This window comes from Phlebotomus papatasi, chromosome 1 (genome assembly GCF_024763615.1).
Source record: "Phlebotomus papatasi isolate M1 chromosome 1, Ppap_2.1, whole genome shotgun sequence".
Taxonomy (NCBI): Eukaryota; Metazoa; Arthropoda; class Insecta; order Diptera; family Psychodidae; genus Phlebotomus; species Phlebotomus papatasi.
Window position 1 is genome coordinate 64,027,197 of NC_077222.1, and position 72,089 is coordinate 64,099,285.

The following is a 72,089-nucleotide window of genomic DNA, read 5'->3' on the forward strand; positions in this document are numbered from 1 at the left end:
AAATTATACAAGAAAGTATTATCTACTTGCAATTAAATATTTAAACGCATATTTTTTTGTACTGTTATATATATAATCTAATTAGATAAAGTTTGAAAACACTCAAAGTTCTGGCTAAATAGAAAACACAATGAAACTAAATATTTTATAGAATTATATATTCAAATTACGATTAGTTAATGCTTTTGTAATAAAATTTTATACAAATTTTTTAAAGTCTAATGGTATAATGTGGTGGGCTTTTAAAATCGTTTGTATGTGAAAAATGAATGAGAAAAATCGGAAAAATAGTCTAGCGTTTCGCTACGAATGAGACCCTACATTCGAATTTAAGACACTTTAAACAATATTTTATACGGGTCCCGGTCAAAATCCAGAAAACCAAAATCCCAAACGCCAAAATCCCGGAAACCAAAATCCCAAAAACCAAAATCCCGAATTCTTAAAAGTGTCATAGCTACAGTGGTAGAAATGAGTATAATTCCACCCCTTAATCCTTAAAGAAACTCAACAAAAAAAGAAATGTCAATAAAAATTCATACGTAGACCATAACGTCCTTTCATGCCAACATAAAAAATCGACATTTTGATTTTTTATTCTGAGTATTTGTTGAAATATAATAAAATTTTTTTTTAGGCTGAAAATAAGTATAATTCCACTCAATAAATTGAGCGCTAGGGTATTTATCTTTAACCAAATTTGGATTAATATTTTTTAATAATTTCATTTTCAACTATAATTAATAAATTAAGTTCCATTTTCAAAAATTTTGCATTAATTTTTGCCCAAATTTCGTAGGAAAAACGTTTAACGAACAAAAATAAAGGAAAAATAAAGTCTTGGTGGCGATGGATCTTAGGCTTTCGAGTAGTAGTTTTCGGAAAACAAGGAACGGGAAGGGGGATATAATGTAATGTTAATAATGCAGAGACCGACTTATGGGAGAAGGGCGTCACTCGAAGGTCACATGTCTCTATATCTAACCGTTTGATATGTAACTGTGGTTATATCACACAGTTTGAAACATAGTCATAGTCAGACTGGCCACAAAGAAATTTAGGAAAAGAATCACTTAAGAGGCATCCCCATTAAAAACTGGCTATCCTAGAAAGTTCTTCTTCCACAATAAAATTTGAATCTATTGCTTTCAAAAATATTATCAGAAAATGCAAACCCCAAAGGGCCCAAAAGAGTACACTTCCCTGAAATCATAAACCTTATCACTGGAACTAATGGTTTTTTTTAGAATTTTTATCTGAGGAAAGGAGTCAAAACTCGATTTAATTCGCTCAATCTTGAAAAAGTTTCAGTTCTTCAATTGCCCAATGCGAACAGTTATCGTTTTCATTTCCAGACTATGCTTAGCGTTTTCTCATCGGGAACTGCTGAACAATATGCATATTCATCAAAAACTTAGCTTAAAAAAAGGATTTGAAATGAAAGCAAAGAATATAGGAGTCGATAAAAAAACAATTAAGTAAAAATATTTTTCAAGCATTTTTCATTTTAGATCAAACTTCTAAATAAATTTTCTAACCAATTTTCAATTTAAATTTTCAAACTGCATTATGAGTAGTTCACGATTGTCCTTGCCCCTATAAAAAGTCACACGCCTTGTTTTAAAGCCATAAAATCTAATAAATTGTTTTTTTTTTCTAAAGATTTCTCAAGAGAACTGGTCTATCTTTCATTAAGTAAACATCAATACCAGTAAAATTTACTTCAAATTCAAACAAATAGTTAGAATGCTAAACATCTTCGGCTTCCTATTTCATTGTTCATTTCATTTTTCATTGTTATTATATATATTTTAAAGATTGTTTAGGGTGAAATTCTGTTCATATACGACAATGACCTTGAATCATTCCTTCTTACTGATTTTAAGGTCAAAGATGTATCAGCTCTCAAAACCGTATTTCTCAATAAATTCAGGCAAATTGACTTAGTTGGAAGATCCGGTGTTTAGCCAAGTTGAACCATAATTACCCCGTTTCTTCGTAATGTTTTTATAGATGGCTATAAAATCTTACAAAAATAAAATTTTTAACTGTGTATAGACAATTCTGAATTAAAATTGCACAAGAAAGTACTAGAAAAAAACATTTAGTCTAAGATTCAGAACACAATTGCTCCATAGTGTACATACATCTTTGCCAAGAACAATCCCTTTCTCCAAACTGTTCTAAGTTATATGTGCACACACACACACTTTAAGCTTTTATTCTTGATTAATGAAAGTACTCAACTTACAGGGGATTAACATACATCAGCACACACACACAAGATATGTGTAAATAAATCAGAGTTGTAAAAACACTAAATTTTAATTAATATCTAGATTTAAAATTTCAGGATGAATTTAATGTGAGAGGAAGTAAATACCTTTCTGATGCAAGATATGCAAATTGCAGAAAAATCATTAAACAAACATTTTTCGTCGGCGAGTGAGAGGGAAAATTTATTCTCTTGTACAAATATTGAAGGAAAAATCTCTATGAATAAACATGCAATGGTAAAAGTCAAGCAATATCCACTTAAACACAATTTACATTTCTTTTCATAAATAATAAATAAGTCGTGCTTAATGTCCACACACAAGGAAGAGTAAACTCAATGATGGTGGTTTTTAGCCACAGTCAATTATTAATTATCTTTCATAGGATTTTCCTTGTATATTCTTGAGAAAACACTTGAGAATTGAAATGACTTTTCGATTGACAAGAAAATCGTACAACGTCCAATTATTTCACATTTACCCTTCTATATATATAAATTCATGACGTATTGTAGACTACATAACAACAATCAAAAAACAATTTCAATGCTTTTCCTGCGTTTCTTTTTATTTTTATGATACAATTATTGTGTTTGAAGTTCTCTAACTACTATTATTTTGCCGATTGTTGGCTTTTAAGAACGTATTTATGAAGACTTTTTTCTCTTTCTATCCATTTATTATCAAGATACCCGTTATTAAAAAAAAAACACATTTTCAAACATCAAAGTTCTCACTGAGAGAAATCCGAAAAAGTTAAAATAATATTCCGGAAATGTTAATTTTACCCTGCAGTATTGATCCAAATGTGTATTAAAGGTTAAAGTTACCCTTTTCATGTTAATTTTACGCTTCAAAAGGTGTAAAATTAACATTAAAAAATGTTGATATATTTTTACACCTAAAGAGTGTTAAAGTTATCAGAAAAAAAGTTAATCGCACCCCCGTTTTTTCTCAGTGTTGCAATACAGATTATTAAGAATTAGTTATCAGAAATCAAAATTTAGAGGACTCCGAGTATGTTTGAGAGACTTTTTAGAGTTTTGACTTTGAGGCATTATTCCAAAGAGCCAAAACACTTAAAAATGTTGTATGACCCGTTGTATATCCACAAGTTTTGACGATCTTCCCTAAACATCTCAGTTTTGCTAAATCTAGATTTAGAAAATTGTTTGGCGTTCTAACCATTTCTTATTGTTTATTGATTTAAATCTTATATAGAACAGTTTATAAACCTCTCAAAAGACCGATCAAAATAGCTTAGGAGTAATGTAATTGAATTTCGGATAAAAATTACTTATCAATTTATTGCTTTTAAACGGTTCTTAACTGGTGAAAACTTTGGACTTGACACACATTGCAAAACATTTTCAATGATCTCAAACTTGCCTAAATCGGTTGAGAAATAGGACAAAACTGAGGCACCACCGAACACAGGGTAGCACAAAACAGTGATTTTTGTTCCTATACTTGAATTACGACGACCATTTCTTCACGCCCATCTCGTCCAATCAAGTCTGATATTTAATTAATAAATCGCACTGTGCGGTGCTACCCCATGTTCGGTTGTGCCCCAGTTTTCTTTATTCTTTAAAGTCACTTTAGTCTCTGAACTTTTAGTTCTTTTTTAGACATAATTCAACGGTATTCAAAACTTAACGGCTATTAAAACGTAAAACCAGTATAACCTGTATAACTTTGTAAAAACAAGTAAAAAAAAAAGAACGTGGGAGTATATTCGACAAGGCTACCAGAAATCCTTGCGATGGAAAAGGGCAAAATATGACAAAATAGAAATTTTATATTTTACGAGCTTCCACACCATCTGACAAAATTACAATTAAAACATTTTTATTTTAGCTCTACAACTTTGCTGCACACGCCTTACACCATTTTTCTCTCTCTTGAAAGAATATATACTTTTTGAGTCACATTCTACACTGAGAAAAATCCGAAAAATTTAAAATAACATTCCGGAAATGTTAATTTTACTCTGCAGTTTTGATCCGAAATCGGTGTAAATATTATGCTTTTTAGGTGTATTATGGGTTAAAGTTACCCTTTTTCATGTTAATTTTACACTTAGAAAGGTGTAAAATTAACATTAAAAAATGTTAATATATTTTTGCACCTAAAAAGTGATAAAGTTATGAGAAAAAAAGTTAATCGCACCCTCTTTTTCTCAGTGTATTAAGTCGTTTCTGTGAAAGTTCTCAGAAATACTAGGACGAATATTAATAAATAGGCATTGGGTAGTTTGTTACATTTGTTACGAAGAACATGAAAATACAGTAGTCTTCCAAATTCGAACGCTTGGGCAGTATTTTTGACATTTGTTGCAGTGCATAAAATTGATAAAATATTAGTGGCAAAAGAAAAATTTAAAAGTTATGAACAATTTTGACAAACTTAAATAAGATTTGTTTAAAGCCATTTTTGATTAGTTTTACATTTTTTATTGTCCGAATAGAATAGAAGGAATCGATTTTAAAATTTTCGACTTTGTCACATTTTGCCCCCATTTCTTCTATTGCTACCTTTGTGAAGTTCAAGCAACAACAATTTAAAAAGGCAATTTGCGGCTATTGGAATGAGTTTAAGCAGTTTAAGCACATTTAAGCGAATTTGTCTACACCATTGCTTCTTTAAGTTATTAAAATGATATCAATCAGAAATCTTTAATCATTCTTCTGACGTATTTTTAGTCGTGTGATCTGCTGCGAAGATTTTTTTAAATCCTTTTAGATTCTAAATAAAGGTGATAAATTAATATTTACTAGAATAATAATAGGGTGAAAGGAACGTCTATTGACACTTTAAGAACACGTGTCAGCACCTATTGACACCCTACTCTGTACCATTTGGGATATGAAATTTGAACATCTCTGTTTATAGTAAAAGGTATATTACAGAAAAAACGTTATATTACTTATATTGTAGTAGATACATTAAATAATTTTCAACATTTTGACAAAAGTGTCAATAGGGGTTTCCTCTGTCGAACAGACGTTCCTCCGACCCTCATGCTCTTAAATACAAGAAAATTTTTGGAGATTTTAACAATTTTGACGCTAAATTTCAGATCTCTAAGTATCTCGGCGTTTTATTCACGAGTGATGGTAGTATGGACGCATGGACGTCGCGAATGGATCAGTTTCTGCAGCAATGATGGAGCTTTTCAGAAGCGTGGTGAGGAAGGTCGAGCTTAGTCGTTTGGCTAAATTATCGGTTTTCAAAGCTGGTGTTCATTCCTATTCTCACCTATGATCATGAGATTTGGGTAATGACCGAAAGTATAAAATCGCGAGTGCAAGCTGCCGAAATGATATACTTCCGGGCGGTTAAGGAAATCACTATCAGGTCGAGTGAGGAATGTAGGCATTCGTGAGGAGCTAAGAGTCGAGGAACTGTCTCTTCGAATTGAGAGATCACACGATGGTATGGTCATGTTCAACCCATGAATAAGAAAGATTCCCTAGATATGCTATGAAAGCCATTATGAGGAGACAACCTCGACCTCAAGGCAGACCTAGAACAAGGTAACTGAATCAAATTCAAGATTTTGTCTTGTAACGCTTTGGGATCGAACGGAGGGTCAACAGATGTGGGCTGTTAGGGCCTTGACAGACATGAGGATTAGCCGAGAGATGGCTTAGCGTAATTATATTAGAAATAATGGTTAAACTGCATTTCCATCATTTTCCATTAAGTCGTCTCTCGGCTTAAGTCGTAAGAGTATCTAGGGCATTAGCCTTGATATCCTGGGCCCGCGATCCCAATAGGGATAAACAGTTGAAAATGATGATGATGATGAATTTCATCTCTCAAGAAGAAACATCTACCTATGCATCTCTCAGCTCAGACCATACCACACCATTATTGACAATGAACTTTATATATTGCAAGCTTAAGTTTTTACAATTTTTTGTGCATATAAAAAAAAACTTGAGAAAATCTGAAGGCTTAGCAGCATACAACTTTGTTGCAAAATAGTAACTCATAGAAAAATCGCAGGGTATGGTTAATAAAACACATAGCGTGGAGACAAAAAAAAGAGATGAAGAATTTTAGCAATTGTATAGAGCGGGAGGAAAATGTTGGGAAAAATTAAAATGGTATGTTTAATAGCACTTTTCTGTGCAAGAGAAGTATGGTATAAAGTCAGCAGTCGAAAGGTTAAGTGGAATCGTGAATTTTTCTCTCGAAAAAGCCCTCACCATCCCAAAATATTCGCACAAATGACGGCAATGGTGGGCTTTCGCTTGTTCCATCACCGTGAAACTCTCTTCGTGAGGAATTAAAAAATAAAACTCCACAGCGATTCCCAGCAATTCTACCCTTCGCCATTTGGGGTAGTTTGGGGAATTGTAGAAAAAATTACATTCAGCCACACGTATTCTCAACTCAAAAACGTGAACGATTAAAAAGCATTACGTTCCTTTTTCCAGACCGTTTTTTCTTCTTTTTTTTTCATTTCATACAAACCCCTTTTGTATAACATTTCTAGAAATTCGCTCAAAAATTCACAAGATTTTTTCAAGAGGCTTGAGATTTCATTTACCTGAGATTTAGGTGAATTATAAAGGCAATCGAGGAACTTATCTCAATTGGATTGAAAGATTTCTTTTATATAGATACCACTCTGGTAAACATAATTACTAATAAATTGAATTCTAGATTCTTGATCTGTGACAAAGCTAAAATTAACATTAATCTCAACTTTTCATGCAGCATTAACTAATACAAATGGGAAGTTTGGAAATTCTACAGATTTCAACCAAGCATTATAATCCAACGTAAATGTTTTGGACATGTCATTATTAAATTTCAGTGGAAATGACCGAGATTAAAATTAAATGAATCATTTTGCATTACAATGTTTATTAAAATAGCGAGAATTTTAATTATTTTTGGTATTTTGATGAAAAAGAATGGCTTGGCTGGGTGGGGTTGGTAGGGTTGGTAGATTTGATTGAAAATTTAATAAGCTATAAATTTTAATTAATGACCAATATGCAAGAAAAAGAACATCAAAAAGGTATTTAGAACCATATTACAAATATTGTCAAGAATAACTATTTTACCCGATAACAAAAAATATACTTATATTATAATCTTTCAATTTTAACAAAACAAAGAAGATTGTCACAATTTATGTTTGATATCTATTTGTTGATTTTGGACTTTATCATTTTAATTAAAACATATTCACTAAGCAAAATATTTGTGAATTTGAGAAAATCATTTCATAAATCGACGCCTAAGGCGTGCAAAAAAGATTTATCATTGAACTGTATAAACAAATATTTCAAACAAATTTTATATATCATCAGTGACCTTTTTATGAGAAATCTATGTCGAAAACCGAATACACTAGATCCCGGCATTATGCACATTTTCGGGACCGAAAAAAACGCGCGAAATGGCATTATGCATTGAGAAAATTTGCATACCTACAGGGGTTTTCTTTTGAATAAATTGACCGTTGAACGAATTTCGCGCAGAGTAAAAGTCGGTAAAAGTAGTTCAAACAAAAAGATTCAAATGTTTCAACTAATTCAACAATATAAATGCATTAACAAACAGTACATGGCCAGAGTTCTTCAATAAATGGTTAGAATAATAAAAAATAAATACCTTAAAAAAAAGAAATTAAAATTTTGTTCTGAAAAAGTAGCAAAATGTTTTCAAATTTCCCGCGTCGCAACATAGTATGCATTCAGGCGTATTTCAAAAATGATTTCATAAATTGACCCCCGATGGTAGGCAAATTTGCATAATTGTGTGTGCATAATTCCGTCAGGTGCATAATCCCGAAGGACTTAATGCCGGGACTGAGTGTAAACTGTGACAAAAAAAAAGAATTACCAAATGCTTTTAAAATACTCCGAAAATTTGTTTTTTATTTCATCATTTTTATGTATACCCGGTTTACAATTAAAACAGATCCATAGTTCACTCCAAAATTCACCCAAAATTATAAAGATAATAAAAAATTGATTACGAATAAAAAATAATGAACAATAAAAAAAGAATTTTTAAGATTAAAAGGAAGTGGAGCATCTTTGAATTTGGAGCAACTTTGAAATTGATATTTTCCTATTTTAAATTGAATCGAGCCATATCATAATATGATTTAGCTTCTCAATCTGTTTGTCGAGCTAAATTATATCATGATATGACTCAATTTTATTTATAAATAGGAGAAAATTGAGAGAAATGCCAATTATGCCAATTTAAAAGTTACTCCAAATTCAAAACTGTTCCACTTCCCCCTATAGTCTTTTTGTCACGCCTAAATTTATTCTCAAAGAATTCTTTTCTAGGACAGATTACCCTTTTAAAACCAGTAGTGACCCATTAATTTTGTCTGACTATCTTAAACTACCTACTTTTCCCATAAATGTATTAAGAATAAATTATTTGACTAGTCCTAAAAGGGGTAAGTGATTCTGGCAAATAAATAAATTGCGCATTTTTTAGGTTAGACTTGACATAGAACTTTTTTAACTTACCTATCGGCCAAATAAAATAATAATAAAGCTAAAAAATAATAATAATGTGCCAAATAAAGAACAAATCTTGTGGTTGAAAGTTTTACAAAACCAATACCCATTAAAAAAAAAGAGTTTAAAGAAAAATTGATGATTCAATTGATCCATAAAACTGCCCTACCCTCCTTTGACATTAAAATTACATTTCGAATAAACAAGATATAATTATAAAAACAATGTTAGGCCCTAAAAGCGATCTTTGAGTCAATTTTCAGTAGAATTCACAAAAATGAGAATAAATTCGAAGGATTACCGTTCAGCCTCTCTTAAAATTTAAAATTGTAACGGAAGTATTGATGTTAAAAAATTATTTATGTTTATTTTTCCGCTTTTAAGATAGCGAAATCCAAAAGTGAAATTTTATTAAAGCATTTCAAATGTATTTCATCTATAGCTATTACAGTTTAACCCTTTCTGAACAGTAATAGCGAACTAATTTTACAATTTTTCGATCGTAAAAATATTAATTCTGAGTCAAAATTACTATTCATCCCCTAGAAACGGTTTTTTTGTCGGTTCTAAGAAGTCTAAAAAATATGTGTTTTTGCAGAATAGGGGAAGGCTTTTAAGCTTCGCACATACTCTGACTTCAAACACATTTCTCCCATATTCCTTTAATTAATCTGGCCAATTTTTTTTTTTTTGTAAATGTGTGACTAAGGATTAGCTTTTAAAATATTATATATTGCCAAATACGTCAGACTTATTAAAGGAATACGGGAAAAACACACCGTTGTGTTTGAATTTGAAGCCAGAGTACAGTGCTGTCTCTCTATATGCACACTCTCTATATGCACAGCTTTTGTGTCAGTTGCATTCAAAATCAATTTGTTTACATTTTGACAAAGTAATAAAGAAAATTATTTTCTTGGTAACTAATTTTTTCTCGTTTTTAATTATCTTAATTTTATATTTTCTGTCTCATATTATAGTTAAAATAACACGGGAAATTCTAGAACAATAAAAAATATAATAATTTATTAAAAAGAAGGAAAAAAACCGTTGGGAATTTCAAAAAAAGTTGTGCATATTCAGAGAGAGAACTGTCAAAAAAAGTACCCAAACTGTGCCCCGTCAAATAATATCTGCAGATATCTTTAAGATTTCTGTAGAGAAAATCTACACCTCTACAGAATATCTGCAGATAAATTCTGTAGATATTCTTACGAATTTTATTTGGGCTTGGGACAAAATTCGTCAGAATATTTCGGCAGATTTTCTGACGAATCTCTAGACGAATTTCTGTAGATATTCTGTAGATTTTTTCTACATTCCAGACTTTCCAGACAAGATGTGTCAGAAGAGATGGAAAAATTTTTCACTGAAGTTTGCAAAATTCTATAGAGTTATTCTTAGTGATATCACGGTGTTTATATAAAATAAAGAATTCTGCGACGCCGTGTTACAAGTAGAGAAAAGTGAAGTGAAAACTTTAAACAGAGTGTCGACCAAAATTTCGTGTTTTTGTATCATTCGATTGGCGATTTTTAAGAAATTAGTATTTTTGCTCGCAGTTTTTTTACGTATCTAAAATGTGTACTCGGTAATGCTTGTTAAGCAGAGCATACAATTTTCTTTATAACTTCTACAGTTTCTTCATAAATCAACAATATTTTTGTGAAGTAATGGAGGTTATGCAAATTTTCTAGGGAGAAATTCTGCCGAGAATCTGCAGATTTTCTCTGAATGTACTAGAATATACCGACTGTATGTGCGAAGCCTGAAAGACTTCCCTGATTTAGATTTTCTCTTCTATACTCACAAAAATCTCAAAAGTTACGAAAGAGTTAAAAAGTTTTAAGAAGGGGTAAGCGTGTGTCACGAAGACTAAAAAACAAATTTTTACCGCTCAAACTCCACAGAGGCCACAGAGAGAGCAGTATACAATCCCTTGATTTTTCACTCCTCCCCATAATTTTAACATTCCACTTCCAGAGTCCACTTTTCTCAAGATATCTTTGCGTTTCGGACGATTTTTGAGAATTGATTTCGCGTTATTTGTCCATCTGTCACAGATCTGTGTGTCAGATGATCTGTGTGTCTCGTGTCAGTTCGTTTGTCGGTCCGGCCGTTATAGAGCTCTCCGTGAATTAGTTTTTCGCATGATCTTTTGGTGCTTACTTATCTCTACTAGAGATCAAATTGATTCATAAAAATCACAAAAACATTTGAAAATCTAAAAATCAGTACTTAGCCAATTCATTACCGATGAAGACCGATGCAGCCGGGTTCAAAATCTCAATACCTTTCCAAAAAATCCAAATTTAACCAAATCGGTTGAAAAATGACTCCCTCCAAAGTGGTTAACATTTAACCTTTAATAATTCAAAATGGCGAATTTTCCTGTCGTAGGTGTGTTTGGACGAAATATTCACCTAGACTACCTCTAAAGCATATCCAAAAATCATTGAAAAAGTTTGGGCCGATTTTGAGAAAAACCGAAAAAAACTTGGTTTATTAGGGTTTAGAGGGGGTGGGGGAGGAGATAAAAACGTCTAGAGATGTTGTTTTGTTTTATTGGGGGTCATCGAAGACCGAAAAAAAGCCTGCGAATTCACTCCAGTGACACAGAAAAATTCCTTACCCCAGAGGAGAGATCTTTGGAATAAGTTTACGGAAACGCCGTGATGTATGCAAAATATTTTCGGTGCCAATTTTTCTGCCTATTCATAAGGAATGTATTTCATATTTACCGCGTAAAAAGTATTTGCATTTCAAAAACTATTAAATAAATTCATATCAAATTCTTTCAATCCGTTTTCACTTAAGGCGGAACTCCCTGTACTTTACATTATGAAGGAGTTTCCAAAATTATTTGAATTGGCGGGGTGTTCGAGTGGATTTCTCTCGGCAACTAGGGTGCGAGTGATAAAAATTTGCCCTCAGATTTATTTTTGATGTGCATTTAATTGAGTTACATAAATCTCTCGATGTCCTTTTGCACTTCATACAGACCATTTTCCCGCCAAAGAAAATTATTACTCTCATTTCATTAGTAAATTTTCTCTCAACGCCCTGCGTTGGCGTTTTGTGTAAGTGCGTGGGAGCATTTTCCACGTGGGAAGAGAGGTTTATCACAATTTTCTCTTAATGAGTCGAAACGACTTATTTATTGCACTGTTGCTGTATAATGAATTTGTGCAATAGTGATTGCTTTAGTAGAACGATATTCAGTAGTGTGCGTGAATTTATCAACCTAATTTGTCACAATTAATGAATTTCAATGTAATTAATTTTCCTGAATGTTAATATATCCTGCTTTTTGGCCCCAAAATTCATTTACTCGCGATATTTGGTGAATTATTATACAAGAGTTTGTTACAATTCTTGCCAACGGATATTTTATTGGAATATTGGAATGTCGCAATTATTTCCATTATTTCCTTCATTTCCTTCCCTTTGTGACACCCTATGTGGGACACTGGAAAATTTACTGCATCGCATAAAAAACAGTATCATTGCTGTTTAATCGTTGTTTTGTGCTATTTTACGACAAATTCTAATTTATTTGTGCAAATTAAATAGACGGAATTAAAAGTAATAAAACTGTGTAATATACTGTGCATGCTAGTGATGAATTAGTGAGTAATTCAAGTGCAAAATAGGAGAGCAAATACATAACCTCAAAAATGTCTAAAAAGTAAACATTGTTTTTATTTGTATTTTTCTCAAGTAAATGATGAATTTTTTTAATTTTATTCTTCAGGTATGGACTAATTTTACCCTCGAAGGCTGAGAAGAAGGGCCCTGTGGCCAATTTTTCGAAGCCATCAGTGTTTGGAAGTGACTCAGATTCAGACGATGACAAACGTCCGGGAAAAACAGGTCTCTTGGGTCCAGGAGACAGTCAAAAGCGTCAGGCAAGGTTAATGCAGGAGAAAGCCCTTCAGGAAGATCCTACAGTATTTCAGTATGATGAATTATACGATGAGATTGAGAGTAAGAGGCAGGAAGCGAAGAAGTCCAAGAGTACGGAAGAAAAAAAGCCCAAGTACATCAAGAAATTGCTGGAAACAGCAGAAAAGCGGAAAAAGGAATATGAGAGGCGCATAGAACGCCAAGTGCAGAAAGAGAGAGAGGAAGAAGGTGAAAAATACAAGGATAAAGAATCCTTTGTGACATCAGCGTACAAGAAAAAGCTGGAAGAAATGCAAAAGGCCGAAGAGGAGGAAAAGAGGGAGGCTTATCTGGAATCTATTGGTGATGTGACAAAACAAAAGGACCTAGATGGCTTCTACAGGCATATCTATGAGCAGAAAATGGGAAAAGAGTCGCCGAAAAATGAGAGAGATGAGGAAGAAGTTGAGAAAGAAAGCGGAATTAAGACTCCGGAAAAGGGTACTAAAAAAGAGAGGAGCTACAGGAAAAGAAAGGCTTCAGCAGAGGAAGCTGAAGCAGAAACTGAGGAACCTGCTGTGGTTAAAAAAGCTCATCTGCAGTCGAATATTGATGCAGATTCGGACTTTAGCATTGACTCTTCATCTGAATCTGACGATGAAGATGACAAGGAAGAAAAGCCCGGAGAAGGCGGAAGCAAGGCTGAATTACCACAGCAACCAGATAAAGATACTCATGAAATTGCCAGAGTTGAAGAAAAACCTGAGTCTGGGCAGAAAGATGACATGAAGGTTCCAGAAGGGCAGAAAGGAGAGGAGCGGAAAAGCGAAGCAAAGGAGCCCAAGAAACCCATTCCTCCAAAGGAAAAGAAGCCAAAGATCAACATCTGGGCCAAGAGGACAGTCGGAGAGGTTTTTGAAGCTGCTGTTCAAAGATATTATGAACGAAAAGCAGCCCGATCCGGAGGATAAACAAATTTCCAGTCATTTGTGAGGTTATGTTGCCAATAAAAAAAACTAAACTCACCTGAGAAGACTCTCGCCTGATTAAAATGAATTTGTGCTCAATTTTCGACAAGGTGATAAGCTATTTTATCAACTTTTTGGCTTTATTGATTAGGAAATTGAGAAAATAAAAAATATAAAGCAATAAACTTCCAATAAAAAATTCTGGAAAACTACCCTTCGATAGGATCAAAAACACTTGTAGTAAATTAAGATTCATTGAATAGCAATACATAACTCCTTCAATTTCATTCTCATGCAAATTTTTTCTATTTGCTTGGGTCAAATGATTTACGTGATTTACAAACCAGTGATAAACCCAGAAAAGCTTATGGTAGCTGAGATTCTTTCCAGGCGACCTCGAATGCGTGCAAATCAGGATGCTTGCAATTCGGAATGCGTGAAAATTCGATTGTGAGTTGAATTTTAGGGGTAAGGATCGCGTCGAGTAAACTGTTTTTTTCGGTCGAATTGACTAAAATTGCCTCGACGCGTTTCTTTACCCCCAAAATTCAACTCACAATCGAATTTTCACGCATTTCGAGGTCGCCTGTAAATAATCTCAACTACCATAAGCTTATCTGGGCTTATCACTGGTCATTTTTTTATTTTAAATAGTCTGAGTGGGGAAGCCCAACAAAAGAAGGAAAGTTCATTGAAATCGGTTAATAAACTTTATAGGTAGAGTCCGGTCTATATGGATGGATATAGTAAGGGTCAGGGTACACAGTAAGATTGAGTAGAGACAGATGGGTCCCATCATTAGAAAGATCTTGATCGCATATGCAATATATACTAAAATTTCATCAAAATCGCTTCATAAACACCGAAAATATGGTCCGGTCAATACATTTTTGGTTATAGATCAGGGAACATCGAGGGAAGAGTGCGGCCCACCGTTGGAAAGGTCTCGACCTCAGCTACAACATATTGAAATTGAAAGAAAAAGCATTGTCTAGTTTTTGAAATATTTGAGATCGATTAATCGAAAATTGATTTTTCGATTAATCGGACCTTGGATTAAATCGAATGGAATTGAGGTGTCATAAGGCTTGTAATACTCCATGAGAGCTTTCCAAAACACCAAAAATTTTCAATTTCTCACAATTAGAACTGGAGATATGTCCATTTGAAAATTGAATTTTTGACTTCTTGCCACTCATCGACATTTAACCTTTGCCGAAAAGCACTTGTCGATATCCCTGTTCATGCTTTCGCTAGAAGTGGTTATACGACGGACAGACGGGACGGGACTGGACGTCCACGAAAATCGATTTTTAGCGCATATAATATTCGAGATTTATGAGTGTCAAAACGTGCAAATCCAAAATTTTGGGCCCGATCTGGCGGGGTCGTATTTCACCTTTGACAACAAAAACTGAGATTATAAAGTGTAAAGAATCTCAGCTAAATTACTTATCATTTTGTTTTTGCGCCTGGAGTCTAGGCAAATCGTTTTTGCCGTTTTATGATACTTGAGTACCTGTATTACCGATTTTGCTGAACTGTTTACTTTCTTAATATGGAAATATTTGTTCTCCTTACATGCTCTATAATCCTCTGTCTGGATCTGGTCAGATGAGGTTCGTAAACCTGACACCAGGGGCGCTGTAGTCTCACATATGTCAGAACACGTGGAGCAACTTTAATCAAAGATATTTCGAAAACTAAAACTGTCCTCTCCTCTCCTTAGCAATCTGTTTTGTGGGTTTGATAGAGAATTTTATTAGCTAGATTTTCGCCCATATACAACTTTTCTCTCAGATTGTTTTTTTACCTTAGATATTTAGGATTAGAAATTACAAAGGGCCAACTCACTTTTTTGCGATTTTGACATTATAATGCACTTAGAAGGGGAATTTAATAAGTTTTCAGATGATATAAATCGTCTAGTCGAGATTTTCCATTTGATAGCGAAATAGAGCCCGGCTGGTGGATTCCCTTCCCTGTTCGCGGGAAATTCATATTTCCCGCCTTTCGCTCCAAGCAAGGCTTTTTACTGACGGTATAGTTCTGTTGCCCGCCGTGTGGAGCATTGGCCGTGGGAGACCAAGGTCTCCCTAAGGAATCTTTCAAGGTGGAAGTCCGACAATTAAATTTCGTTATTAGAAAAGTTTGTATAAATTTTATCCTTTTTGATTGCGTGCGTAATTTTGTTTGAAGTCAAGGGGCACAAAATAGATCTACCGATCAAATTTTTGCGAAACATGGTATAAACTAAAAATTTGGCCATAATTTAGAATCAGGAGAACTAACTCATAAAAAATATATTCAGAAAGGTAAAAATATGTATATTGTAGGCGAGATTTTCCACCTGATAGCGAAATAGAGCCCGGCTGGTGGATTCCCTTCCCTGTTCGCGGGAAATTCATATTTCCCGCCTCTCGCTCCAAGCAAGGCCTTTTACTGGCGGTATAGTTCTGTTGCCCGCCGTGTGGGGGACTGGCTGACAGGCGACACTGTCAGTCAGTCGGTAACATGGCCTGGAAGTGTTCGGATGGGGGCACAGAGCTGGGTCGCTGCCGGGCAATTGGCCGCGATAAGCCTTGGCCTCCCAGAGGAATCTTTCAGGGCAGAAGCCCGACAACAAGTCAGAAGTGGGATAGACATCCTCCCACAGGTGTATTTGTGAAAATTTTGTGGATTTCCGGCCGAAATGACAGCGGAGTGGATGGCGTGGGAGCAGAAAGATGAGTACAATAATTTTTGCTTTATATTTCTATTGAATGAATGGATGGCTTTGGTTTGGGATGTTGGAGTGAGCTTGGAGGAGCTTCTGGCTGTGGCAGGGGCTCATTTTGGGGCGCGATGACTTTCTGGCTGAAAAGAAATCATTTTAGAGATTTAGGGGAAAAGTAGGGGAAATGTCAGAAAGCCTCTTCTTCTTCTTCTCTTCTTTAAAGTTTTTGTAGGGGCCGGACGTCTTTTGACATCCACACAGCCTCAGAAAGCCTCGCGGAGACTGACAGCATGTATAACACCTTGAGTGTGTTAGAAGGTAGATGGCGTCACGTGTTAATAGTTCGATGGTTTGAGTCAAGGAAATTGTCGAAATTATTTGACAAGTCTGGAAAATTCCGTGAAATCGTGAAACAGTTTGGTTATTTGACAATTTCTTTTGTTTTAAATTGTAAGAAGAGTGATAAGTACTATTATAAAAGGATTGGAGCACGGGAATTTTGCAGAATGCCACAGGAAAGGGGAAGGCTTCGTAGGAGTCATGGAGAGTCAATGCGCGAAGAACTGGCTCGTTTACGCCGAGAAAATGAACAACTACGGTATGAAATTGATCAAAGAAGAGAGCATAGGCAGGAAACTATGTGGAAGCCGACTTCATCAGAACTGAAAGATATGGTGCCCAAGTTTCGCCCTGGAGAATCTGTCTACATGACAGCAGAGAGATGGGTTAAAACCTTGGAGGATTTGGCATCCATGCACGGATGGAGGCCAAATCATACCCTTCACTATGCATACGTGAGGCTCAGAGGTGCTGCTTTGGATTGGTATGAGTCTAAGAGGGCTGAATTGACGGATTGGGAAGTCTTTAAACAGCGTATTTTGGAGGCTTTCCCAGATACGACTGATTGGACAGTGACGCAACAGAAAATGATGTCAAGGCAAAAGAAGGACAGTGAATCCATGGAAGACTACGTGTATTACATGCAGCTACTTGGAGATTCGATAAAAATGCCAACTTCAGCCGTCAATAAGATGATAGTGAGTGGTCTGACGGATCCAGCGATCAAGTCTCACATTTCTATAGGGGAATGCGACTCCGTCGCAAAGCTTTTGGTGAAGCTCAAAGAAGCGGAATCTGTGGTGAAACTGGAGAACGCTCGGAAGCACTTCTTGTCACACTCTGAAAGAAAGGAAGGGTCGGGAAAAGAAGTGCGGCAAGAAAGGGAAGGAACCGGAGAGCCTCAAGAAAAGAAGAAGAAGATTGCGCCAGATGAACAGAACAAACAGAAAGCAGAAATTATTGAGGAACCTCGAAATGATGGCCATTCTTCTGTGAAGTCTAGAGGTTACAACAACGACATAGTGTGTTTCCGGTGCAGGGAGAAGGGGCATATTGCCCGAAAGTGCCAAAAGGATAACCTCTAATTACCGACTGGGAGCGATGAGGGAAGCTCGAGAAAATAAATTTTATGAGTCCGCCAATTTAAAGATGCTGAAGATTGAATTGACAAAGGTAGTAGAGATGTCTACGTAGAGCAAGGTTTCCTTGTATCAACATGGGTGGTTAAGACATGGTTCGAGTTATGAAGAAAAGACGTAGTGATATTCTTTGTTATTCCTGCTCTTGGTAGGCTGAGCATGGAATAAGGTTGATTTTTTTGAAAATTGTTACAGTTAATCCTTTTCGAACGAAAACATGAATTAAATATTGAGAGTTTATGATGAATTGATTGAATTAAAGTTTGTAGTTCAAAATTTTGTATTTCTTTTTTTTTTGACATCTAGAAATTTAACAGGATTTAACCACAAGAGCAAGTATGTTGAGCTAATCTATTGGAAATTCAGGCAATTTCCCGTGACTAATACGGAAATGTTGGACTGCATTACTGTATGGAACCAGGATATATCAAAGCAATACATTTCCGGTTTTAATATTAGAGGAAGGTGGTGAATATTTTGCTTGGAAAAATGCTGATAATTCTTGAGACTGCGGTAACCAAGCAACATGCTGAGAGATATGATATTTCAGTGCTGAGTTAAGGGCATTATCAGCTGTATTAAAAGAGATATGTCCATGAGTATATCTCAGGTGGTATTTTTCTGAATCTAACACTGATTTTCTAATAATTGACAGGTTCTTAAGAAGAGTAAGAGGATTGGATTTAGAGTCAGTATGGTGGAATTCAAGCTTCTCTACGGAAGTGAATGATGGAAGGATAACAGACGACTTGGAATCTGGAAATACTGAGAGAAAATCCAACAAGTTGAAGGGGTTACGAGTAGGCGGCGGGGTATTGTCGAACGCAGTTCTGTCGGTCTGGTAGATGTCCCGGACAGGTGCACAGTTCTGTTGAGATCCGGGTAAGCAGTTACGGACGAAACAGTTCTGTCGGTCCAGTGGGCATTCCGGACAGGTGCGCAGTTCTGGTGAAGTCCGGGTAAGCAGTTACGGACAGAGGGGCGCGGATGGTCGCAATGGCTCATGCCATAGAAGTTCCCCGGACAGTTCTGTCGGTCTGGTGGGAATTCCGGACAGGTGTACAGATCTGTTAGAGTCTTGAGAAGCAGCCAGAAATGTACGGGGCGCGGATGGTCGCAATGGCTCATGCCATAGAAGTTCCCCGGCCAGATCTGTCGGTCCGGTGGGTATTCCGGACAAGTGGACAGATCTAGGGATTCCGTGTGAGCGGTTACGAAAAAAGAGCGTTTATATCCGCATGTTCTGTATCCAGTTTTGTTGAATTCCGTGATGCATTTAAGGGTAAGGGGACATGGAGGAGTTCCCCACTACAGTTCTGTTGGTCTGATAATTGGTAATTCGGACAGGAGCACAGTTCTGTGAGATTTGGGAAAAGCATAACGGAAAGAGGGACGCGGAAGATTGTAGTGAATAGTGTTGGAGAAGCTCTTGACATAGTACTGGTCTGTTAGTCGCATAAGAAAAGGAGATTTGCTTATGCATGGAATTCATTCCAGTGTCTATGCAAAAGTTGTTGGAGTGGATTACGTGAATATAGAAGAAGCATATTGTTTGTCGCATTTGGAAGAAACGGCAGTACAGGCTGCTAAGTTGTTTCAAGAGAAAAATGGAGTTATTAAGGCCAGTGGCAGTCACCTTAAGGGTAAATGGATTGGCAATAGTACTACCATTCCCTTTTGGCACTGACTACACCGAGGACGGTGAGTCGTCGGATGGCCGAATTGTAGGCGAGATTTTCCACCTGATAGCGAAATAGAGCCCGGCTGGTGGATTCCCTTCCCTGTTCGCGGGAAATTCATATTTCCCGCCTCTCGCTCCAAGCAAGGCCTTTTACTGGCGGTATAGTTCTGTTGCCCACCGTGTGGGGGACTGGCTGACAGGCGACACTGTCAGTCAGTCGGTAACATGGCCTGGAAGTGTTCGGATGGGGGCACAGAGCTGGGTCGCTGCCGGGCAATTGGCCGCGATAAGCCTTGGCCTCCCAGAGGAATCTTTCAGGGCAGAAGCCCGACAACAATATTTCTATGCTTATATTAATGCTCATATAAATTAATAGAAAAGAAAAAACATTTTTGTTCAGTCATGTAATTAAGATACTTATTTACAATTATAGTTGAATCTTTCATGCTGTCTCCTAAAAAAATGCCTGAAAAAGGTTTTGAAATTTCCTAGGAGCGAAATCGTCTTAATTTTAACATTTTAGTTTAGAGTTTTAATGAACTGCTGTAACACTATACAATATTTTTTGAATAAAAGTTTCTGGATAACGATACCTCAGACTCTTCGGACATATAATCTTCAGAATTGTTGCTCTTTCTTCAAGGAGAATAAATACTTTTATGAATTTCTTGAAGATTTTCATCTTAACCTATTCAGTTAATGTACTAGAAATACTTGGGATAGAATATTAATATTTTGGTATTAGTTCCTTACTTACAGTATAAGACAAGATTTTAAGATTTTGCCAGGGGTCAGTTTTCCATAAGGGGCCCCATAGGTTCACCACTTCTACTTTATCTCATCCCCCGATCCAATACGGGTAGCCGCTCTATATCACAGCTCTGTATTTTGTATTTTGATCTCTGTCAGGCTATTTTTCCAAGAATTGAAGGACTGAAGGAACTGAAAACTCATTCCCGACGACAGTAGGCATTTCGCAGAAATGCAGAAATCATAATCATTCAAAACCGTCTGATCTAAGTTATAATCAATATGGTATGCGATAAGTGAGAATGGTTTAATTTCAAATGATTTCTAGTTACCTATACTTCACTTTTTTCCCATAAGGTTTCTTTTCGCAATTTCTTTAAATTTTGAGGAAAAGGAAAAATTTCTATTTTAGGGAATGAAAAAAATGTTTCTTAGAGATATTAAACATTTTTCTATTCCGATATGTTTTGATTTTTTTGTAAACTTAAGAAATGTGAATAGACAATGAATGATATTTTACTTTCTAAAATAATTACAATATCAGTGGCTTTTTTCAAAACAATCTTGCGCATGGAAATCTCAGAACTGTCCCAAAACTTCCCGTCTCTTTCCCGCGCGTACAGTTTCTCCATATTTGTCCCCTTTGTCCCACTTTCCAGGATACCGCCAAAATTTTACTTTTTATTACTGTTTATTTTCGCAAAAGCCACAAAGTTTAATGGTAATACACAAATTTTGATCTAAATAGCGATATGATAACCATTGCTGATGCTGATACATTTTCTCTCGAAAAGCTCACTACAGAGAATATTATGAGCGTGCCTGGAAAGAAAATTGTTCAGGCACAGGGATCATAGCGAGGATTGAAGTGAGTACAGCTTCCTTTTCCATTGTGCGTACGAGGAATTGGCACTCGAAAGAGTCTCCCTTGAGGCATACAGACACAAACTTTAAATTGCATCGCTCCTGCCCTCAATCCATGCTCAGCCTGAACAATAGGGATGCTTTTCATGTCCAAATACACTCCATTGTTTCCAGCAAGGACAATTGATCCATTAATAGACTTTAGGAAGATATTTTGATCTGCTGACCAGATGATTTCCTTACTCTCCATCTCTGTCCCCTCAGCTCCACGCAGGACCATTTTTCCTTTTGCCAGGATTTGGAGAGGCTCCTCCATGGAGCTCGTGACACGACTGGCGCTAACGGTGGTTGTCTTAAGATTGCGAACTCCCTGAGGGATGCTATATCTGATGGATGAAAATTTTATAAATAAAAATTGAATGAAAATTTTATGGAAAAATTTCAACCTGGGCTTTGATGTCGTAAAAATCGATTCCTTGGTAACGGGATCACGAACTTCAAAGAGATTGATTCCTTTAAAATGAGTCCCATTGCGTCCCATATGAACCTTGTTGTGAATGTGACCATTGCGATTGACTAGATTCAACAGAACTGCTCCTGCATCACCGGTAATTGTTACAGGAACATCTGTGAATCCTTCCAATTGACCATCGCGTTTGTAGATGCGATCCAAGTCAGTGTTTCCGAAGAATTTAACAGTGTCTGCTTCAGGAACAAGTTCCATGAACTCCATCCCTCTCCCAAGGCGTAAAATTCCCACAATAGTAAGTGTGAGAGCGAGATTGCCAATTGTGAGGATCAGAAGGAGGATAACAAGCACCCAAAAAGCACAAGTATTGCGTCCCTTGAGGTAATCCTTCTCAGACTCCGGGAGGTAATTGACCCTCGGTGGATTGTAGGTGTGAGTAGTGCTTTGGGGATAGCTAGAAACATCCCCAATTGGCAGTGTAGCCATTCCACTATCATCCCCATCGTCAGAGAACTGAGGAGAAGCACTCCGCACGAAAGTATTATCCATTTTTCTCTCGGTTTTCGGTGAAAATATTGATTTTTTCTCACAAGATTTTTCACAAAATCCCAAAATTGACAAATTTCTGCATGCCTGGAAAGGGAATGCGCGCGCAATTTTCCCGCAATTTCCCTGGAAGCCCGCGATTTTTTAGCCGCTAGGGGTCGTTTTCCGTTACGATTTTGAAAAGTTTATCAGTTTTTTCGTCTTAAGCTGGCTATACACTAGACAAAGTTTATTGCAATATTTCTTTTCAATATCCAATATTGACAAGGATTACCTCCGCATTGTAAAGATTTATTGACATAAAAGTTTCAAAATTGAAGCAAATTGTCCAGTGTGTAAGCAATTATTGCAATATTTGTTTAAATATGGTGCATTTTTTTTAAATATTAAATTTCATTATTTTGAATGACTACACACATGGTCAAATAATGTCAATAAAAATTTTCAAAGTCACATTGAAATTAAATTTCAAAGAAATTCTAAATATCAAATTGATTTGATATTTCCTTCAATATTTTTTAACTCTTTCGTCTCCTTTGGGACTCTGGGTACCCATGGAAACAACAATTTTTTTAGATTATCTAGAATCGACAAAAATCCGATTCTTCTGAATAATTACAAACTATAAGGATATCCAAATATAGGATATTTTTTGCAGGATCCTAATTAACTCCTGAGCTTAAATATTTTTGGTCAAAAATCGCGAATTTTCGATTTTCTGCTTCCTTGCAGATAACGTGACTTTTTTTATATTTCTAGACCAGAATAAGGAAAAACCTCTCGGGGCCAATAAGTATGATAACTAACAATTACAGATTATATAAATTCGAAAAACAATTGTTTCTTAAATTTTCAAAAAACTTGTTAAAACTTTATGGGTACTCTCGTCCCCAAATATCTAGAGGTCAAATGTAAGGTTATCCCGCCAATGCCCGCCATTTGCTTTTTGACACCAATCTTGTAAGAAAATTCTAAGTGGGAGCGACATTTTTGCCAATATGGCCGATAATTTTGACATTTTGCAGCCCGGGAGATTACTTTCAGGGAAGTTTTTCCTATTCTTCCTAATTTTTGTGAATTCTGATTGTCGATGAAGTGTTTTTTTTTGGCTCTTGAGAAAGCTTAATGTGTCTGCAATAACATCGTGTTGAGAGAAATGTGTTTTAAAGTGTTATTGTGTGAAATATTTTGAGGAATCTGTTGGCAAGCAGGAATTTGGTGTCTTCTTGACCACTTCCTGGACATCCCACAAGATGGTCAATAATTCTTCTTGTTTTAGTGATCAACATTGTAAAGGAGTCGTTTAACACGCAAAAATAATTCACAAAATTGATATTATTGGCTTTTGGAAAATTGAAGTTTGTCTCCTTTTCGTTCTTCTGGAGACGAGAGTACCCATGAGTTTTCCAATTTCCCAGAGGCGGAGAAAATTCATTCTCTACAAAAGTATCATATTTGACCACTAAGACTTACAATAAAGTGAGTTTAACTGAAATTCGTTCGCTGGATATTTTGTGGTCCGGAAAGAGTTAATGGTCAGGAAACTTCTTCCTTCAGAACATCACAGAACTGCTGGGATTTCCTTGTTCATGAATGAAAACACATCCAAGATCAAAATCCAAGTCAGAACATATCTCTTCCGGCTTCATCCAGAAAATCCCAGATTATTGGAATTTCGCTGTACATTTTGTCAAATCTTCCTAAGAATCCAGCTTGGTTAGCAGTTTTCATCTGCTTCCTCAAGGAAATCACAATTCCTCTGGAATTTTGTTGTGCACTTGGTCGAATACACCAAGAATATTCAAGTTGCTCAGAAGATTTCTGTTGATTCCTCCAGGAAATCATAAATCTTCTGGGATTTTGTTGTGTATTTTATCAAATACGCCCAGAATACTCAAATTGGTCAGAAGATTTCTCCTGATTTCTCCGGGAAATCACAGATCTTCTAAGATTTTCTTTCTGAAATTTTCTGACCAACATGAGTATTCCGGGAGTCCTTGGCAAAAAATATAACAAAATAGAAGATCTGTGATTTCCTAGAGAAAAAAGGTGAAATCTTTCGACCAACTTTGGTATTTTGGGTGTTCTTGATGAAATCCAGAAGAAAATCCTAGAAGATCTGTGATTTCCTGGAGAAATCTTTTGACCAATGTGAGTATTTTGGGTGTTCTTGACAAAATACAGAAGAAAATCCCAGAAGATCTGAGATTTTCTGGAGAAAGTAGGGGAAAAGTCCTGACAAAGACTGGGAATGGGTTTCTGGGAAGAATTGATCAGGATATACACCAGAATCTCTGGTCCTGTCATCGATGATATTCTGAGATATCTTCCTGTTCATAAACATGCTAATTCCAAGAGTTTTTCGATGTTATAAAAAGAAATGAATCTCTGATTAGAATGGTAATTTAATAAATTGCAATATTGAAGTTTTAATATTGAAGTCAATTTGTTCAGTGTAGGCGAGTATTGAAATATTGGTTTCAATATTCTCTTCAATATTCAATTTTTATGTCAATGTCACTTTGAAATGTTATTATTGCAATAATTTGCCTAGTGTGTAGACAGCTTTATTCTAATATTTCTTATAAATTTATTGTCTTTTCTTCTCATTTTTGGTCATATATTTTAATTATTTATTCCCTATATTTGCCAAATTCTTTTAACTTAAGATAAGATAAGATTTTGCCAGGGGTCAGTTCTCCATTTCGGATATTCCGATGCATCCAGGCCACCAATTGGGCCCCTTATGCTTCCCCACTCCTATTCTATCTTATCCCCCGATACGGGTAGCCGCTCTATATCGCAGCTCTGTGTGGACAATCAGTGCCGTTACTATATCACAGCATCCCTTCTCGGTGTGTGTTTGGGATCAGTGACAGCGAATACTTGTATCGACTGAAGTACCACTTTCATGTCGAAACTCGTTTTCGTACCAGCCTCTATTGTTTTAGGCGGTTCACTTTTTTGCCAATATGCACCATTGGCATTACTATTCATTCATTCACTGGACGAATTCGAAGCCGATATGGCATGAGAAATCTTTTTTCTGCTGCCGCTCAGCTCCGAACCCACGACCTCGCAGTCACAGAGCCACTGCTCTATCCACTGACCCACTCGAGGCGCTTCTTTTAACTTAGTATCATAAAAATCTCTAACATTTCTGATTTTATCCCGATACTGAAAATAAGGTAAAAATTTGAATCAATAACCAGCAAAATTGGCTTTTTTTACTTACATTTTGCTCGCAATTCCTTTGAAATTTCACTAAACGATCTTCCAATTTCTTGATAAGTGCCTCATAGTTACTGTTTAATTCTTCAATGTCTCTTTTAGCCGCAATCTTCCTCTCCTTGCAAAACATTTCAAACTTTTCAGCTAAATTCTCGGCGTATCCCAAATTTTCATAGGCTTTATCGAAAATTTCCCTCAATTTCTCTTTTCTCTCCATCGTGGATCTTTTATCTGCATTCCAGGCCTCCAATAACTTAATTTTAGAATCTCTAACAGTCCCAATTTCTTCTCTAATTCCTTCAATGACCGCTTCCAACTCTTCAATTCTTCCCCTGAGTGAAAGTCCAAAGTATTTCAGATCAGCAACAGTTTGATATCGCAATTTCCTGATTTCTTTTTCCTCTTTGGACATCCCATTGATTATTTTTTCGTATTCTAGCTTCTCCTCGAGAACAATTCTTTCGAAAATTTCGATGTCTCTGAGAAAATTTTGTCTAATTTCTTCAGTTTTTTCCTTGAATTCCACTAAAGTTCTCTTGATAGCTCGTAATTTTTCTTCAGAGTTATTCTTTATCTTCATATATTGATTTTGGAAATACTTTTTGATACTTAGTCCATCTGTTTGATTGATTTCTAATTGATATCTTTTAGAATTTGGCAGTGTTTTGGTATTTGATTGCACTTTAAGGCTCTGCAAAAGCTCATACAATTCCTGATCTCGTCTCTTGAGACTTTCAAAGAGAAGATTCTGTTCTTTTTGGAACTTCTTTGTGGTTAAAACTGAATGATCTTTTAATTTTGTCTTTATAGAATTAATATCTAAAAGGCAATTGGTATATTCTTTCATCAATTGCAAGTCTGTTGAGTTAATGAGGGAATAGTAGAGGGTTTCAGTGAGTCCTTAAAATGTAAATTTAGTGCTTACTCTCGAGCAGAAAATAAATAACCGAGTTTATAGTCAAAAGAGTCAAAAGTATTACCTTTTTCCATACTTTCTTCAACTTCTTCAACCAAAAAATCACATTCCCTCAATTCTCTTGCAAGACTTTCTTCTAATCCTTCAATTTTTCTCTCTCTTTTGCTAAAATCTTCACGGAAAGATTCGCTTTCTCTCGTAAGTTCAGAGAATTTTCTGGATTCTTCAGATTTTGGAGGGTCAAAACTTGCATTCAGAGGAACAGAATGTCCTGAAATATTGCCAAATGTGCTTTCTTCATTAGTTCTCGCGGTTAAGACTTCTTCAATCTTCTCTTTAATCCCTTTTCTCAGGCTTCTGATGTCATGTCCGAAAGATCGAGCAGTACCAAGAGCTTCACCATAATCTCTGTGGCTGCTGCTCAAACTTCTATGTACTTGGACATTCGGCGTGCTGCTTTTCAACCCAGCACTCCCTAAAAATTGCTGATAAGGCGATTTTCCCAAGGACGATTGATGTTTTCTCAAATTTTTATGCTGTATTGACATACTCTATTAATTTTTGTAGAAAGTAAAACTATTTGACTGCAAAATATCTTAAGAAAAACATAAATTTTCCCCGAACATATTTACAAGAAGTATTTTTATTATTTATTTGTGTTCTTTTTTGAACAATTTTGTACTTGAAGCCTACTCAAAAGGTAAAAATTTAAATTTGAATTTTCATTTCCAGTAAAAATTGCCGCTTTTTCCAGTGGCGCTGCAATCGCTTGAGAGTGTTTTCCTATTCGGACAGTGACGATTTGTTTTTCAGCAGTGCGGTGTATTTTTCCTCAATTTTCTCACAAAATACCCATAAACTTGTAGTGAAATGGCCTCTGAGCGGTACAGCTTTTCCCTGACAACATTTAGGTGAGTAGAAAAATTACCAGCAAGTGATTTTCCGTGGAAATTTGCCATGTAATTCCATCCTAACCTCACATTGCTCAATGACTATGCAGCCCTTCAGGGAAGCTGGTTCAGATTGAATATGCCCTGGCGGCTGTGTCAGCTGGAGCCCCATCTGTGGGTATTAAGGCCACCAATGGTGTGGTCCTGGCCACGGAGAACAAGCACAAGTCCATTTTGTACGATGAGCACAGTGTAAACAAGGTGGAAATGGTGACAGATCACATTGGGATGGTTTACTCAGGAATGGGTCCGGATTATCGGTTGCTGGTGAAACAGGCCCGCAAAATGGCCCAGCAGTACTACCTCGTATATCAGGAGCCAATTCCCACGGCTCAACTGGTGCAGCGTGTGGCTACGGTGATGCAGGAATACACGCAATCCGGAGGAGTTCGTCCCTTTGGTGTTTCCCTGCTCATCTGCGGCTGGGACAATGATCGTCCCTACCTGTTCCAGTGTGATCCATCTGGAGCCTATTTCGCATGGAAGGCTACAGCCATGGGGAAGAATGCTATCACCGGGAAGACATTCCTGGAGAAACGCTACAGCGAGGATCTTGAGCTCGATGATGCCGTTCACACGGCCATCCTGACACTCAAAGAGGGATTCGAGGGTCAGATGACCGCTGACAACATCCAAGTGGGCGTTTGCGATGAAAATGGCTTCCGGCGGCTCGATCCTTCGACTGTGAAGGATTACTTGGCGAATATTTAAGCAGCATTTTTGGTGATGTTTCATCTGAATTCTAATTAAACTCGGTTTTACACAATAAAAATTGATTTGTTTTTATTTTTTAAATTTAAAGAAAAAGTTATAGTGATAAATCTTAATTTGTTCGTGTAAGGTGAGATTCTCATGAGAGCCAAGGGGTGAGTCATTCCAAATGTTGCTGACAAGTTTCTGAACTATCGGAAATCACGAAATACTAAAAGAGAATTTTGAGTCCGTTTCTATTAATAAATTATCTCAATGTGAACTGAAGTTAGTTATGATTGACATAAAGAAAAGTACGCGGTTTTAGAAGAAACAAAGCGTTCGAGACTTTGCGAGCTGCTCGAACTCCCGAGAAGGAGTTCTCTCTCGAATTTAATTTGTCTATAAATAACCACAAAACCATCTTGTTCAAGAAGAGGATATAAAAAAAATCATTAACGTTTTAACTAATTAATTGGCCAAATCGGATGAAAATTAGACTTTTGACCTTCAATAATTCAAGATGGCGAATTTTCCGGTGATAGATGTCAAAGGACGAAATGTTCAGCTAGGTTACCTCCAAAACATATCTAAAATTGAACGTAATCGCCAAGGCCAATTTTTTGCAAAATTACAAACACCTAATTTTTTACCTATTTTTCGAGATGGGGACCACATGAAAGGGGAGGGGGAAGAACTAAAGAGATTAATTTCGAGGTAATGTCATTTGAGGAGGGGTCATCGAAGATCGGAAATCAATATCTCTTACCGTTTAAATTTTATTTGGGTCAAAAGACTGAAAAAGCGCGAAAAACAGTATTTCCAAAATAAATCTATTACCGTTACTTTTACGATCCATCACCGATTATGAACGATGCAGTCGGGTTCAGAATTACAAGATCTTTCAAAAAAGTCTAAATTTAACCAAATCCGTCGAAAATTATGCCCTCCAGGGTGGTTGACCTTTGACCTTCAATAATTCAAGATGGCGAATTTTCCAGTGATAGGTGTCTAACGATGAAATGTTCAGCTGGACTACCTCCAAAACATATCCAAAAATGAAAGAAATCGCCAGGGCCAATTTTTTGCAAAGTCAAAAAAACATGTTTTTGAGGGGATAAAATCATTTTTTTACTTAGCCAATAGCTTAATTTTATATAATATAGGTAATGCTATTTCTTAAATATTTAGTAATTTCAAGTAGAATGTTAGTCTGCCATTTATAGGAATTTTCGATCAATAATTTAGCCATAACCATGAAAAAAGAAAAAGATTTTAAAATTCTCGATTCATTCATTTTCAACCGCTTATCCCTATTGGGGTCGCGGGTAAAATTCTCGATAATTTATTTAATTATAACGATATCCTAACCTCAAAACAATGTTGATCTTCGCTTAATCTTTCTTAAATATTTAGTAATTTCAAGTGGAATTTTAGTCTGCGTTTATAGGAATTTTCGATCAATAATTTAGCCATAACCATGAAAAAAGAAAAAGATTTTAAAATTCTCGATGATTTATTTAATTATAATGATATCCTAACCTCAAAACAATATTAATCTTCGCAAATTATCTTCTTGTGATTTTTTGTAATAATTAAATTAAATTAAATTAAATAATTAAATAAATAAACTAATTAAAAAATCTCATGTCACCTGGAAATTGGGATTTTGCTTTATTATTTTCTTTCTTGTGGTTAGGTTATACATAACCACAATTTGTAGAACAATCACTTTACAAGAATAAGAGAATTAAGACTCCATATAAAACAAATATCTTTCAGGAGAAAAAATCGGTTATTTTTTATTGAAAAATATCTCATTTATTTGTTTTTTTTTTTCAACTCTTTCAATAACCCCACTTTTTTAATCCACATTCCGGCAAAAAGGTAAGCTTTTGAATGATGAGCATGTGCAACTCGGTAGTAGAACAGGAAACCCTAGAAATCATGAGAATATTCCACAAAATCGGGAAAATATTATCAAAACTGAAAATAAAAAAATCAGTTCAAGAACCTTTGGCTTTGAATATATTTCATGAATGCCACGAAAGACTAGATTTTGTTAAAGATCATAAACTCATGAAAGATTTTAAGAATACCAGGAAACCCAGTTAATTTTAATTTACACCTGTGAAAACCAACTTGTAAATGTAATGTTTTCGCGATATCTACGATATCTAGGAAATTTTCTAACAAACCCTTACAAGGTTTCTCGTGGAGCCATTATGAAGAGGCGTAGATAGGGGAGTCCATACATTTTTCAGGGAACCCGGGAAACTCGTACATTTTTCTAGGAACTCACAAAGAACATATACATTTTTTTTCAGGGAACTCATATATTTTTTCAGTGACCCATACATTTTTTCGGGGAACCGGGAACTTGAGCCACTCTATTTCCTTATGAATAACCCCTTGGAATTGCATACCCGTAGGAGATATTTTTGGAATAAGTTACGGAAACGCCGTGATGTATGCAAAAAAATTTCGGTGCTAATTTTTTTAAACTATTTTTAGCGCCAACGGTTCATAAGAATTTCAAATTTATCACTTGAAAAATATTTACATTTCTAAAATGATTTTATTAATTAGCTCAATAATAGGCAATTCATATAAAATTCTTATGACGTGAATGTCTTATGACAGGGACGCCGTGATGTTTATATGCAAATCATTTTTGGCGTCAATTTCTTCGATCTTTTCAGTTCCAATCCAACTGTTCATAAGAAATGCATTTCAAATGTACTGCGGGAAAATGCATAAATTTAACCCTTTCGTCTCTTTTGGGACCCTGAATACCCAAAGCAGCATATGAATATTCTGTGAAAAATAATGTTTTTTAATTATTCAGAAGTGATAAAAATCCTATTCTTGTGGATGATTACAAACCATAAGGATATCCAATTGTAAGATATTTTTTGTAGGACCTCAATTAATTCCTGAGCTTAGATATTTTTGATTAAAAAAATTGTGAAATTGGCTTGCAGCATATGTTACGGTCCGGAAATGGTTAAGGGGTCTACCCGGTCCGTCGCACTTAAAATTGGATTGATACAGTAGACTAGACTCTCTCAATTGGGCATTTGGGGCAAAATTTCATCCGATTTATCGATTAGATTTGGGCATCAAAGCCTTTGTAAATTCCACAAAAAGCGCTCAATTATTAAGAATCTTGATAAAATAGGAAGAACTACAGCGAATTTCAGCGAATTAGCTTCATCATTAAACGTGAAAATTGTCAACAAAAATTTCCCCCCCATTGAAAAAAACCGATTGAGCGAGAGTCTACTGTAAATTGATTTTGTTGTGACGTTCAAAAAAAGAAGAGTGCGAAAGAGTAAGATAGACATATGATTTTTTTTAAGAAAGAAAAGGAAGCAAATGTCGATTTTATGCAAGGGGTAGCTCATTCCCATTTTTCTGACAAGGATTTCTGGTTTCTCGGGTTTCGCGATGCAGAAATTGGGTTTCTCTCGGGTTTCGCGATGCAATTTTTGGGTTTCTCGGATTTCGCGATGCAATTTTTGGGTTTCTCAGGTTTCGCGATGCAATTTTTGAGTTTCTCGGGTTTCGCAATGCAAAAAGTGGGTTTCTCGGACAATTGACGAGGGTTTCTCAATATGAGTTACCCCTTGATTTTATGAAATTTCCTGACCTTGGAGCCATAAAACCCGTAAAAATTACAAAAATGATTTTAAAATGTATAAATTAGCTGCTAAGTAGCAGAGAAAACTAAAAAAATTTTTGCTGATTAAAATCATTTTAATTTTATATTTTAATTCTGCTCAAAGCCAACCCCGCTCATAAACAAGACCCCAACTCCCAAACAAACCGATTTCGGACGTACCAGGAGGACTAAAATGAACCTCAAAGCAGTGCAATGGGAATAAATTCTGGCAGTCCAAGAAACCACTTTGGTGAAGTTTCAGCCAAATCAGAGGGCATAATTCCGTTGATGTTTGCAATAGAGAAAAAAATTCACGGCACAGAATGTTTTATTTTGAAAGATATTTCAAAGATACATTGAGAGACAAAATCAAGACAAATCGAATGGAGTTGAATGCTTATTCCATCCCATCATCCTCTGCATCACCCTCGACGGCTTCCATGTCTTCATCCTCCTCGCCCTCCTTCTTCTCTGACGGCTTCTCGTAGACGCGTTCCATGGGCGACACCACAACTCCATCCCAGACGCTCATCTCCTGAGCGATGCTGGCATTTCCCTCCAGGCCCAGGATGTGCTTGTAGCCTCCATGGGCCAGCACCCTGAGCAGAGTCTGAGCTGTCATGCAGCACACGTCCTGCTGCTCCAGACTCATGGATGTGTGCACACGGATGTGGCCAACTTCGCAGGGATCAGTAATTCCTGCAGATCCTGGGAGGAACAGCCCTGAAGCCAGAAGCTGGAACACCCTCCTGAAAGCTTGATTGATGGGCAGAGCCTGACGGCTGGGGTTGTTCATGATGGCCAAGTGGGCCAGCAGATCCAGTGTCCAGGGAGACATGGGAGCAAATCCGTCAAAGCGCTTAGTTAGATCGCGCAAGATGCGAATGAGTACTTTGATAGAGGAGTGATGGGCATTCTCCTCGAACCATCTGATGTGCCTGATGGCAGCCAAGTGACTCTGCATGACTTTGGCATCGAGATGCGTCTCCGGTTCAAGCTTCCGGATGTTCTGAGGCAAAGTAGCGATCAGAACACGCACCTTGGCCACGCGATTGGCAATGTCGAAGCCCTTCTCGTGCAGACTGGTGCTCAAAGCTTCAGCCTTCGTCACAACTTCCGTCTTCATGGCTGTCTTGAGATCTTCCTCGACTTTCCTCGCCAGTGCCTCACAAGCCTCCTTCGTAGGCAGAGTCTTCAGGATGACCACAATGTCAGCTACATTGTTTCCTGTCATCATTGTACCCTTCTTGAATGATCCCACCTGACGCACTTCGTCGAGTTGGCAGGTGGAAAAGTCCCCAGGAGCCACCACGAGATTGTCCAGGACACCCTGAACTTTAGTCACGAGATTCCCAATGGCCGTCTGCTCCACGGCCGTGGGACAGAGGTCCTGATTGCGCTTCAGGAGAGCCGCTGTTAGGGCAGAGTCGTCTGGAGGCTGCACAACTTTCGGAAAAGCCAATTCGGCCAGCGTCAGGTCAAACGGATGCCGTGGCACGAAGGTTTTCTTGAATGGAACCCTCACTCCACCACCACGCATTCCCCCACGACCACGCAGACCTCCTCGTACCATCTTTAGTTCAGCAGAAAGTGAAAAACTTGAGTAAATTGAGGAATTGATGAAAACCGGCGTTTTTCTACTCTTTTTGACAGACGCACTATTTACTTCCAATTTCCAATGCGCATGTTCACTGGAATAATGGAAAGTTAGAGGGCGCAGCCATGTGCTTTCAAATTCAAAAAATTTTAGCCGTTTTTAAGAGATGATAAGAAAAAGTTCAAAAAATAAGATTACAGTAGGCTCTCGCTCAATCGACTCTTTTTCAATCAGCCGAAAAATTTTGTTGGCAATTTTCACGTTTAATTATGAAGCAAAGGACATTGGGCAAAACGGTCCAACCTTTCGCCACGAATGAGACCTATACCATCAGATAGATTTTGGCAAAGGTAACAAGTTTTGTTCCGGGACCAACCCCAAAAATATGTAGGAAAAGCACTAGAAGAGCATAAAACATAGGGGAAACTGGGGCACCACCAAATACGGGGTAGCACCAAACACTAATTTTTATTTCCTAACTACTTGGACTATCTCAACCATTTCTTCAGTAGACAAGCATCCCTATAGTGCCTATAAATTCCTATAGGTCCTGTCGTTAGAAGTCGAATAGCTGATTAAAAAATCGCAGTGTTTGGTATTGTTTGTAATTGTATTGATGTGTTTGTAATTGTATTGTTTTTTTTTGCAAAACTCCTTTTATACAATAACGGTTAATCGTATATTGGTCATTTCTAAGAATAATTTGTAAAGAAGGACTCAAAGAAAATTTTCCTGGAACAAACCATATCTTTATCTCTTCACTTTCCCTGCAATTTTTCAGATCTTCCTTATAAATCTTTTACGATCCTTTAAACTCATGAAAAAGTATTGTATCCAGGGAAATGTCTCTGGCGCCTACACACTAGTAGAAATTTAAAAAAAAGCCTTTTTTAAAAAATTCCGACGTTTCTGCCTACAATGATAGGGGAAATTTTCTTTAAAGGGAATTAAAAAAAATTCTACTAATGTGTAGATATACAGTAATATTCTTCTTGAAAAAAGAATTAAAACCTCTAAAAAGCGCAGGGTCCTAAAAGATACCGTTATTTAAATATTTTGAATAATAAATTCAGAGAAAAAAAATGTTTGAATTAATTATAGTGAGAACCTTTTGCAAAATTTCTTTAGTAACTGTACCCTTACAACCCTATGAACTTCAGCAATCCTAGCTCCTTTTTTAAGGAAAATATGTCTCTAAAGACGACAAAAGGATGCAATTGAGGAAATACGTTTAGCGGAATTAAAGAATATTCGAGGATATTTGTGGAAAATCTGGATACAAGAGAAATAGGGATACGGTTTTTTTTGGGAAAATGTTCCTTGAGTTCAGTTCTCGTTATTTAAAAAAAGCAAGTTTCATAAAAATTGTTCTACCAATTTCTTAAGAACACTTACTTTAAGACATCTGAAAAAGTTGACGTGATGGACCATAAGTTTTTTTGGGTCATATGTTCAAGATACACCAAGGACTCCGAAAATACCTGTGATTTGCCATTAAACGAAATAAGTTTTCGTTTTGTTGCCCTTTAATGTGCGATGGCTTTAAACATGACCAGTTTGTATGGGAGCTACCAGATAGAGCAGTCAGAGGGAAAATCTAAAAATATTTATTTAAAGCTTATGTCATATATCGACTTTGTCCCAAATTTCATTAAGATCGGTTAAGCCTTAATCCGTTTTTTCGAGTAATAAATTGACAAAGTTGTGAATTTTCCGAAATATATCGTTGATTTCCCAAGGAATGACAGTCCTTTTTGACTTTGGTCTCGGTAAATTTTAAGTCATACACCAAGACCTACAAAATGGGCATAGTCCCATCTCTGGCGAAGGGTTGGACCAGCTCCCATACATTTCTGCCCATTGTCCTTTGCTCAAATTCGCTGTAGTTCCTCTTATTTTATCGTGATTCTTTATAATTGAGCGCTTTTTGTGGAATTTACAATGACTTTGACGCCCAAATCTATCGATAATTTGGATGACATTTTGCCCCATATGCCCGATTGAGAGAGAATCTACTGTAATAGGGGAACTCAAGGTACAGTAGACCCTCACTCAATCGGCTCTTTTTCAATCGGGCGAAAAATGTTAACAATTTTCACGTATTATGAAGCTAATTTGCTCAAATTCGCTGTAGTTCTTCCTATTTTATCCTGATTCTTTATAATTAAGCGCTTTTTGTGGAATATGCTGATTTTTAAAAATTAATTAATTAAAATTTCAAAAAATATAGCTTAATATCGTACTTACATGCTCAATCTTGAATAAAATATTTATTTTATTGAAAAAAAATCCCTAAAAATGAAATTTTTAAAATCCCTTTAAAAAAATCCCTGTAGCGGAGTGTATCAATATTTCAGATAGGTAATTGAGATAGATGAAAAAAAAATCAAGTAGGAAAAAAAGTTTGCATATAATTAAAGTATTGTCCAAATGTTGAAATCTTATAAATTATAAAATTATAAATTATAAAATTAAAATTATAAATGGAAATTTTTGTTATTTGTTATTCGGCAGTGCGATTTGGAGCCTTATAAAATAAATTTTATCACCGTTGTTTCTTTTAGTAATGACAGATTAAGAAAACTAATTAACAGCACAGAAAAAATTTTAGGTTCTACCTCATCCAAACAAGGTTGCAAACCTCTCTGTTTACATTTTTTAGAGTTCTTTTTCACGGAATTATTAAAACAATTTAATTCAAATTTAATTTAGAATTGAATGTATTGCGTGTTAATATAATATTTTTGAAGAAAAATAATTAAAGAAAAACACTAGGGGGAGGTGGAGCTACTTTGAGTTGTGGGGCTACATTGTTATACGATTTTTTGCACTTTTCTAAAGGAAACTGGATTTTAAGATGATGTAATTTGGATAGAAAAAAAACAATTGTGGATCTAAATAAAATAATCGTAAGGTCTAGCTTCATTTAGAAATTGGCGAAAAAATCGTGTAACCATATAGCCCCACAGCTCAAAGTAGCCCCACCTCCCCCTACTCGTTAAATATTTGATGATTATTGAGAATATTTAAACGTAAATTTTAAACAACGATTGGGTCAATTGGGTCATCGGTAATATAAAATTTATTTTTTTTACTAAAACCATCTAAAGTTATATTTTTCTCTTGGATGTCTGAAAAATTATTTTTTCTGACCCCCCTTAAAGCAATTATGAGCATTCTCTGTTAATTTCAGCTGAAAATATTAAAAATTACGCCGTACGTAGCTCATTTGTGTTAGTTGAAAATTTTAAACCTAATCTTCAACCATTTTCAACTTACCGATACTTTCAAGGTTTAAACTAATTGCGAGATTGTTATTGAGGTCGAAACTGAAATATTTTGTATAAAAATGATTTATTATTTTCAATTTTACGGTGTTATGAAATTGTATAATTAAGATTTTATTGCGGTTCTCAATATTTGTAATTATTGTGTTTTAATAATTTGAATAAATGGTATTTATCTTGAATGAGATTTATTTTAGTATCAAACATGTCCACAAAAATAGGTTAAAATAGATTAAATTATCATGAATATCGTAGTCATTAAAGCAAATGATTGAAATGGTCTTATTTTAATTATATGAGTTTTCACATTAAATTTCTGTCTAAAACTATATTTTCTGGCAGTAAGGGCAGAATAGCCTAATTCAGAACCTGCTTGAAATGGAAATTCTTTGAAACTCCAAATGGGAATACAGAATTTTCCCTTATGATACAACCTTTATCAGATTCTTTGTGCTTCATATAAATCTAAAATGCATTCATATTAATAAGTTTTGATTAAAAATATTTCCATTTGGAACAGTTTCTGAATTAGGCTAGTTTATCCTTATTTATGTAGTTCTTTGTATAAGAATTTTTCCATTAGATTTCTTAATTTGAAATTGAAATCGTTTCTGATTACAAGCGAGATTTTTATACAAATATTTTAAGTATTTATTGTTCGAACTAGAAGGTTCGTGGTGCAATGGTACACCCAGAAAAATATTCGAGTAAAACTTACTCGAATCGATGTTGAATTGACTCTTTTTCGTTGTGATTTTCGATTAACTATATTTTAGAGTTGATTTTACTTCTATTTAGGCGTAATATTCAGAAGAGTTGTTTTAACTTTTTTTTTTCTAAAATTTACATGACAAAAGAGTGTAAATAACTCTTTTTAAGACTGAAAATAACTCGTTTTAAGAGTTAAAATAACTCGTTCCATGAGTTAAAAAAAATCTTTTTTTGGAGTTAAAATATCTCTTTCAAATCATAAAATGGATAGATTTTGAAATTTTATGTTTTTTTTTATTTTATCATTTTCTTTATTAATATTTTCTTGATCTCAAGTTCCCTATATTCCAAACGAAATATCACGTATGATGCACGCACATGTCTTCATGAAACATTGTCAGGCATATTTCTAGTTGATGTTCCATATGAACTTTGACACACGAAAATCTTCTTGACTGAAGTATATTCTTAAAACGAAAACACTTATAAACATACTTCAGTCAAGATGAAATTTTACATAGGAAAAGAGTAATAATTACGTAGATATCCTACGAATTAATTCAACTCGCACCACGAGTTGTTTCAACTCTTTTTACTAAAATTTACAACGAAAAAGAATAACAAGTACATCGATATTCGTCTAGAGTTAATTCAACTCTGCCATAGAGTTGTTTTAACTTTTTAGGTTTTTTCTTAGTGTAGGATTGACCCTATTGATTTGACCTATATTATTATTAATAATAATATTACTAAGTTAATCAACGAAATTAGGTTTCTAAAAGGTTATAATACGACTTGGCACATTCTTAACTATGACTCCACGCTTTCATTGCATTTTTTTAATTGTATGCACTTGATCGAGTCAAGATACTTTTCTTAAAATGTGAGTAATGCTAATGTTAATAAATAGTTGATAACTATCAATTTATCAGGAAAATGATTTCGTTCAATATGTTTTTTTATTGTGTAATCAATTTTCCTGGTCAAATACGAGTTTAATAAATCCTAGAAATAAATTAAAATTTTGTCAATAATATGTTTTGGTCAGCAAAAATCTAATCATCACAAAAATGTTTTTAGTTAATAAAAAATAAAATAAATAAATAAATATAATTTAAAAATTGTAGAGCAACAACGAGTTTATTAATTTGCTTTCGCTGATAATTTGAGTGCTTTTAACGTTCTAAACTAAAGAGAACTGACGTATTTAAATTCTTACCAAGTAAATTTTGTTATTCACAGAGTCAAATTTATTGTATAATATCTTCTTAAGATTCTGAAAAATAAATCAAATTTATAATTGCAGGGCTATATCTCAATAATCGATGGCAGCCAAAATCCCGAAAGCCAAAATCTCGAATCCTCAAAATTCTGAAAGGGATGAAATTATATGGAGGAAAATGTTTAGAATAATTTCCTAAGACACAGAAGATTTCCCATTGCCTCCAGCAAGCGCGAGTACAATCGTGGGAGTAGATATGACACTTTTAAAAATTCGGGATTTTGGCGTTCGAAACCGGGACCCCTCAATAATACAATCCGATGAGATTATTAATACGGATTTTTTTATAAGGTTTTATTTTGTTTTTTTTTTTTTATAAAACTCACCTAACATTGGTTTATCAAAATATTCATCTTTGTTTTTTATTTGATAGGATTATAATATAATTAAATAGGATTATAATTAATTAGGTTATAATTAAATAGGATTTATTTGAAACTTCGACTATATTTAAAGAATTTTACTTGAAATCAACTCATAATTAAAAGAGATACTTAACAAATTATACCATGCCCTAATTTTATTACAATAATGTAGATGCCATTAAACTAAGAGGATATTTGCTCTGAATATGTTCATTCACAGTTAAATTAAATTAAATTATCTCAAAAATTATGGCACAACGGGATAAAAGAAAAACTAAATCTATATTAAACATAGCGATAATTGTATAGTTCCATGTAGATTAAAGTTCACTTGTAGGAAAGAGCAGGAATAATTATTAAGGGCTCATTAATAATAATTCATTATTATACTTTCGGCGCACCTTTTAGGTCGGTAAAATTTCAAGTAATTAAAATTCGTGTCCCTTTATTTCTCAAAAGATTTGAATAAGTCTGTCCCACTCTTTCGGTCTCAAAATTTGACTGTACTAAATTTAATTTGTTGATATTCAAAAAAAGAAGAAGAGGACGAAAGAATGCCATTATTCCGATATCCGGCTGACGGGGGGACAAAATGACATTTGGGTTTTTTGAATGTGGTCAACGGTTTTTCTCTTTTGCGCTGTGTGAATTTATTTTCCGTCAAAAAACAACAGAATTTTCTTTGTGATTCGCTTATGTTTCAATTTGCACCACAATTGAGTATCAAAAGCTTTGATAAAGTGAAAAGAACATTTTAATTCGCTCTGGACAAGCTGCATGTTTCATGAAAAACGTTTTGAATTCAACAACTGTTATAGTGTATGGCAGCTGTCAGCCGGATATCGAAGTGCCGGATATCGTAGAGATCTGAGTAGAAATATGTAGAGCCATTAGTGTCCGTTTTAAACCTTTTAAAATTAAGCGCTTATTAAGTGCTTATTAAGTTCTTAATAAGTACTTAATGTGTTAGCCGGGTAGAGAATTTCTCCACGAAGTACAATAACCTGTGACAATATATATCAAACATCACTAGTTAAATCCTGTTAACATTGTTTTTTTTCTGAATCCATATAATTTATTATCTACAATTAAAAGACATCCTTTTGCTTTCACATTATATATAAAATCTCTATTAAAATATTTTCCAACAACGATGCATAATAATGAACCGATGGGGATTGGAAATCATCCAATGAAATAATTTAAAACACAATGATTTGTCCATCTTCACCTACGCATTGCAATTTAGGACAGCAATCTGGGTAGTTCCTAGAGAGGTCCATTGGCAAATCTTTACATTCAAAACCGTCCACTACCACCGATTTTGGAGAGCATCTGAAAGTCATTTTTTTTGTTAAACACTGAAAATCTGCAATAAAATTTCAATAGATCTTACGATGCACCAGAGTAGCTCAAGTCCTCGTGGCAGGTCAGACGGATGCATTCACCAACGGTTATACTCTCTCCAATAGACCATGTTACATTGTGTTCAGAATCCCAACACTTTCCCGGGTGATCTATTTGAATTATTGTGCAAAAACAGAAATTTTTAAAGTCGCAAAAAGACTAAATCCGGAAAGAATAGTCGGATTGATCATAAAAATACCTGGATTTTTGTTTGGGAGCGCAATAAATGTAGCCGCTTCGTGTTGAGCCAGAAAGCCGATGCTGACGCAAATGATGATGAGACCACTGAGAGACATAATTTTAAGCGTCAATTCACTTCGAAAATCACAAGAGAACTGAGGCTGATGCTGAGAATCTTATCGGAATTGACCGACAGAGTCAAATGAATTGATAACTCATACCACCAACATTTCAGTGACCGACAAAAGAACGAAGAAAAAAAGCTTACAATGTTAATGTTATAATACGTATTGGTGTTGATTTTAGTTTAGAGATGCGCGATTTTTTTATGGTCATCAACTTTCCTCAGAGACGTAGGAATCCATTAAAAGTGCCAAGAGTGATTTGGGAGACTATCAGGGGAATGTCGTCGTACAAATTAGCATATTGAGTCTGATCGCGTGCATCGTTTTTATTTCTTTCTTTTTTTTTTAAATTCTCCCGAGAGTGGAAAATAGAACAATAAAAAACAAGAAATCCAAATGTATTCTTTAAGTTCTCGTGTCATAACAAATGAGATTAGAATGCAAAATTTTCAGCAACTCTGCGAAATATTTCAACATGTTAAAAAGGAATGAAATATTCACTATTATAAATTTCTAAAGTGTTTCATTTATTTTAGCAGAGTGCCTCAAGTGTAAAATTTGCTTGATGGACAACAATAATAATAAAAAACTAAAACCTTGCCTTGAAGAAATCTGACCATGATATTAGTCAAAAAAGTTTTTATCAAATTTATGCCTTTAAACACGTTCTATCAATTTCAATGATCAATAAAATGTTCAATTTGGTCTGTAAAATGGGTTAGAAATTATTTTAAATTATTGCTTGTTATATCAAGATGAGTTAAAATTCTTAATTTTGTAAAAAAAACAGCGTTCAGCTTTACAAATTGTTAAAATTTGTCAAACTCCAAAATTGCGTTAGTATCATTCATTTAATAAAGTTTTCTAGATCCATGAAAAAACACCACTTTTCAGAGTTTTGCGCAATTTCTTTTCAGTGTTATAGATTCACAAACATGTTAAGTTTGCACTGATTTACATATCAATCACTCAGATTATCGGTGCAGTACAGGTTCATAACCGATTGAAACTAATTCAGACTTATCAAAAATTCTAAGACCTTTTCAACGAGCCTAAATATGACTTCATTACGTTGAGAAATAAAGCTTTCCAGAGCTTTTTTAGTCTTACACCTTGAAAAACTGTTATTAGGAATGATTCAACATAATTTTAGTTTATGCAGACGAAATGCATTTGGGTTACCTCTAAAGTTCAATAAAAGTAAAAAATTGCACTATGTGGTTTTCGGCGATCCAAAAATATACGGCTTTGACAAGAAAGAGAAGGAGTGGGAAAAAATTAAATCCATAAGATCATGTTAATGGTCCTTTTGGGCATAGACTTATAGTGGAGTCCACTAGAGATCCCTAAGCGCTATCTCTAACTGTTTGGCGTCTAGGTATGTCAACAGGCAGATGAATGGAGGGATTAGCAAACATTGTGACATTATTTCTCAATATTTTTTTTATCATTTTATAAAAATATATTAAGAATGTTTGCAAAGCATCTCATGCTTTGCTAAATGCTCGAACTCGTGACATAGACGCTAGGGAAAACTGGGGCACTACTGAACAAGGGGTAGCACTGAATACTGATTTTTATTTCTAAACTACTTGAACTATGATGACTATTTCTTCAGTGGATGAGCATCCCTTTAGTATCTATGCATTCATACAGGCTTCGTCCTATGAAGTCTAATATCTAATTAAAAAATCGCAGTGTTTGGTGCTACCCCGCGTGTTTGATCCTTCCCAAGGATCACATCATGACATCATTTCTTAAAATTGGTTTGATTCGCGCAAAGCAAAGGGTATTATCACGGATAGATAGGCTGAAATTAAGCTCCACTCCACAGTTAACTTTAAATAAATTATACCAAATTTGATGTTTACTTGCATAATTTATAAAAGAGAGATGGCAAAGCGCCCCAGCTTTGCGGAATGCTCGAACTCACGAGATAGAGCTCACCGCGAATTTTTTTTTGCATAATTGTTTGGTAACAAAAGCATTTGAAAATCAAAAAATCGGTACTTAACCGGTTCATTACCGATGAAGACCGATGAAGCTGGGTTCGAAATTGCAATACCTTTCCTAAAAATCCAAATTTAACCAAATCGGTTGAAAAATGAGCCTTTAAAAGTGGTTGACCTATGACCTTCAATAATTCAAAATGGCGAATTTTCCGGTGATAGGTATGTTTGGGCGAAATGTTCGCCTGGACTAGCACTAAAACATATCCAAAAATCATTGAAAAAGCTTGGGCCAATTTTGAGAAAAACCAAAAAACATGGTTTTTGGAGGTGTTAGAGGGGGAGTGGGAAGGGGGATAAACGTCGAGAGATTTTGTTTTTTTATTGGGGGTCATCGAAGAGTGGAAGTCGATATCTCTTATCGTTTAAGCTCCAGAACAGTGACAAGTTGAAAAAAAAGAAGATTATATAACTGCTCTCTCTTTGAGTTCGACCAGTAAAATTGAGCAACATTGTATTATAGGGAAACTTGATTCACTATTGATGTTTAGGCAATTTATGCGCAGTTCATATTTTGCCCTTGGATATACAGAAAATTAATGCAGTTTTTCGGGAAAATTAATTTTGCATCACTGTACTTTTTGTACCTATCACAAATATCTGGGGTAGAATCGCCCACTACATTCTGTAAACCTCGTTTTCCCCTCCTGAAAGAAATATTCCTGAATATTAAGAAATTATAATATTTCCAATTTTTTAAATTCTGTTTTTGACTCAAAAAGTCGAAGTTTAAATGGATCAATAAGAATAAGTGTTAGCACTATGACATACAGGGCTTTGGTTCAAAATAAAAACTTTAGAATAATGTTGAGTAAAGTCTTATCTGAAACAAAAGGATCGTATTTATCTTAAACGTAATGGAATAGTAACTAATAACGAAAGAATCTCATAATTTCACATGAAGTTTATTTTTAAAGCTTTCACTCATTAATAAAATCAATGTAGCTTATAAATTAATTGGTTGATAATAATATCAAATTAGTAATAATACCGTATCGATAATGATTGTGCAGTAAAATGCGTATCATTTGGCTTTCGAAAACACATTAGGCTAATTAATTGCTTCATCAACTAGTCTTTTTATCGCGTATTTAGTGTGATCCCATAGTTATTTAATTTATCCATATAAAATTTAACACAACATATTTATTTTAAATTCGCAATTCAAAAATAATTGATATAATTAAATTATTTTAAATGATTTTTTGAGCTGTAGAGGAGTTATATTTTGAAATGTTAGTTAAATTATAACTATTCAAATCCAGAATGTAAATTATATGTATATTATGATAGTAAATTTTATTATATCCCAAATATTCAAATGGTTTTTTTTAGTTATTGATGTTCTAATAGTCTATTTTAAATCTGAATTGAGATAAATTTTAGTACTTTAACAATATGATTATATTTCAATAATTAAATTTCGGTATAGTCGTCGTAATCTGGATTTCATTATATATTGATGCGTAAAATTAGGATGTCAATTTGCTTGTTTTGCCAATCTGTGGTATTTGTGTACATTAAAATTACCAACTGAAAGGATAAAGCCTCTAAGTCAAACCTAATGGAGTTATGCTACAAAATTTATTTGCATATTTCACTGAGGAATTGCGAAATTGCACAAAGCCCAAAATATTCTGTCCAAAAGAGATTTGTTACCGTGAATATTCTAATTTAGGAAGAAATATTTGATTTAAACTATGCATTACAGAATATTTTTTATACAGAGGATCTCGGGATTATAAAATTTGAGATTAATATGCACCGGATGGGTTTGAGCATGCAAACGCACTAATACATTTTTGCCTATTTATTAGGAGCTAATTTTTGTCAAATTGCTTTTAAAACAGATCTTAATGTAGGTATATATCAAATGAAAAATCATTAATAAAATTATTATGTAATTACGATTACAATAAATTGAAAATTGGTACTTTTGAAAAATCATATGGATTTGTTATTAGTAGGGTCATCTCTACGTCAGCCTTCGCTTATTAAGAGATATGTTAGATAATGCGAAATTATTTTTGCCTCTAACTAAATTGGAACATTCCACAAAATTTTGAAGCTTTGTCACCACACTGATATGAAAATGCATTTTCATATCTTTATTATGCATCTAAACTTTACATTCTTGCACAGCAGTTCTTTTCTCTAGAAAATTTAACCATTTCAAGATCTTGGAATGCATAGTCAGTAAATATAGAATAAAATGCTGTAAGCTTATGTGCAATCCATGCCAATACAGGCAGTGAGGTACCCTTTATGGTCGCAGATGTTTTTGAATTTTAAATATGTTAAAAGACAAGAAAAAAAATCAACATTTTTTTGTTTGCCCAAAAAATCCTTACCTGAGATATGGCTTCTTGCACTTTACTTTTCAATTTCGAATTATGATAAATATTTTAAATATTTTGATCAGTGGTATGTGGCGTCGTGGGCGTCGTGATCGAGGATAATTTAGCCCATTTGCTTAAAGTTGGGAAACATACAGGAAAAAATTTATCGACATTGGAAGAGAGTTAAGATAAAGTCTAGAATTGCTGAAAAGGGATAAAACGGAACACCAGGTAGCCCAGAGAGTAGAACAGTAATTTAGCGGGAGCGGATTGATTGAAGAACTTGTTTCTGAAGAAGTGAAATATTGAGGACTGGATATTATTGATGGACTCCCAATAGATGACGTCGCAGTGCATCTTTTTCGGAGACCTTTTATAAAGCAGAGCCGTAGCATAGTGGGGTTCAAACAGTGCAGGGCCTGCATTCCGGTGACGCCCCTCTGAATCGGTACACAGGAAAAGAAATGTATTCTTCTAGAAACCCGAAATTACATTATTTTTGTAAAGATTTCAGTAGAATTTACAGTTAGATTTTTGTATAAAAAAACACGAAATTGAAAATGTGCTATCAGAATTATTTGTACAAAATGGCCATTTGGTCCAGTACAATAAACAAATAATCAATAAATCAAGTTCGAGTCTCGCTCAGTGTTAAAGATTAAAACGTCTGAAGGGACACTTTTCACATAATAGGGGAAGACTTTCAGGTTACGTATACACTCTGACTTCGAACGTTTCATATTTTTTCCCATAGTCCATTAATGAATCTGACATTTTTTCAGGAAATGTGGACTTAACTCTGTTATTACACTTGCACATTAAAATTTTAATATGATTCACATTAATTGTTGCTGGTGAGAGTCCAAATGTGTAATTTGTGAGTTTGAATCATTTTATATTCAAAATTTGATCTATTTGTTGATAAAAAGGTAGACTTGACCCGCAAAATTTGATATGAATTGATTTATAGCATTAATGCGATTTTCTCTTTAATTTTTTAATGTGAAAAATATTTATGCTTTAGGTAAAACTTATTTTTGCAGCCCAAGTCCACTTCTTTATCAATAAATAGAAAAACCTCAAATATTAAGTGACTCAAAGACACAAATAACACATTTGAACGCTCACAAGCGACAATTAATGTGAATCACATTAAAATTTTAATGTGCAAGTGTGATAACGCCGTAAGACTAGCTACTAAAATGTGCCATTGATAGATCATATTCATTAAAGAAATATGGGAATGAAGTGATCAAAGCTAGAGTATGTGCAGAGCGTGAAAGATTTTCCTCTACGTTGTAAACTGTATTAAATTTATAAAGTGAATATTCAAAATAGCCATAATTCGATAACTCAAAATAAATAAATATAAATAGTTTCGCTCTGTTTCAGATTATATAATACTTCAGATTGCCTTCAAGGCTTTTCGTAACAGCCTTCTGATATTTTTTTTTTAAATTTAAAAATACTTAAAATTCTCGAAAACCTTTCTCATAAAATTTTATTTTATGCTGTTGATAACGTATATGTAAAACCCAAAAACATCTGAGAATACGAAGGTGAGAATTTAATTTTGTTCGCCTGAATTGGCATAGATTGCGCTATAATATTGTACTGGAAGAGAATTCTCCAAAACAAAATATTTCCCAAAAAGATAGCGTAATACAGAATTTTACGTAATAAGTCGCTGAACAGTGGTTATTGCTAGATGACAGTAAGAGCTTTTCTAAATGTGTGTCCCTAATGAAAAACAAATCATTTGGATTTATGTTGGCTGTTTGGCATCTTTGGCATCGAAAGTTGTAGCAATATTAAACTAACAGCCAAAGAAGAGACAAATATTTTAAATTCTTGTCGTTTTTTTTCTTTTCTTTTCCCGAATTTTGGGAAATTGCAAGACAAGATACTTCGAGGGAATTTATTTAACATGAAAAGAAAAGTTTTATTGGTAAACTTTTTTTTCTCCATCAAAACCCTCGACATTGGAGCAATTGATGATGAAAATTGGTAACTTGTTGAGGGATTAGGGATTTCTCGGATAAATTTGCGTATGTTTTGTATGGAAAAAAAAACAAAGAGAGATGGGAAAATCTGATAAGAGAAGCAAAGACAAGACAATATAATCAGTTTTCCGATCCATGAACTTTTTTGGCGCTAAACTTTGCTCTGTCAAAATTTCAACATATTTCCGATGAAAGTTTATGTTACATTTGCGACATGTTTGATGATTTTGGTGCTCTTTGAATGCTTTTTTGAAGGTGAAATTTCAAAACTGGTCACTAAAACAAATATACACACTGTGTTTCTATTTCATATACATGAAATTGTAGCACTAAAAATGCGCAATTATTCCTGAAATTTGAGCGACTAGTCAATTAAAGCCATTGAAACGTAATTCCCGTATTGAAAATATATTTTCCGTATAGTTTTTATGTCATTACATGTTAATTGGTAACAGAAGTATCATTTTTGAAATCTGACCTTTTTCAATTTTTATTCATTACTCTGATATTTATTATTACACACTCTTTGAGTGCTAGAATCCTTTTGTAATTCAATGAAAAACTACCAATCGACTTTTGACTCGTAGACTCGTAAATTTGAAAAACAAAATTGTTTAAAAGGGGTTACAGAGGCAAAATAATCAATTTTTATTGGGTAAATCGAAAAATAGAATACAGGGGATGGCTTTCAAGCTTCGCATACACTCTGCCTTCAAACACTTACTATTTTTCATATATTCATTTAATGAACCTGACCTATTTTTTCAGGAATGTGTGACTTAAGGCTAGCTATTAAAATATGCCATAGATAGGTTAGATACATTGGAATATGGGAAAATATTAAAGTGTTTGAAGGTAAAATGTGTGCATGGCTTCAAGCATCTCTCTTGAAGGCCTTCCCCTGCTTTCCCTAATATAGAAAATGTCAGAAAACAATTCGAAGCTTTCAGCATTTTCCTATTAAGACGGAAGCAAAGGATCGCCAATTTGAGCAGTTTTGCAAGCATTCAAATCAACAACACTCGTAAAAATGAAAGGATAAAATTGATCCTTTTGCAAAGGATGGATCAAAGTCACATGTCCTATTATGAGAAATGTGCATTTATATTTCGAAGTTTGATCCATTCTTTTCAAAAGGATCAAATTTGGATCAATTTGATCCTTTTATTTTTACCAGTGAACCAAAACTTTGATATGGTTTTCTACACATGTAATTACTTACGCTTTAGTCGAATTGGTGGGAAAGATAGCAAAAAATAACTTATACACCGATTGAAATAAACTGAGACTCATTCTCTTCTGAAGCTTAACCCTTTAAGGACGATTGGGTCACCGGTCACCCAAAAATGAAATTTTTCCTACGATCTTCTAAAGTTATGCTTTGCTCTAAAAAGTTAGAAAAAGATTTTTTCGGACCCCCAATTTTTGACCTTCTCGTCTTTAAAGGGTTAACTTGAGTATAGTTTTTGAAAAAAAAAACAACAGAAATTTTAAATTTTTTCAATAATATGCATTTTTAGCATTTACAAAATTTGCATTTCCGAATTTTCCGTTTTTTCTGTTTCGTTTAATTGAGTAAGCGGGTTTCACATAGAAATAAAATTTTAATTTGGTCGATTTTTGATTTTTGGACTATAAAATTTCGTAAATTCAGATTTTCGTCTATCTGTTAGAGTAGGCCTTGGCAGATAATTTCACCAAAAAATTTTTCAAAATTGAATCGTTGAGAAATGGTATGATTACGATGATCATATCACATCCTCATTTTTCCGTTGTTACGTTTTTTCTAGCAGTTTCATCTTAAATCCATAAAACTAATATTTTCTTTTAGGATATGAATGTGGCTCGTGCTTAGCAGAAGGATTTTTTTAAAATTTTTTTTTACGATTTTTGGCACAACTTTTTTCAAAAAATATGATAATTTTCAGCCACTTTTTAACATGTTTTATATTATAAAATTAGTCAAAATCAATATTTCTGAAAACCCTTATGTTAAGCACGAGCCAACTATATCTAAAAGAAGTGTGCAAAGTTTCAGAAAGATCGGTTTATGTGTTTTCGAAATATCTTGACAATCAATTTTAAAAATAGTGTTTTGAGAAAAAACGCGGTTAAAATTTTACAACAATATGCGCGCGCGGAAAAAATGCATAACTAACTGTGTTATCACACTTGCACATTAAAATTTAAATATGATTCACATTAATTGTCACTGGTGAGAGTCCAAATGTGTAATTTGTGTGTTTGAATAAATTTATATTCAAAATTTGATCTATTTGTTGATAAAAAGGTAGACATGGCCCGCAAAATTTGATATAAATTGATTTATAGCATTAATGCGAAAAATTAATGCGATTTTCTCTTAAATTTTTTAATGTGAAAAATATTTATGCTTTAGGTAAATTTAAACTTATTTTTGCAGGCCAAGTCCACTTCTTTATCAATAAATAGAAAAACCCCAAATATTAAGTGACTCAAAGGCACAAATAACATATTTGGACGCTCACAAGCGACAATTACTGTGAATCACATTAAAATTTTAATGTGCAAGTGTGATAACGCCGTAATACTGCTCTACCTCCGAGAGTTTTACTCCGATTGACTTGACATTTTCAGAAAATATTCTTTACTTATTATCCTATTCAATAAGCAAATTAAAAAAAATCAATTTTTTGAAGCCTTCAAACCCGCTTACCCCCTTAAGAAATATACTTATGAAAGTTTATATTTTTTTAAGATTGTGTTTGTCGGACAAAAATTACAAGATCAGCATTTCCTGCCAATTTGGAATTGTTTTGACAATGCTGTGAATGTCATATTCATTAATCCGCCATTTTTTTTGTTGAAAAAATAAATGTAAGCAGTTTAAATATGTATACCAAAATGTCATGAAGCTTGGTCGCTCCCTTCTTTAAAAAAAATAATAATTAAGAAATCGTGAGAACAACTCTTTTTTGGCTTCTTAAATCAGGTTCCCCCTTATTGGTTTCTCTGCTTTCTTAGTTCTTACTTGTGTTTTCTTGTTTTGTTTCATGACCTCTCTTAAAAATGAAAATATTATTTTTTATATTTATTATTTAATTATTTAATTTTATTCTAAATCAGGGAAACCAAGGGAAAAATAATATTTATCCCTTTTCTATGGACTCAAAACACCTAATAAGTCTTGGGAACTTTGGAAAAATTCCTGAAAAGGACAATGCAAAAATTTTGCATCAATTAAAATTAATAATCTTTCTTGCAAGGAAAATAGTCTTGAAAGAGTGTTAAATTCTTTAACATATTTCTCAGAGCATAAAATGAAAAACTTTGTTGAAATTTAATGAAATACTTTTATTGACAAAACAGATATTTCGCTAGAACAATTTAATTATAGCAGTATACATTAAAACATTTTTCACATTTTATAAATACTTCTTAAATTGTCTCTTTTATTTAATTGGAATGCAATAAAATTTAAATTTTAATGAAAATTCACAGCTCATCAAATTTTTATTGATTTAAAAATAAAAATGAAGAACTAAAATTGATTTTAATTATTATTGTTGCACTATATGGTGCAAATTGAATTGAATAAATTTTAAAATGTGCATTGAGAAAAAAATTGAAAGAATTATATAGCCGATATCATATCAAAATATTTCAATGCAGAAATGATTATGCTTTGTGGAGCATATGAAGTTTAGAACACAAGAAGTATTTAAATGAGCCAGGCAGGCAGTTAAATATTTACTTAGGAGGAGAGTGAGCAACAAATCCTGGATAACCTTTGAGTATCATGTACGGTGGTCTTCCAGTAATTGGAGTCAAGTATCTTTCACCTGAATCACGCCTGAGCTTTTTATCCTTGTCCAATTTATCCAGGTCCACAACTTCATCATCCACTAAGTTATCCTTCTCATCAGTCAATTGCTGTATGATGGACTCAAATGTGGGTCTAAGACTGGGATTTTCCAACCAACAGGACATCATGAGCTCGTAGAGAGTGTCGGAGCAGTTGGAAGGTTTTTCCATCCTCGAGCCACTCATTAAGTACACAAGGAGCTGGTCATTCTGAACAGTAGGATAGGGGATGCAACCCAGTGTGATGATTTCGTAGAGAAGAACCCCAAATGACCAGACATCAGATTCTGTGGAGTAGACTTGACGACTGAGGGCCTCTAGAGCCATCCATTTGATGGGAACTCTTCCATTACCCTGTTTCGTGTACAATCCGTCTTCGTAGATATCTCGGCTAAGTCCAAAGTCGGCAATTTTGGCTATATTTTCGTGATTTACGAGAATATTTCGTGCTGCAAGATCTCGATGAACCACCTTGTTGAGAGCCAAGAACTTCATTCCCTCAGCCACCTGAAGGCCTATGTCCAGAAGCGACTTCATGGTCAAGTGGGTTTCATCTACCATCACAAAATCATCAGCACAGTCCTCGGAATAGGTGCGATTCTCCACAGCATTGATATGAACAGAGCAAAAGTCTCCAGTTTCAGAAGTCAGAGAGATGTTCACCTTCTTATTAGTTCCTCCAATATCTTTGCCGTTTAGGTTTATGAAGCTATCACTAAATTTACTCCAGCGAGCTTGCTGACTCTTGTGGGCTCTCCATTCGCATCTCAGGTAGTTCAGGAGACTACCCTGAGAACAGTACTCAGTTATCAGGAGCATAGTATCCTTCTTGTTTGTGCAGTGACCCAAGATACTCACAATATTGCGGTGTTTGGGGACAGACTTCATGATATTAATCTCCAGGATGAATTTTCTGATATCTTCACTTGTTGGTGTTTTTTTGAGCTTTTTAACCGCCACTGCCATTTCCACATATTCATCCTCGAGAATGCCTTTATATACAGTTCCAAAATGTCCTTGACCAATTTCCTGGAGGACCGTAACTTTTTCTCGGTCAACTTCAAATTCATCATCAATGTAGGGAGTGTCTTTTGCAGCTTCGTCCTCTTCAACTGTCCTATACCGCCTCATTTCGATTCTTGGGGAACCATTTCGTTCATGCTGGAGCATTTGTACTTCAACTTTGGAATTGTCAATGCGAAATCTCCATACTACAACAGAGATTATACCGAAGATAGTAACTGTTGCAAGTATAATGTATAAAGTTATGCTGCCTAGGCTGGTACTTTCATTAGTGGCACTAAACCTTCTCTCAATAGTAGTGTAAGATCGCTTTCCATTTGCGAAGGCCGCCTCAACTGTGGCTTCGTAAATCAATCCTGTGATCTTGAGTCCTTTGAATTCGGCCTCTGTTTTATCGCCATCGACGTCCATCACTATCGAAAAAGGAGCTTTGTGGTCTAAATTACGAATGGTTACTGTATAGTGATGAGGCAGCGGCAGTTGAGGTTTCTGCCAGCTGATTGTTATATCGTATTTTTCTTTGTCTATCCTTTTATCCTCAGCCTCAACATGTGTTGGTTGCAACGGGGCACATATTTCAAGAATATCTTCGTGCTTGGTCAACATTTCCCAACACTGTGGCGTGACAAAGATCTGCCAATCAAAATCATTCTTGGGCTCTTCTGTAGAATGCATGAAGCTCCTTACGGCAATTTTGTATTCTCGGCCAAACTCTAGGTCTCCAATTCTGAAGTCATAGTTAGAACTCACCGTGAAATCAACAAAGAAGGGTACTTCATGAAGATCACCCATGATGTTATCATGCCATGAGATGGCGTAGTAACAGGTTTGATCTTCAGATGGTGTCCATTGTACAACAGCATACAAACAGGACTTGCAATGCTCGGTTATTTGATAATGGTAGACTTTGATATTTTTGGGATTCTGGACCTGACCATTACTCTTGAGAGTAGCCGTGGATATTCCATTGAAATAAAATTCTTCATTAATATAGTACATGTCTCCTTTGAAACCGAATCCAGTGATATTGTAGTTTGTTCCGGGTTTTACAAAGTAAATGTAGCCTACGGGAGAAGTGGCCAAGAAGGTAATCTTATGGCTACCATCACTTACTGTAAATTGAATTACCATGAATTCTGGATATCTTGGTTTTGTTACATCCGTCATCACTATCAGAGTGGTATCATCCCGGCAAATCAATTCGATATCGTAGGTATTGTTCTGCCTCATCAACAGGCGATTTTTCCTGGCCAATTCATCCTCTTTGGAGGCAACGGCAAGCATACTGCAGTTGTCGTAGCATTCATCAATTTTGTTATTCGAATTTTTGGCACTAGCCAAACAAAAATGTACACATTCCAATCCTCTAGCATCCAATTCTTTGGAGGTCATCACAGTCTCGATAGAATTGAAAATTTTTGCATTACAACTCACGAAAAGTCCCATCAGCAGGAGAAATATTCTCGGGGATACTCCAGATTTCACCAAAATATTCATCATTACACTTTCTAAACAAAAAACTGCAAAATCACAAGAGACTTCTCAACTTTTTGAGACTCAAGAGAAAACTGATGGACGTTTCTATGAAACCTTTTCTTTGTCCTTCCTCACCAGCTTTGGACAACTACACTCTCACAGAGGTTCTCTTAATTGCAGAAATTTCCCAAAAAAAAATCAACATTGCCTTGTCCTAATCCTTTGCCAACACAACTGCAAGAAACGGAAAAAATGTCTCAATGTTAGTGACTTGGTTGCCTTCAAGGCGGATAAACTACCTGGATACCTAATTGTTTACCAAGTTCCATAACAAATTTCTTCCCAAACTTTCTTCCATCCTATTCCTTCTCATCCCACGAGATCACCAAATGTCTTAACTTTACTTTTAAGTGTGTCACTTAAAATTCAATTCCCAAGAATAATTTAGAAATATTCTATTACTCTCTGATTAGAAACACTCCACACTTAGCAAAATCTCAAGAAATGGACAAATGATGGAAATATTCTATACATTTTGATACAATTTTATTGTGTCAAATTTTAAATGAATTTCAAGGAAGGAGGTGAATGTTGCTATTATCTTAATTATGTCCCCACAAATGTGTTCTGGGACCAACAACTGCGGAATGAATATAGGAAGAGAAACTGAGTTTATATCAAAACTACAGACTCGTGCAATAAATTATAACGCATACCCCAAAAGTATCCTTTATATTTTTATTACAAGAGATAAGGGGTGGCAAAGCATCCCAGGCTTTGCGAAATGTTGGAACTCGTAACTTAGATGCTATATCTCAAAACTACTTTCGCATCGTTTATCGGTACTCAACCGATTTGAGTTGATTCATAAATCACTCAATAGATTCCACAAAATAGTTTGAAGAGTATTAAAAATTATATTCGAACAAAAATTACTTATCGGTAAATAACTGGTTCATTACCGGTTCACAACGGATTTGAACCGACTCATAAATCACTCAAAATATTTCACAAAATACACTTCAAGAGTAATTTAATTCAATTTCGTATAAAAATTATTTATCGCTTATGAACCGGTTCATTACTGATTCAAAACCGATTGAAACTGGTTCAGTTTTGTCGGAAATTCCAAGACCTTTCCAAGGATGACCCCATTCGCTTGATAAATGCGTTCTGTAGTCTCTTTTTAGCCTTTGACCTTGAAAAACCGTTATTAGGAATGATTCAACGGCATTTTTGTCTAAAAGCCTCTACACACTAGGAGAAATTTCTTTAAAAAATGCCTTTTTTAAAGAAATTTACCCTAGCTTTGTAAGCAGAAACGTTAGAATTTTTTAAAAAGGCAATTTTTGACGAAAATTGCTTCTAGTGTGTAGACACCATAAGTACGAAATGTCCGCCTAGGTAATCTCTAAAACAAATCTAAAAATGAAAAAAATGGCACTATGCGTTTTCGAGCAATCCCAAAAAACATGATTTTGATGGGGAAGGGGAGGGGTGGGGGAAAAGAGGGTATGTTAACGATCCTTGGGTCGACTTATGGGGGGTCCCCCGGAGGTCCCAAGTCGCTATCTCTTACCGTTTGGCCACTAGAGCTAGCGACAGTCGGACGAACAAACAGCGTGACGGCATTATTTCTCAAAAATCGTCTGAAACGTGAAGATTAGTTGCACACAGAAAAATGGAAAATTCTTAAACAGAAACACCCAGGAATTTAATTTAAAATCCCATCCTATAAATGCCAATGCCCTAATCCTAAATCCTTGATCATTTAGTTTTAACTGTAATTTGCAATCTCAAGACATTTTTCATTTTTCAGCTAATGCTGAACTCAAACTCCCGATCTCTTAACGTGAAAGAGGTAGGGATTATATAGGCAATGGACGCCATTAAAGACAAAAACCTCGTAGATTGAAACAAACATCCAAATTCTACCAAAATCGTGTTTGGTTTTTCTCGAAAACGGCTCCTATGATTTCTTTCGTTTTTTGATATGGTTTAGATGTGGTCCAGGCGCACATTCCGTCCAAACATAAATCGCCATCTCGAATATTTGAAGATAAAGTTTTTACTACTTTGAGAGTCTATTTTTCAACCGATTTGGATAAATTTGGATTTTTTAGAAAGGTCTTGAAAATTCCTATCCGATTGCATCGGTCGCAATCGGTAATCAATCGGATATGTACCCGCAAATGATCAATCTTTTTTTCCGTCCGTAAACTTGTTATCCATCTAGGGGCGAAACGGTAAGAGATACGATCTTCGGAAGACGCTGTGACATAAAATTCTTTAATTTTCGGAAGTTAAACTTTAAACGGTCTTGAAATCAGTAATGAACCGGTTAAATACCCGAGAATGACTTATCTTTTTCTTGTTTACATTTTTTGTTTGTCCATATGCTTGTAATTCATCACAGAACATTCTATGATCATTTATTTACCATGATTTTGAAATGCTTTTGTGATTTATGAAACAATTTTATCTCTAGTAAGATCAGTAAGCACCAGAAGAGCATGCGAAAAATTAATTCACAGAGAACTCTATCTCGTGAATCTAAGTATTCTGCAAAGCTGAGACACTTTGCCATCTCTATAATATGCTTTTACGTCATTTAACGCAAATAATAAAAAAAACAACAACAATTTTTTAGTGGATATAAAGACTTAATGAAAATCGATTTAGGGTAAGTGTGAAAAATTTCGGCATAGTTGCATGCAAGCGTCAAAGTCTCAAGTTTGAAATGTAATCTTTTAAATTCAAATAGATTTTTTTAATTCTTTCTCCTGAAAGAGTGTTGCTTGGAACCTTGTAAAGAGTTTACCGTCTTTATTTACTATAAAATCATTCTTAATACATTTTAAAATGAATTAAAATATAGACATAGCTTTGGTGCCCTATTTCAGCCACCTTCATTCTCATAGTTACTTGCCCTTCGGGAATTCTTCCAATATATTTTTCACGTCATCTCGTTTGTCGAAGCTACATTTTTTGTTATTCTTTTGCATTGTATAATCTCTAGAGTACGTAAAATCGAAAAGTTCATGGAAATTCGAGGAACAAAGAAGGTGGCCGAAATTGCAAGCTGGCCGGAATTTGGCACACTTACCTTACGCCCTGTGTTACTGGTTAAATGATTTTTTTTGGTATTATTAAACTAGCGTTTAATAATTCGTGTATCGAAGAGCATTGTTTGTAACTGAAGTGCGTAGCTATTTCTTTCACTTATCTGTTGGATACAAAGTAACTTGTTTGGTGGATGGATTTCTCTTGGACGAGGAAACGAACACTTTGTTCGGCTTTTGCTGCTATTTTGCACGACACAGCGGGATTTCGGATATGAATTTTGAGTATGAGTGCTAAATACAGACTCTTAACACACTCAACTTTTACGGCAGTTTTCATAGAATTTCACGGTAAAAGTGTGATATATAGAAGTGCAACATAATGCTACAGATGGAGAATGTAGTGGTTGGTGAAATTTACCTTCATTCTTGGTCACCTTGGGTAGACACAAAATAGGAATGAAAGGACGTAGGAGGACATTAGGCGGAATTAAGGTGGTTTGCTCTTAGATTTGATGAGGAGGAAAATGGTCAAATGAAAGGTGGTTTGGTGTATAAGAACCATAATATGAATTTGTGGGGTTACTGTACTGAATTTCCTCCGAAAATGTGGCACCAGCATGGGTTTGAACACAAAATACAGCATATATTTATTAAAATGTGTCCTAGAATAGCACTTAATTGCTTTTAATTGTGAAATCAGGATTTACACAAGGATAATTTTCACACCACTTTTTCAACCCTCGTCTCATGGTACATTTCCCATTTGTCTCCATAGTACAAAATTGGAAGAAAAACCTCAGATGTTTGCTGTTTCTGGTACTAAAACTATACCTCCTGCTCTCAATCCTGACTCACCCAACACATTCTCACCTAGAGAGATAAAATTGAGATAAATTATGGCTGTATATGAAGTGGAGAGAATGGATGAAAAAGTTAGAAAATGTGGGTGGATATGATACTACATTTTACCATGGGAATATCTCCCTCTTCATAAAATTGTCTCGTCTCTATTTTCAGTGGCAATAACACTTCATTTCTAATGACTATCATAAGCTCCACTTCAGAATGACATGGTTGTATCTCAAAACACTGGGGAATTTGGAGTATCTGGAGGAGTGTGTAAAAATAGGAATTATTGCATACATTGCAAGAAATCCCTTCACAAAGAGACACACCATTTCACCCCACAGATCCTGATTATCCCCATACATTGTTGCCCTCAATGGATTCCTTTTCGTTATAGGATACTCTCTGCACCCTCTGCACCATGCCTTTTTTTTGTTGTATAGCTGAACCAAACCCACTAGACAATCTTCATTGAGTGCACATAGAAACACCATGTTGTACTACCCTTGGAGCCTCTATTATTTGCCGGAAAAAATCGTTATTTTCTCAGTTTAGCTCGCAATTCTTGTGGATTACCAACACAATGTTGAGTTGTTGGGAGAAAAGGAGGAGAAATATTCTGAAATTGCGGTAACAGTGAAATAATGCGAAAGAAATAGAAATGAAAGAGAAAATAAATAAACAAATTCTTTAAAATACATAGTGTAATTCTTTCTTAAATTGAGAGATTTTTAGATTTAAATAATCTGAAGCAAAGATTGCAAAAAAATTTGAATTTCTTGACTTCAGATATTTAATCAGGGTTATCTATTACAAGAGCTCCAAAAAAGGGTATTTCAAAACCTGGCTTTTTGAAACTGAGTACTCAATAGGTTCGTTAAAATGGCAAATAATATATATACATAAGAATTCAGTTTAAAGATTATCCATAATAATAAAGACAATGTTAAGTCGAAGTCATCTTATGATATTTAAGATTCTGAAGGTATCCACTTATAAGTAGATGGGGAGGGGACTTACCCGAATCAATCTGGTAAAAATGTGAAATTTGGTTTAATTGTATTGCTAAATTTTCGTATGATATTAAAATTACTTCCTATTTCGGATTATGAAACTTTCAGAAACTGAGCTAAACATCTAGTTTGAAACCCGTGTTTTTTTTTTTTAGAGATCCGTCTTAGTGAGGACATATCGTATTTACGACTTTACGGTTTACGCAAAGTTTTTTTCAATTCGCAAATTGTTTTTAGATTTACCGGTTTATAAACGACTTGATTCGATTTGAACCGTTTGACAAATCTCTCAAAAGATCGCACAAATTAGCTTAGGAATATTACAATTGAACTTCGTATAAAAATACTGATCGGTTCATAATTGATTTGAACTGGTTCAGACTTGTCAAAATTTATAAGATATTTTTAACGAACCTGAGCATGATTTCATTGGCCTTGTAAAAGCGTACCTTTAGGAATGATTCACTGCTATTGTCGTACACATACAAAAAACCGTTTTAGAAAACATCTAGATCATATCCGAAAATGAAAATAAATCGCTCGAAAGATTTTTTAAGCAATACTTAAACCAGGGCCTCTCGACATCCATTTTGCTTGCGTTTTTGCATAGAGGTACTGAAGACTGATGGTAAGTTTTTTCCTAGAGAGAATTGATTTATCAGTTTGATATATTTTAAAATTGTGCATTAAAAGCTATCTAAAAAATATATATTTCAAAATGTTCGCCGAAATAATACAAGAACAACGAGCAAATTTGTTTAGGGGAAACTGGGGCACCACCAAACACGGGGTAGCATAAAACACTGCGATTTTTTAATAGGATATTCGACTTTAGAGGACAAGACTTATAGAAATTTTTAGGCATTATAGGGATGCTTGTCCACTGAAGAAATAGTCGAGACAGTCCAAATAGTTTAGAAATAAAAATTAGTGTTTGGTGCTACCCCATGTTTAGTGGTGCCCCAGTTTCCCCTAAGTTGTGGTGCAATATCTGCAAAATTTTTACAAGGAAAAGTAAAAAATAGCTTCACTTTTTATTAGGCTTGATGGGCCCCTGCCTAAAACACATGGTTTTTCGAGTAAACATTATTATTAAGTGCATCGAGGCTTTAAAAAATTAAGTATGTTTTGCCCAAAAACGGGCTACGTCAATGGCAAGTGGACTTTCTGACATTAAATCTCCTGCTCCACATGGGGCAGGGGACAACAAACAAACACACAAGTGGGGGGTGGTTTGGATTACCTCACAGTCGCATAGGATGTCACAATTGGAGAAACCTCATCGTTATCTGTTGTTGAAGTGAAAATGAAGCTAAAGATAATGGCTATTGGGTCATCTTGTGGAGGGTCTCTTTTACATGTTCCAATGCGCTATCTCTAACCGTTTGTCCTACCGGACGGATGGATAGATTGATCGAACAAACAGCATACAAATTTTTAGGGTCAAAAAGTTAAGGGATTACTGCTTCCTCGGTAGAGTTCTAGTAGTAAAAAGTCTAATATTGCAAAATGGATAATGATAATAAAAATAATAATAATGCTGGCACAACATTCCATGAAGAAACAAGGCCTTCCGGCAAGGGGATTTCTAGACATGCATTATTATTTTTTCTTCTACGGGATGAGTTTGTCAGTCCCATGCCCGTGGAATCAATTCGAACCCGGAACACTTGCATCATAGAGCAAGTGCTCTACCACTTGACACATTGAGTGCCCATGGATAATGATAATGGACATAATACTTGAGTAATATCGGAAGTAACTCTACAAGTAAGGTTGAATTATCGTAGTTGTAAGTTCGAGTCCCGCTCGATCCAAAGTAAGGAACTGAGCACCTAGGCGGCAACATTTCCAAATGTGATAAAAACTTATTAACCCTGTAACGCTGAGACCCTTTTTACGGACTGAAAATCAACAATAAATATTAATCTGGGAAACATAATCAATGATAAGTCTTACATCTAACCTTGGAAAGTCCAACAGAGTCTGATTCGGTTTTTGCTTCTATGAACGATAGGAACGAAAATAGACTAAAAATTTAAGTAATTTTCCTGACAATACCAATGAATAATATTTTTCGCTTTAATGATAAATATTACGTATGAGTATTGTAGTTTTTATTGCCAAAACGGTTTTGCTTAAAAAAAATTTGGAAGTATAAAAAATAAATAAAATCAATTATGAATTTGAGAATTTAAAAATTCGCCATCTTTGAGCTTCAATATTTACTACATAGCAAATAGCTAGAGACTTGCAAAAAATATTCTAGATTCCTTCAACCTTCTACTTTACATTTATGTACAGACATAAGAAAAGAATAACTTTAGGTAGTCAGGAAAAATTATTTTCTTTATGGGACACCGGTGTTCCAATCGTCCTTAAAGGGTTAAACTGCACCATCTTTGCACAAAAAAATCCTGAAACACAGAAAAAGCATCCAGTTTTCAGGGAAACGCTCCTGGGAGGTTTAGGAGTAGCAATTTCTTCTATTACGAGAACATAGTGATAATTACTTTGTGGTACAATAAAATGTCTCAATAAATCTTTGTCAATGTCTGAGTCTGATTCGATTGCAAGAAAATTGCATAAGGACAACAGTAGTTGAATAATTTAAGAATCTCACTCAATATACAGATCTTTAAAAAGAGCTACTTTTTTCTTAGTACTCATAAAAACTTCTCTCATCAATTTCCAGAAATCCATACAAACATTTTGACCTTCTCGTTCTTCCTAAATTTGTTTTCCCAACATTGTAATATGCGGAAAATTTGTATGGATTTGAACTATCAAATAAATCATCTTCACACTCAGAGCTTTGGGCTATCCCCCTCAATTTACACTCAATCATCTCTACTCCTGCTCCATGCAAAAAGGAAATCACTTAACCGTGAATAAAGAAGGAATATAAAAAAATAGCCGGAAGCCTTTTCCATCTTATATCATCGGCATATTGCTACTTAATACAGCGCCGAGAAACTTTGCTGTTCGTGCAAATAAAAGAAAGCTTTCAATTTCATTTTCATTTTCTCGTTCTACCATCGTTCAGCAAAACTTTTAGTCCACTCTACTATCCACTAGGATTAACAGGGGATGGTACTGGGAAGTATGTGTGGTTTCTCGCGTCTTGCACGATATATTGTGATGGAATAAAGGACTGTTGGAATGTTTGTAGACTCTTGTTATGTTCACTTTGCTTCAGGCACAAAAAACAATTCCAGTACTTGAAATGACTTAGCTAGAAGTCACTTTGGGGATCTCAAACTTTTTCTCCTTCCAATCCAGCATTCAAGCATTGTGTGCGCTTTCTCCATTATATTGGCTTAAGACAGAGATAACATGGATATTGGAAAATGAAGTAATTCACTTTTTGTGATCTAATTGCAGTTTGAAAATCTCTCAGACGCACTCCAGTGTCTACAAAGTTTATTAAGACATGTCTAAATTGAATTCACTCTTGTGACTTGGACAAATTCAATGCAGCAAATGAAAAGTCATGAAAACTTTAGCGTATTGAGAAAAATTAATTTACCCCTTATATACTCCAAAATAAGCTAATCTATGTGTTGATTATCTTTTAATTAGTATAATTCTATCGCAATACGTTTAATTCAATTCACAGCATGTCCTTTTTGGAACTGCTCCATAGTATGGAAACCAATACCAAATTCTGTATAAAATAAATATGCGAGAAATTGGATTTTTTCAGAATTACAGCACATATTCAAAAGCTCATTACATTATGTTAATCTTTTTTTTTCATGGCAAGCAATACCAATAAAATATATAATCTACTAATTGAAAATGTTAAATGAAAATATCCTACCAATTTCATATTATGCAGATTACATTACATATTCATTTAAACTTAAGTGAAAATTTTACATTCAACATAAAAATTTTATACTTTCACGCCAAGAATCATCAGTAAATTGTATAGTTCATTTATTAAAATCTCTTCTCCAAGAGCTGCTTTCACTAGAATTCTAATATGTTAATTGGCGTTCTTCCTTCTATTTTAAGTTATCTTAGTTGAAAATTAATATTTTCTTAGAAAATATTTCTTATACATTGACTCTATAATGAAAAGTAAATTTTCACGAGTTGAGATATTGAAGACTTTACTTGATTTTCACTCATCTCAGCTTGTATTTTCCTGTAGATTAAGGAACTTTTATTAAATGAGTTGACTTTTATAGATTGAGGATTAAATCTTCCTGATTCTAAAATTACCATTTGTCGAAACAGGCTAAATCTGAAAGAAACAGGGGCATGACGTTTCCTATGCCTCCCATATGTTTCTAGCGAGCCGTAAAAACTTTTGAGTTTATTAGCTGTTTTCTGTCACTGTAGAATGAATTAGCGAAAAGTACAAATACAAAATAAAAGCCAATTTAATATTGAATAGACAACCGAAAACCCCAAATTGGCAACCTACGTAGTTTTGGAGGTATATCGTGAAATGTGTACGAAAACAGGGAAAAATTTACACTAAAACCGGTCACATTTTTCAGAGCTAATGTCACCCCCTGATCTGAAATATTATATTTAAACATTTTTATTGCTCTCACTTTAATATTCATAGAGCTCAAACGGAAAGAGATATTGACATCTGGTCTTTGGTGACCCTCCTGCGTATTTTTTCTTTTTCAATCCATCCCTAAATTTAATATTCATAAATGTTTTAGGGATGGCGCATATTTTGTTAATACAAACTTAACGATCAAATACAATCATCATATGTTTATAATATTAGTTTATGTTGTTCAAGACTCAAACCTTTGCTCAAACCGATTTTGTCTGTTTAATTTTTATAGTATTAATTTTTTGGTAGCGTACCGGTAGGGCCTTTGTAGTTACTTATGGCCGCCTCGCGAAAAATTTTACAATGTCACAAAATGATTTTGAAAAAGCTCAAAATTAAAAATATTTAATGTGATGATTATAAATGTAAAACTAATCGGTCCCTGCCGTTATTTTTAATCCTGAAAGACTGATCGGGTACGTAGCCTTGTCCCTTGGTGTTAGGCCTCTGAGTGAGAGGCTAAGGGTGTGCATGTGCATCTTTAAAAAGAGAGCTTATGGTGCCTTATACGGTGCGCTCTCAATACAATGTCAGTCTATCTTGAGTTACGTTTACATCAGCACACTCTTAACAATAGTAACCTTATCGGATCACCACCATCAGTCGTGCTTCTCTGCCCGGTTTCCAAGTCCTCGGTTATTTTGATCTCACACATATCACATTTTTTGGTTTTCGGAATCATTTTCTGATAAAAATTGCGACGAGGCCATAAAGACAGGCCATAAGTAATGTCCCCATCCTACTCAGAGAAATCTTTCATTTCATTACCGGTCTATAACCGGTTGAACTTAGTTAGGGCAAATGTGCTAAATTTCAGCATAGTTGCTTGCAAGCGCCAAAGTCTTAGGTTTTAACTGTAATATTTTTAATACAAATTGAATTTTTTTGTTATTTCTTTTTAAAGAGTGTTACTTGGAACCTTGTAGACAATTTATCGTCTTTATAGCCTTTAAAATCATTTCTAATGCATTTTTTATGAATAAAAATTGTAGATATAGTTTTGGTGGCCTATTTCGGCCACCTTGGTTCTCATAGTTCCGTGTCCTTCCGGAATTCTTGCAAAGTCTTTTCACAAAATCTCGATCGTAGAATGGATATTTTTTGCTATTATTTTGCATTGTTTATTCTCTAGATTTTGCAAAGACTAAAAATTCATGGAATTTTGAGGAACAAAAGAGGTGGCCGAAATTGAAAGCTGGACGAAATTTGGTACACTTACCCTATGTTTTATAAATATCTTATAGGGTGGAGTCTACACTTATGGATGTTATACACATTTATGGACAACGCAAAAATCTTAAGTTATTACATTAAACAGATTTCGAAATATAAAAAAAATGTTAATTAAGATAAAGTGCCTTCAAGTCGATTGGTTACTCAATTCAACCGGTAGAGTTATTTATTCAATTTATTTATATTTGCACTAATATTTGGCGTATGATCTAATATTAATAGATCAATTATTCCATAAATAAATACGAATCAGTGACGATTTTATAGAAATTCACCATCAAACATTCAAAAATTGACCCACCGGTCGGGTCGAGGAACCGGTCGACTCGCGGGCACCTTACCATCCATCATAAACTAATAATTTTAACTTTTCGAAATCTGTTTTACGTAAGAACTTAAGATTTTTGAACGCTGTCCATAAGTGTATAACATCCATAAGTGTAGACTGTAGACTCCACTCTACTGTTGACATCTTTGACATTGACAAATTATTAAAAAAAAATTATTCAAGGTCATTGTTATGCTTGTATATAACCAGAATATTCACGAGCTGTTCCGTCAAAATAACTATTAATATCTATCTCAAAATTATAAATTTAATAGAAATGGAATTTTCCTTGATTTTGAACGTTTCTAATTAAATACGAAATCATTCTTCATTGACTTAAAAGCTGTATTAAAGAGAATGTATTATTAATGAATTCTTGTTAAAGTGAAAATTCAAATTTTATTGCTCCTTAGTTGAAATGTTCTTTTCAACTGAAATTAATGCGGCCTGAGGAAAAGTCTGATAAAATACTTTAAGATGCTGTGGTGGAAATTGAGAATGAATAATGAGTGTAATTCATAAAGTACCCGTGAATTCAACATCCAATCAACTCTTTCTCCCAAAGAATATTTTGCATTTGGAGTAGGGTGGTTGTAAAATTCCATCTTAAGTATTGCATTTACAAAGGTATATACAAAAATCAATGGAATTAATTAATTTTATATCTCACAAGACCACATTCCTCTTATCCCAAGCAAATTCTTTGAAATGCACAATTTTAAGTTCAGCAGACAGAGAGATGGCAAATGTGAGTATATTGGGCAAACAGTTTGGAAAGATGGTATGCCAGAAAAAAGTGTTTTTAATGAAAATTGATTTATGTGGACATGCAAAAGTTAATGGAATAAAACAGAAATCGTGTCAGAGACCAAAATGTGGGGAGAAAATACAATGTGGATTTATCCACACGGACTTTAACTCACAGAGGGAGAATAATTTGAAAAGCTAGAATTGGCTCCAAGTGCTGAATTTAGTCTGATGCAACAAAACTAATGAAAAATGACAGAAATTTAATTATGCGGGAGAGGACGTGCATCTAAAAGAAATAAGTATCATTAAAACCATCTATATGAAATGAATGCGGACTTGAATACGTATTTTGGTATTTATTGTACTTCAAAAACAAAAAAAAATGTTTAAAAAATTATACGTAGCAAAAATAAAAAAGAAATAATAATAAGGTTGAATTGTAAGGTTAATAATGATAATAATAATAAAAATAATAATTTAATTTAGCAATGTAACAATGATAATATGCATAGGTGGATGTAAGGCTACTTTGAGCAATGGGGTTATATTGTTATCTGATTTTCTCGCCTATTTCTAAATAAAGCTCGAGCTTACAATTATTTTATTTAGATCCACAATATTTTGTCTATCCAAATTACATCATCTTAAAACCCAGTTTGCTTTAGAAATATGCGAAAAAATCTTATAACAATGTAGCTCAAAGTAGCCCCACCTCCCCCTATGCTCGCAACAACTATAAAAAAAAATAGAAAAAATGCTATTCAACTTTCACTTTACGTATACGGTTATAACTTTCAACATTTTTACGAAAGTCTCAATAGTGGTTCCCTGTTGAAAAGGTGTTGCTTTGACCCTACTTCCTAAAAGTTGATAATGAGGATATATGGTGGACAAGAGGATAATAGTTCTCACTTCCTGGAAATCAATGTCTTCATACAAATCAATTAAGAGATTATTGGGACCTAGTCTGAATTGTTCTCTAGAAAGCAGAGTTATTGGGAAATTCTTTTTTAAATCGAAAGGGCGATCTTCTGAATCAGCTCGAACTGGGTGCTTGGCCAAACAGTCATGATTGGGAATTTTGAGATCTTTGTGGGGATGCATGGGATGCATATACGACTTTCTTAAGTGTTGTGTGGCATCTTCAGTCATAGCAAAGTAAGAGAAGCCCGTTTCTTCCCTGAAATTCAACATATTAATGCGTTTTCCAGATTTGGGGACCAATTCTCGTTTTTTTTCATATAAACATACTTCTTCCAAAGAAAAGAGTTGACCACAATTAAATCATTTGGAAGAATAGATATAGCTCTAGGTCTAGTCTATTTTTAAAATTCATTTGTGTAGGCAGGATCTCGAAAGTCATCCCAGAGAGATCATTAAGACTCCCAGAGCTGGACTTTAATTTTAAGATCCGCTGGTAGATTTGAAATCTATCTAGTTACACAAACATTTGTCTTCTTAGTTCTTCTAATTGCAACCAATTTTAATTGCAATTTTTTCTCTCTGTAGGATTCAAGCAGTGAAATTTGATATAACATTCCAATAATGTTGTTTCGAGAATTAATAACGGATTTATGAGGACTTGGAAATAAAAGTCGACATTCATTTTCCAAGTTCAATATTTGTGGGCTTTCTTTATAACCCTAACAATATAGTTTCAGACTGGAGACTTAGCACAGTTCTTTAAAGTTTCTTAATCCCAAATAACAAGCAATATAAGTGGTTTGTTAAAATTTAACGGATGAATTGCCCTTCATTTTTAATCTGTAGTCAAAATCTTAAGCCTGAAGATTATATGAGTCGCTAATCCTTACCGTTTGGTTTCAGAGATTCGTTAAAATAGCAGTTCAGATACTAAGAATTACTATTTTAATTTAAAAAAATCACTATATAGTAAAGAGAGGTAATCCGGATACTTTTCATTGAGTGCGACTTTAATGCTTGTTTTTGGACTGATGAAATATTTTTTTCGCCATTCCAAATCAATAGAATTATTCTTTGTTTAATTTAGAATCATAATATAAATAGAATTTTAGCAATAATATTGATGAAAATTAATAAAATTACGATAATATTAATATATGCGCAAGAATGTTACTGCGATGCTTTTTTGTAACTCCGTTGAATTCGATGAAACTCGGATGCTCATTTTAAGGAAAAGTTTAATGCATAAAAATGAGAAGATATTATTTCAAAAACATTTTTTAGAGTTTTATTCCATCAATTCATTTCATTAATTTATTATTTAATTATATATATTTTTATTTATTTTAAGATTGCACTCAATTTTTTGATTTTTCCTCGGTTTTCTTGGCTGACTTCCTTCCACGTTTTTTCTTTTCAGCTTCAATTGGCATTTGAGCCTTTTCCTTTACCATGTGTTTCTCCTTTAGTTTTATCTCCTTTTCTTCTGCCCTTATATTTTTGTTCCTCTCTCTGGTCAACTTCCGTTCAGCAATTTCTTTCTTTTTTTGTAAATCCTGCCTCAATTTTTCCTCCTGTTCCGCGATAATTTCCTCGGAAGATACAATATACTGGTGTTTGACATTGCTGGCTTTGACCCTCTTCTTCTGACGACGTTTTGGAATTTCTCCTGGCCAGAAATAGCATTGTTTTAGTGTGTCGAAGATCGGTTGAGTCTCAGAAGTTGCAGAGAGTTGGTTTCCAGGGATGACTGGATCATTTGAAGGATTATTGTCGGTGGCCTGATCGTGCTGGTTATTGATAATGGACTCCTCTGAATGTTGGAAAACAATTTTCGGGAAATAAAGACCAGCATAAAAAAGTGGCCCATCCATCCAGTCACTCTGTGTTGACGTTCCCATTTTCCATCCTTCTGCGTTGTGAATGGCAATTTTTGGAGTAATGTCAGTTTTATGAACAGCCATTGGAGGAGCAAGTTCGCCAGTAGCTGACACCCTGAGGAGTACTGTGATACATTGCTTCGGTCCTGAATTTTTAAGAGATGGAACTACACGTGAACCTCTCCTGGACAGGACATTTCCATCTTCCGGTGTCAAAAAGAAGGCACTTTCGTCGCAATTAAAAACACGGTCTGGTGAAATGCTCAGAAGGTTGTGTTCTGTGAAATATCCAAGACAATTCTGAAACCATTCCGTGAGGTCTTCAGCAGTAACAGTAGCTCTTTCCAATGAGAAGGATTTTGGCTTGCGCATGCTGAGCTCTGGATGACGCTTAAGAAAATTCCTGAACTAAACGTCTCCGGGTCTTCCAGCTGTAAAATGGTTTGGAATTTTGTAGACCTCACAGATGAGTTTAACGCTGTCCAGAACTTGTTCCTTCCCGATGGGATGCCAGCCATCTGCACATCCCAGGATCCATTTGACAAGTTCTTTTTCCTGTTCTTTTGAAAGAATTGTTGGCCTGCCATTGGGGCACTCCTCTGGGTATTTGCCGGTCAATTTGTTGTGCAGTGTTGTTCTTGGGACATTAAATGTTTTGGATGCATATGCTATGGTAGAACCATCTCGTACACACTGCAAGGCATTCCTAATACCTTCCTTAGAGTCGGGCTTGTCCTTATAGGTCTTTTCTTTTGTTCCCTTTGGCATCTGAAACAGAAAAGAGTCCTGAACAATGCAAATTCTGAACCAAAACATTGACTTTCACCGCATCCGGCATGCATCGAAATGTAAACATTCACAAAAATCACTTATTTCTGTATGAATTATTTATATTATCAATAAACTCTTACTCACCTTGTAGATCAATAACTACACTAACTTTTATTAATAATTTTGATTGCAAATAATGTTTTATTATATAGAAAAAACACTAAACTTTTTCCAGCGACGAGCTGTCAACAGCAAAATTTTCTCAGAAATTAAATTTTTAGTACACAACCCAGCTGACCCGAGCTTAAAAAATATTTCTTTTACCCACTTATTAAACCGATAAAAATATAATTTTTGGTTTTTCTTAAAGTAGAATAGTTATAATATGATACTTCAGTAATTAATTACAGAAATAAAAATATAAATTATATTTTAAGTGGATGTATCGGAGTTAAATCGGTCGCGGCATCCGAGTTTTGCAATCGTCGGAGTTACATGGCCTTACTATAAGTACTCAAAGTTTAAACAATTAAATGAAATTATATTTTTTTAATGCGAATGATTTTTCAATATATACCTACCATCACTGATATTATATTTATTACTGTAGGGGAAACTGGAGCAGTAGTAAACATGGGATAGTTATGTAAACACTGATTTTCATTTTGTATATGCATGGACTATGTTGCCCATTTCTTCAGTAGACAGGGATCCTTATAGTATCTATGAAGGTTTTGGTCCTCTGATGTTTTATTATCTCATTAAAAATCGCAATGTTTACAACTATTCCATGTTTACTACTGCTCTAGTTCCCTCTACATATTCATAACAATTTATTTTTATAAAATAATAGTACAATCCCTCTTCAAACGTTATCAGTTGAGACTTTATTGGCAATAAGTTGCAAAGAAATTGCATCATGAAGTTCGGAATATAAAAGCCTCCAAATGCAGAAGAAATGGAATAATTTTCAGAAATTGAACTACTTATTCAGCTGATGTGAGGTTGAATGGAAAATCATTGTGCTATAGTGAGAAGATGGTAAAATGTCGAGTGGATTGAAAATCAATCAATGTCGGGATTTATTTCACTTATTTGGTACTTCTGGCATTTGGAAAAATCATTTCCACCGAATGTGGATTCATGGTATAAGATGAAGACTCCAATATTGCCGAGTAGATATTCTTGCATTTTACCCATCCACCACTTTGGATGAAAGCATCTTTTCGTTTATTGAATACCATCCCTTTCTGCTAGGTTCACGATTGATTGCTCTATGTCGCGATTTTAGATATTACGATTTATTTTTTCTTAACTTTATGCTCTCTGTCGCTTTCATCCATTTCCCCAATCTCGTATCTTTCAGAAACTTTTACATTACTTTTGATATTGAGACAGCAAGATAGATAAATTAGTTGAAACATTAATTAACACTAAGTTATATGAAATCTCGATACAAATGTTCTTGAAAACTTTGGTATCAAACATAGTTTAGTTAATTTGTTTGATGTTTTCCTATCTGAAATATTTTACCAACATTTCGCAAAAGCTGACGCCTTTTCATCACTTTGATGCTTCTCTTTTTCTGCCAAAAGTCAATTCAGTGTGCAACAATGTGATAAAAGACAAGAAAGGGGGGAAGGATTTCTTTTTCTGGCGCTTTCAGCTACAGCCAACATAATTCATCGTCAATATTAATTGCTCCTCAAAATAATTTATTGGTCTCTTGTGATGTACTAGTAACGAGGAGTATTCATCATGGAAATGAAAAGTTATGAGGTTGCTTATCGAAAGATATTTCCTCTTCAGCCACTGGCAATAAAAACTGCAATAAAAATCTCTACTGGCAACAGTATACTTGAGACAATATTTCATTGCATTTGCACTTGAATGCCTTTTGTGACAATGGTGGCAGAAAAATGAAAAAAAAAATATCTTGAGAAAGTACTGCTTCGATGATCATGAAATTGATTGGTCATCGTTTTAATTCTTCTACAAGGCGCACTATAAATAAAAGAATTTGCTATTAATTGTACTTATGCAATTGCCATGAAAAACAATCTTATTTTCTTGCATTCATCTATCAGGGCAATTATTATTTCTCATGACTGATGGTTTCCGATGAAAATTAAAGCGGACAAAATAGTGCATTTAGTCTGAGACCAGACGATATATAAAATTAAATTCAATTATAGAAACAATTCTATGCTCTCCAATAAAATGTCAATTTCAATTAAAATCTGCCAATGGTAATTGCTATCAATGATATTGTATAATTTAGAGGGATACAAATTGTTTAATTGGTGATTATAAAGATAATTTTTAGGTATACATTTACATAGATATTTTTAAAGGGTGGGTGATATGTATCATATATTTTATCTATCTATATTTTATCTATATGATTCAAATTCAGGTTCAGACTTACGTAGAATTCTAAGGTTTTTCAAATGAACGTAATCTTTTGCCATTCGGTTGAGAAAGATGAACTCTTTTGTTAAAACTTGACCCTAAGAAACTCTATATTTCGTAATTTTAGAACTTTTTTTCAAATATTTATTATTTCAAAAGTAACAAAGTATTTCTGACACATTAATAAACATAGTGTAGGATAAGGGCTCATAATTTTCACCAGTTTCTTATTTTGGACACTTGAGGATAAAATTGGACACTAAAAATAAATTGATTAAAATTATGGATTTTTATTCCAACATTTGATGAATAATCTAAATATTTGTTCTTTTTGGAAGATTATAACACTAAATATGTTAAATTTTGAATATGATTTGAGTTGAAATTGCTTTGTTGAAAATTCAGTGTGAGCAATTGCTTACGAGAAATATGACAGAACTTTATGTTTACTTCAGTCTTATTTTGCTGTGGTGAAGTACTAACTATATTTCTTCGGTTTTTTGAGTGATATTATTGAATATTCATTGAATATTGTGTTGATTCATATTAATGGTGATTTGTACATTTGACCTGAAGTGATATTTGCCTTGTGAATTAGATTTTTCGTGTGAAAAATGGGAAATTTTCTAAGACATTTTCCATCATCTCACTGCAGTGAGGTGATACTCCTTATTTTGGACAGGTGTTTTTCTCTCGAAATTTCGTGAAGTTTTAGCTTATGTGATGACTAGGATGGACAAATACCTGGAGAAACAAATGAGCATCATCTTTACGAAAGAGATGTAGCGAGAAAAGCCTTGAAAGGCTCCCGGAAAGGCCAGGGAATGAGCGAATGCGCACGTACTTGGAGTACCGAAGTCAACTCACTTTAATGAATGATATGGATAGTTTCCGAGCTTCTTGTGATATTCTACGTTTCCCTCACATGAACAGGAAGAGGACTTGGTAAGATTGGTCCAAATTAATAACCATGTTGTCCAAAATTCGAGTCAAATTCATCTCTACATATCAATTTATTTTTAAACGTATTAAGACTAATTTTAGTAAA

At 34.5% G+C, this 72,089-nt stretch overlaps 7 protein-coding genes across 10 annotated transcripts in view; 2 read left to right on the forward strand and 5 right to left on the reverse strand.

The window, feature by feature from the left end:
• LOC129799992 (P protein-like) overlaps window positions 1-573 on the reverse strand; it is a 5,096-nt gene extending 4,523 nt beyond the window's left edge. The window contains exon 1 of the mRNA XM_055844332.1: window positions 1-573. This exon is cut by the window's left edge and continues 113 nt beyond it. The gene's annotated coding sequence lies outside the window, so the exon portion shown is untranslated.
• An 11,650-nt stretch (window positions 574-12,223) lies between these two features.
• Window positions 12,224-13,719, forward strand: LOC129800007 (nuclear speckle splicing regulatory protein 1). Its single transcript, XM_055844354.1, has 2 exons — window positions 12,224-12,470; window positions 12,537-13,719. The coding sequence occupies exons 1-2, from the start codon at window positions 12,460-12,462 to the stop codon at window positions 13,636-13,638; spliced, it is 1,113 nt and encodes a 370-aa protein (XP_055700329.1). The 5' UTR covers window positions 12,224-12,459; the 3' UTR covers window positions 13,639-13,719.
• A 7,213-nt stretch (window positions 13,720-20,932) lies between these two features.
• On the reverse strand, window positions 20,933-22,244 carry LOC129800008 (uncharacterized). Its single transcript, XM_055844355.1, has 2 exons — window positions 21,571-22,244; window positions 20,933-21,510 (listed from the first exon to the last, which is right to left on the reverse strand). The coding sequence occupies exons 1-2, from the start codon at window positions 22,140-22,142 to the stop codon at window positions 21,099-21,101; spliced, it is 984 nt and encodes a 327-aa protein (XP_055700330.1). The 5' UTR covers window positions 22,143-22,244; the 3' UTR covers window positions 20,933-21,098.
• A 4,800-nt stretch (window positions 22,245-27,044) lies between these two features.
• Window positions 27,045-28,008, forward strand: LOC129800012 (proteasome subunit alpha type-2). The gene is made up of 2 exons (XM_055844360.1): window positions 27,045-27,197; window positions 27,287-28,008. The coding sequence occupies exons 1-2, from the start codon at window positions 27,157-27,159 to the stop codon at window positions 27,945-27,947; spliced, it is 702 nt and encodes a 233-aa protein (XP_055700335.1). The 5' UTR covers window positions 27,045-27,156; the 3' UTR covers window positions 27,948-28,008.
• Window positions 28,009-31,900: 3,892 nt separating this feature from the next.
• On the reverse strand, window positions 31,901-33,267 carry LOC129800003 (interleukin enhancer-binding factor 2 homolog). Its single transcript, XM_055844349.1, has one exon. It carries the CDS (start codon window positions 33,161-33,163, stop codon window positions 31,988-31,990), a length of 1,176 nt encoding a protein of 391 aa, XP_055700324.1. The 5' UTR covers window positions 33,164-33,267; the 3' UTR covers window positions 31,901-31,987.
• A 6,617-nt stretch (window positions 33,268-39,884) lies between these two features.
• On the reverse strand, window positions 39,885-40,585 carry LOC129800016 (uncharacterized). The gene is made up of 3 exons (XM_055844365.1): window positions 40,439-40,585; window positions 40,229-40,349; window positions 39,885-40,167 (listed from the first exon to the last, which is right to left on the reverse strand). Exons 1-3 carry the CDS (start codon window positions 40,533-40,535, stop codon window positions 40,035-40,037), a joined length of 351 nt encoding a protein of 116 aa, XP_055700340.1. The 5' UTR covers window positions 40,536-40,585; the 3' UTR covers window positions 39,885-40,034.
• Window positions 40,586-50,203: 9,618 nt separating this feature from the next.
• On the reverse strand, window positions 50,204-53,918 carry LOC129799990 (tyrosine-protein kinase receptor torso-like). Of its 4 annotated transcripts, XM_055844329.1 has the most exons (3): window positions 53,537-53,918; window positions 52,890-53,471; window positions 50,204-52,825 (listed from the first exon to the last, which is right to left on the reverse strand). In XM_055844329.1, the coding sequence occupies exon 3, from the start codon at window positions 52,758-52,760 to the stop codon at window positions 50,625-50,627; it is 2,136 nt and encodes a 711-aa protein (XP_055700304.1). In that variant the 5' UTR covers window positions 52,761-52,825; window positions 52,890-53,471; window positions 53,537-53,918; the 3' UTR covers window positions 50,204-50,624. The 4 variants fall into 4 exon arrangements, with proteins under 4 accessions (XP_055700304.1, XP_055700303.1, XP_055700302.1 ...); XM_055844328.1 differs by having other exon boundaries at window positions 50,204-53,471; window positions 53,557-53,918; XM_055844327.1 differs by having other exon boundaries at window positions 50,204-53,471; window positions 53,545-53,918.
• Window positions 53,919-72,089: the final 18,171 nt, after the last annotated feature.

Coding starts and splice junctions, on each gene's coding strand:
- LOC129800003 (XM_055844349.1), bottom strand. CDS start 33,163: ATGGTACGAGGAGGTCTGCGTGGTCGTGGGGGAATGCGTGGTGGTGGA.
- LOC129800016 (XM_055844365.1), bottom strand. CDS start 40,535: ATGTCTCTCAGTGGTCTCATCATCATTTGCGTCAGCATCGGCTTTCTG. Junction 40,350..40,438: donor GCTCCCAAACAAAAATCCAG/GTATTTTTATGA, acceptor TAATTCAAATAG/ATCACCCGGGAAAGTGTTGG. Junction 40,168..40,228: donor TTGAGCTACTCTGGTGCATC/GTAAGATCTATT, acceptor AATGACTTTCAG/ATGCTCTCCAAAATCGGTGG.
- LOC129800008 (XM_055844355.1), bottom strand. CDS start 22,142: ATGGATAATACTTTCGTGCGGAGTGCTTCTCCTCAGTTCTCTGACGAT. Junction 21,511..21,570: donor TTTACGACATCAAAGCCCAG/GTTGAAATTTTT, acceptor TTCATCCATCAG/ATATAGCATCCCTCAGGGAG.
- LOC129799990 (XM_055844328.1), bottom strand. CDS start 53,261: ATGATGAATATTTTGGTGAAATCTGGAGTATCCCCGAGAATATTTCTC.
- LOC129800012 (XM_055844360.1), top strand. CDS start 27,157: ATGGCCTCTGAGCGGTACAGCTTTTCCCTGACAACATTTAG. Junction 27,198..27,286: donor TTTTCCCTGACAACATTTAG/GTGAGTAGAAAA, acceptor ATGACTATGCAG/CCCTTCAGGGAAGCTGGTTC.